The sequence below is a fragment of the Vulpes vulpes genome, unplaced genomic scaffold (genome assembly GCF_048418805.1).
Source record: "Vulpes vulpes isolate BD-2025 unplaced genomic scaffold, VulVul3 u000000641, whole genome shotgun sequence".
NCBI classification, from domain to species: Eukaryota; Metazoa; Chordata; class Mammalia; order Carnivora; family Canidae; genus Vulpes; species Vulpes vulpes.
The window spans coordinates 326,189-398,277 of record NW_027325782.1 but is presented as its reverse complement, the minus strand read 5'-3'; the positions used below and the strand labels follow the sequence as shown (position 1 = coordinate 398,277).

The 72,089-nt window shown below is 39.2% G+C and overlaps 2 protein-coding genes and 1 pseudogene across 2 annotated transcripts; all 3 read left to right on the top strand.

The window, feature by feature from the left end:
* The first annotated feature begins 1,677 nt into the window (after positions 1-1,677).
* LOC112907417 (mitotic spindle assembly checkpoint protein MAD2A-like) lies at positions 1,678-14,657 on the top strand (annotated as a pseudogene).
* A 3,402-nt stretch (positions 14,658-18,059) lies between these two features.
* Positions 18,060-55,097, top strand: LOC140597334 (rho GTPase-activating protein 20-like). The gene is made up of 14 exons (XM_072745553.1): positions 18,060-18,574; positions 18,655-18,769; positions 29,390-29,699; positions 30,637-30,804; positions 37,790-37,939; positions 39,690-39,731; positions 40,366-40,450; positions 44,104-44,181; positions 46,331-46,391; positions 49,028-49,216; positions 50,823-50,995; positions 52,311-52,472; positions 54,245-54,354; positions 54,869-55,097. Exons 3-14 carry the CDS (start codon positions 29,635-29,637, stop codon positions 55,095-55,097), a joined length of 1,512 nt encoding a protein of 503 aa, XP_072601654.1. The 5' UTR covers positions 18,060-18,574; positions 18,655-18,769; positions 29,390-29,634.
* An 8,691-nt stretch (positions 55,098-63,788) lies between these two features.
* LOC140597333 (rho GTPase-activating protein 20-like) lies at positions 63,789-71,833 on the top strand. Its single transcript, XM_072745552.1, has 4 exons — positions 63,789-63,800; positions 64,074-64,185; positions 68,241-68,416; positions 71,720-71,833. The coding sequence occupies exons 1-4, from the start codon at positions 63,789-63,791 to the stop codon at positions 71,831-71,833; spliced, it is 414 nt and encodes a 137-aa protein (XP_072601653.1).
* The last annotated feature ends 256 nt before the right edge of the window (positions 71,834-72,089 follow it).

Sequence of the window (72,089 nt, the reverse complement as noted above, 5' to 3'; positions counted from 1 at the left end):
CTGGGCCAAAGGCAGGCGCCAAACCGCTGCGCCACCCAGGGATCCCCCAAGGAGCACATTTTAGATACTCTCCTCATTTTGAGTGTGGCCAGAGCCTGTGAATATGATAGGATTCACTTCCCGGATTAAATTCATCAAAGGTAAAAAAAAAAAAAAAAATTTAGCTAAGGGTAAATTAACTGACTAGGTCTAACCCAGTTAGATGAATCCTTAAAAGGGATCTCCATGAAGTCAGACTCGCAGTATGAGAAAGTCTATGGAAGAGCCATCTGGCAAAGGCACAAGACTCCCCTCTGGCCAAGGAGCAAAACAACAGTAACCCCAGTCCAAGGTTATTAATTCTGCCAACAGCCAAGGGGCTTGGAAGAGAACCCTGGGTCTTCTGGGTTGATGGATGCAAATGGATGAGATTGCACTTGCAGAGACACCTGTATTTCAACTGCGTGAGACTCTTGAGTAGAGCATCCAGCTGTGTCACAGCAACCCCTGATGTACCAGATGGCGATAATAAATGCGTGTTATCTTCAGCCATCAATTTGCGGTAATTTGTCATGCAATCATAGACAGTAAGACACTAAGGCATTTCTCATATAATCAAGTAGGATAGCATGTCTGGTGCGTAGTTTTTGAGACTTGATTTTTACAAATAATGTTTCTAGCTGCTTCAAGGACTACAGTGTTTTTGCAATTGACACGGATTGTGCGCTCTCTTTCAAACTTCTCATCCTAACATAACATAGTGAATTCGTGGGTCAGAATTCCCTGACAACTTCTTCCGCGTGTCTGGGCCTGATTGGGGGGGAACTTATTCCCGAGGAACTTATTCCCGCGCGCAGAGGCAGCCCCTGCGGCTCCCCGCTGACAGCACAGGACAGGAGCTGCGGCTCACCCCTTTAACCCCAACCCAATTCCCTTGTTTTTGAAGAATTTATTTATTCATGATAGACACACAGAGAAAGAGAGCGAGGCAGAGACCCAGGCGGATGCAGAAGCAGGCTCCATGCAGGGAGCCCCACGCGGGACCCCACCCCAGGGCTCCAGGGTCAGGCCCAGGCTGAAGGCGCCTCAACCGCTGGGCCACCCCGGCCGCACCCAATTTCTTAAAAGCTGCGCCCGGATCCAGTCACCAGGCCCTCTCAAGCTGCAGCTGGGCAGCCACGCAGGCGGGTTCTTCACTGACTCCGGAAGCATCTAAGCAGAACTTTGGGGAGGTGGCGGGGGTCCCTGGGGCCACGTTAAGAGGCAACCCGCGCGGTTCACATCACTTTGAAAATGGCTTTGAAAAAAAAAAAAAAGAAACAATCGCTTTGGCACTGATGAGCTGGGATCCTGGGCCGCTCAGTCCGCAGGCCTCGGGAGCGGGCGTCAAAGCAGGTTTTGCAGTCCTCTCGCCTCAGCTGCTGCCCGCGACCACAATTACAGGGGCCTGCCAGGACCCTTTGGAGCCCGACAACCCGGAAGTGCCTGACCACGCCTACCCACTGCGCCTGCGCGAGGCGCCCCCCCTCCGGCGAGCAGGGAGACTGGCGCTGGGCGGGCTGAGAGGCTCGTCGCGCCTGCGCGGAAGGCCCCGGGGAGCAGCGTCGTTACTTTCCAAACGAGTGGCGGGAACCGTTGGAGCCCGTGTGGTCGCCGCCTGCCGGGTAGCAGCGCGCTCCCTCGTCCCTAGGCCTGGTCATGGCGCTGCAGCTGTCCCGCGAGCAAGGCATCGCCCTGCGCGGGAGCGCGGACATCGTGGCCGAGTTCTTCTGCAAGTCCCGCTCCCGCAGGCCAGAGGGCGGGGAGAGCTGAGGCCTGGCGGCCCTGGAGGCCCTGGGCCACGGAGGCGGGGGCGGGGGCGGGGGTGGGGGCGGCTCTGCTCCAGCGCCCGCCTGGCTGGAGAATCTAATCTAGGCGCCTTGCTCCTGGGGCAGCGGGAAGCCCAGGTGCTGCCCAGGCCTGCCTCGCGCCGGCCCCTCCCCAGCAGCCTTGCTTTAAACTGCGGATCCCACAGGCTTCCCAGCCCGGCCGGCCGGCACCGCCCCGAGCGGGTGGAGCCCCAGTACATTTTGCACAGCCCATCCACCAAGCTTTGATTCCGGCACTGAGGGCGATGGACTGGATTTAGGAAACTCTGTCCTGGACCAGGCCATGTTTGCACCCTCTGATAGACTCTGGCAGGAGAAGAGGAGGGAAAAGTGAGGGAGAGGCTTGCTCTGGAGCATTGGACCGGTTAATCAGTCAATTGCTAATCCAGACGCAAAAGCCTATTTGGACACCCTGTGATCACATAACCTGAATTGGGGCTTGCATTACCGTGAGCTTGTAGTTCTACTTTGACGCTAGGTTAATGCAGTTTGGCATTTTTATTTCCGCATAAAAGCACGTATCGTGTTCTTTTGATTTAGAAGCAACATTTTTAAGGATTTTCAGTGGCACTTTTCACCTACTCTGCTTTCAGCGAGACACCCACAAACGCACATTAGGCTTTTTCAGTTTGATGCCATGAATGAAACCGCAGCCACATCTAAATAGGTTTTATTTTCCAGAGTTACAAAGTGGAAATAACTTTAACATTCCTTTTGTTTTCAGCATTTGGCGTCAACAGCATTTTATATCAGCGTGGCATATATCCACCTGAAACCTCTACCAGAGTGCAGAAATACGCATTCACCTTGCTTATAACAACAGATCCTGAGCTCATAAAGTAACTCAGTAATGTAGTGGAACAAGTGAAAGGTATTTAATTGTTGAAAACCAATTTGAGTTTCGCAGGCCTTCTTGGACCCGTACTTTCTGGCATCTTGGTGTTCATTTTTCAGCTCTATACAAAGAGGTGTAAAACACTGCAATCTCAAATAAAGCGATTCTCCATCGGAAGGAAGCAAATAATAAAGTGAAAGAAACTCCACTCTTCCCTACCACATTTTGAGTGGGTTAAATACGTTGATGTTAGGAATCTGATCTGGCTTCACAAAACAATCTCTATCAACTCTTTTTGAAGTGATTTTTGCAGTTCGTGTAGCCAGGTGGAACAAGTTGGAATTTTACATAACTATGATGATGTTTATTGTTGGAGAGAAATCCACTATATATTTTTACATGACATATTTTCTATAGCTGCCTGGAGTTTAAAACCGTCATTATTTTAAGATAAAAGAAAATGAAATTGGATCCAGCCTGGGAACTAAACTTAAAGAAATACTACTAATAGAGTACCCAATAAAGTTTTTTAATGTCTTACTTTCTTCATTTGTCTTTGTTAAAATCCTGCCTGTAAGTTAGCCGTTTCTATCTGAACACTCCTTGTTTTTCCGTAGCTCAAGAAATTCCTGAATACTTGTTCTCCATCTATTCTGTCTCTTTTTCCCCCATGTTTTTCTCTACTTAGGATTCTCACTTCTAATTTTTCTGTGTTATAGGATGTTTCTCCCTGGCTCCTCATTTGACCTTCCAAAGCTAGTTCCAAAAAAAACCAAAAAAAACATTATAGTATTTTTTTTTTATTCCTAAGTCATATATATATATATATATATATATTGTTTCAAGAGGCTTTATTTTTAGAATTCTATTAATTATATTTTTATCATCTTCAGGGCTAAATCACCCAGGGCGATACTCAGATTACTTAGCCTGCAACATAGAAGTAACTAAGAATCTATGTCACCTTAATTTGATGAAGAAGCAAACCCTGCCTAAGTTACTGGTTTTTAGGTTGTCTCCTTTAAGACTACACTGATGACATTTCACCTCGGTTGTATGTACACCTTCCTATTTAATTTGTCCCTTTTATTTTAGTTAGAATGGGGGAATTGCTCTTCTTAGAGGCAAATTGTTCAATCTCTTTGAATCCCCATCCCTCTAGCCTTCTTAAGGACTCTACCCTAGTTCTTCTCTGGTATTTCTGACTTCTTTCTTTTGAGATATTTTCATTGGTTTCATTTGTCTTCAGTTTTAAAAGAAAAAGATTTCCACCCACCCCAGATCTTTAAGTGACTACCCAATCTCTTCCTTTTCAGACCAAAATTGAGAAAAGGTTGTTTTTTGTCGAGGGGTCGGCAAGCCTGAGGGCACATATCCAACAAGTGGCCTATTTTTGTACTACCTGCAAACTGAGTGTTTTCAGATTTTGAAAGGCTAGTTTTTAAAAGACTACGCAAGAGACCTAGGGGGCCCACAAGTCCTAAATATTACAAGATTGTTTTTGTCTCTTGAAAGAAAACAACAACTGTGTATTCTTGAGTATATTATCCCCAGTTCCAAGATTAATTCAGGGCTCATTATGAGGTCCCCTTATTATAATCTCTAAGATGACTTCTGACACATACATAACTTTACTAACAATCTTTGTGTAGTTGACTCACAAACATACATCCAACCCAAGTCTTCTCTTTGCTCATATAGTAAGTGGCTCCCTTGATATCCACATGTGGCTATCCTAGTGATACTTGAAAACTAAATTTAAGGGGGTCCTGGCTGGCTCAGTCAGTAGAGCATGCAACTCTTGATCTTGGGTTGTAAGTTCCAGCCCCACATTGGGTGTGGAGATTACTTAGAAATAAAACCTTAGGGCAGCCCGGGTGGCTCAGCAGTTTAGCACTGCCTTCAGCCCAGGGCATGATCCTGGAGACCTGGGATCGAGTCCCACATCAGGCTCCCTGCATGGAGCCTGCTTCTCCCTTTGCCTGTGTCTCTGCCTCTCTCTCTATGCCTCTCTCTCTCTCTGTCATGAATAAATAAATAAAATCTTTAAAAAAGAAGAAAAATAAAACCTTATAAAATTGTAAGCATCATGTCTCATTCCCATTCTCTTTCTCTCAATGAATGGATCAACCTTCCAACCAGTGGTATAAACCAGAAAGTTGGGAACTATCCCTGAGTATTTCCTCTTCCTTAGTCTCATAAGTATCCAATAAATCTTAACAATTTTAACCACGAAATCTCTTCACTCTACCTATACTGATCCATCTCTCCCAATTTATCCTTCTATAAGCCTTCAGTACCTCTTGCTTGAATTACTAATCAATTAGCATCCCTAGATCCTCTCTTTACTTCCACTCTACTTTCCACACATCACAGCCAAAAGGATAGTTCTGAAATATAAGTTTAATCACATCACACCCTGCTTCAGACACAGTAATGACTTCCCTGGTACTTGAAGTATAAGTTCTTTAATTTAGCCCATGTGACCTTGTGTGGTCTGACCCCTATGTATCTTGCACAAACCGACCTTGTTCATTCTCCCTTTCTTAACTGTATCTGTATTACCCTTTCAATCCTCTGGTCAGATACTTTTTGCTTTCCAGTATTTTAGACCTGTACCCTTTTCTGTAACCTTTTGCATATTTAATTGTATTTACTTGTAGAACTGAAGTCCAGTGAGAATTCCCTGAGTCAAATTTTCCTATATTCTCTCATTGGATCACATACTGCACCTTCTTGGCACTTATTACAATTAAAAATTTACATTCATTGCTGCAGTGATTAGATTAATGCTCATCTTCTGCAATTTACCTTGGATTACAGTATACTGCATGTTCACTACTCTGTGCTTAGCATTCAGTAATAACTACATCTGCTATGGATACTGAGAATTGGAAAACGGGAGCTAGGTTATCGTGAGGCAAGTTTTCTGTACAGGTTGGAGGAGTTCCAAAATACCAGTGGTAGGATTTGCTAAGGGTAGAAAGTGAGACCTGGGAAGAGTTACTTTGTAATGCAGTGAACCAAAACAGATGCCTTGTTCTATATTGCAGATTGGTTATACAAGTGTTCAGTTCAGAAGCTGGTGGTATTCATCTCAAATAATGAAAGCAGTGAAGTCCTTGAAAGGTGGCAGGTTGACATTGAGTGCGACAAGACTGCAAAAGATGACAGGTAAGTATGAATTAAACTGCTTCCATTTTCATGATTTTTTTCCCAAAACTTGTTTTCTTGACTAAATGAGTTCTAACCAAATTGAACTAGTTTCGTATAAGGTAGTTTGTTTGTAATTATGTTAGATCTCCTGTGGAGAAGAATAAGACTCACAAACTGTGCTCACAAAAGAGTCATGCCTATTATGGACTTGTATAGTGTACTTTTAACATAACTGCCCTTAGTCTAAAATCCATGAATTTCAACCGTTAGTATTTATGGTGCTATATGTAAGCTATGTATTAGGTGTATTAGGATGTATTAGGTGGCCCATTTAATGGATTGTGTCAAGGTACTTTTAACCATGAAGTATTATCCTAGACGTTCTCCTAGCTTGATATGCAGCTCTACTGTATTTCATTTAATGCTATGAACTTCCTAAGACACTCTGAACTGAAGTTCTTAGATCCTCTGGATGGGAAATGCCCCCTCATTATATGCTAATTCTTAGCATTGTCCAAGGCATGCTTACCTGTAAACTCAGAACTCTCTCTCATAATGAAATGTACTTTGTTCCTGAAGCCTTTGGTCTATTTTAGAAAATGTTTATTTGATTATTTTAAATAATTTATTTTTATTGGTGTTCAATTTACCAACATACAGAATAACACCCAGTGCTCATACCGTCAAGTGCCCCCCTCAGTGCCCACCATCCAGTCACGCCCACCCCGCCCTCCTCCCATTCCACCGCCCCTAGTTCGTTTCCCAGAGTTAGGAGTAAGTAAGTTCTGTCTCCCTTTCTGATATTTCCCACACATTTATTGACCCTACCCTTATATTCCCTTTCACTCTTATCTATATTCCCCAAATGAATGAGAACATATAATGTTTGTCCTTCTCCGATTGACTTACCTTCACTCAGCATAATACCCTCCACTTCAATCCACGTTGAAGCAAATGGTGGGTGTTTGTCATTTCTATTGGCGGAGTAATATTCCATTGGATACATAAACCACATCTTTATCCATTCATCTTTCGATGGACACCAAGGCTCCTTCCACAGTTTAGCTATTGTGGATATCGCTGCTAGAAACATTGGGGTGCAGGTGTCCCGGCATTTCATTGCATCTGAATTTAGGGGTAAATCCCAGCAGTGCAATTGCTGGGTCATAGGGCAGCTCTATATTTAACTCTTTGAGGAACCTCCACACACTTTTCCAGAGTGGATGCACCAGTTCACATTCCCACCAACAGTGTAAGAGGGTTCCCTTTTCTCCACATCCTCTCCAATATTTGTGGTTTCCTGCCTTGTTAAATTTCCCCATTCTCACTGGTGTGAGGTGGTATCTCATGGTGGTTTTGATTTGTACTTCCCTGATGGCAAGTGATGCAGAGCATTTTCTCATGTTCATGTTGGCCATGTCCAGGTCTTCCTCTGTGAGATTTCTGTTCATGTCTTTTGCCCATTTCATGATTGGATTGTTTGTTTCTTTGGTGTTGAGTTTAAGAAGTACTTTGCAGATCTTGGATGCTAGCCCTTTATCTGATACGTCATTTGCAAATATTTTCTCCCATCTGTAGCTTGTCTTTTAGTTTTGTTGACTGTATCCTTTGCTGTGCAAAAGCTTCTTATCTTGATGAAGTCCCAATAGTTTATTTTTGCTTTTGTTTCTTTTGCCTTCCTGGATGTATCTTGCAAGGTGTTACTGTGGCCGAGTTCAAAAAGGGTGTTGCCTGTGTTCTCCTCTAGGATTTTGATGGAGTCTTGTCTCACATTTAGATCTTTCATCCATTTTGAGTTTATCTTTGTGTGTGGTGCAAGAGAGTGGTCTAGTTTCATTCTTCTGCATGTGGATGTCCAATTTTCCCAACACCATTTACTGAAGAGACTGGCTTTCTTCCAATGGATAGTCTTTCCTCCTTTATTGAATATTAGTTGACCAAAAAGTTCAGGGTCCACTTCTGGGTTCTCTATTCTGTTCCATTGATCTATGTGTCTGTTTTTGTGCTGGTACCACACTGTCCTGATGACCACAGCTTTGTAGTACAAACTGAAATCTGGCATTGTGATGCCCCCCGCTATGGTTTTCTTTTTTAAAATTCCCCTGGCTATATGAGGTCTTTTCTGATTCCACACAAATCTTAATATAATTTATTCTAACTCTCTGAAGAATGTCCATGGTATTTTGATAGGGATTGCATTAAACGTGTAAATTGCCCTGGGTACCATTGACATTTTCACAATATTAATTCTGCCAATCCATGAGCATGGACTATTTTTCCATCCCTTTGTGTCTTCCTCAATTTCTTTCAGAAGTGTTCTATAGTTGTTAGGGTATAGATCTTTTACCTCTTTGGTTAGGTTTCTTCCTAGGTATCTTATGCTTTTGGGTGCAATTGTAAATGGGTTTGACTCCTTAATTTCTCTTTATTCAGTCTCATTGTTAGTGTATAGAAATGCCACTGAATTCTGGGCATTGATTTTGTATCCTGCCACACTGCCAAATTGCTGTATGCGTTCTAGCAATCTTTGGGTGGAGGCTTTTGGTGTTTCTACGTAGAGTATCATGTCATCGGCAAAGAGGGAGAGTTTCACTTCTTCTTTGCCAATTTGAATGTCTTTAATGCCTTTTTGTTGTCTGACTGCTGAGGCTAGGACTTCCAGTACTATGTTGAATAGCAGTGGTGAGAGTGGACATCCCTGTCTTGTTCCTGATCTTAGGCGAAAGGCTCCCGGTGCTTCCCCATTGAGAATTATATTTGCCGTGGGCTTTTCGTAGATGGCTTTTAAGATGTTGAGGACTGTTTCCTCTATTCCTACACTCTGAAGAGTTTTGATCAGGAATAGACGCTGTATTTTGTCAAATGCTTTCTCTGCATCTAATGAGAGGATCATACGGTTCTTGGTTTTTCTCTTGCTGATATGATGAATCACATTGATTGTTTTATGAGTGTTGAATCAGCCTTCTGTCCCGGGGAAAAATCCTACTTGGTCATGGCGAATAATTTTCTTAATGTGTTGTTGGATCCTATTGGCTAGTATCTTGTTGAGAATTTTTGCTTCCATGTTCATCACGGATATTGGTCTGGAACTCTCCTTTTTGGTGGGATCTTTGTCTGCTTTTGGAATTAAGGTGATGCTGGCCACATAGAACGAATTTGGAAGTACTCCATCTCTTTCTATCAAACAGCTTTAGTAGAATAGGTATGGTTTCTTCTTTAAACGTTTGATAGAATTCCCCTGGGAAGCCATCTGGCCCTGGACTTTTGTGTCTTTGGAGGTTTTTGATGACTGCTTCAATTTCCTCCCTGGTTATTGGCCTGTTTAGGTTTTCTATTTCTTCCTGTTTCGGTTTTGGTAGTTTGTGGCTTTCAGGAATGCGTCCATTTGTTCCAGTTTGCCTAATTTATTGGCGTATAGCTGTTCATAATATGTTTTTAAAATCGTTTCTAATTCCTTGGTGTTGGTAGTGATCTCTCCTTTCTCATTCATGATTTTATTAATTTGAGTCTTCTCTCTCTTCTTTTTAATAGGTCTGGCTAATAGTTTATCTATCTTAATTAATTCTTTCATAGAACCAACTCCTGGTTTTGTTGATCTGTTCCACAGTTCTTTTGTTCTCAATTTCATTGAGTTCTGCTCGAATCTTTATTAACTCTCTTCTGCTGGGTGTAGGATCTATTCGCTGTTTTTTCTCTAGCTCCTTTATGTGTAAGGTTAGCTTTTGTATTTGAATTCCTTCCAGTTTTTGAATGGATGCTTGTATTGTGATGTATTTCCCCCTCAGGACTGCTTTTGCTGCATCCCAAAGATTTTGAACGATTGTATCTTTATTCTCATTAGGTTCCATGAATCTTTTTAATTCTTCCTTAATTTCCTGGTTGACCTTTTCATCTTTTAGCAGGATAGTCCTTAACCTCCACGTGTTTGAGGTCCTTCCAAACTTCTTGTTGTGATTTAGTTCTAATTTCAAGGCATTATGGTCTGAGAATATACAGGGGATGATCCCAATCTTTTGGTATCGGTTCAGACCCGATTTGTGACCCAGTATGTGGTCTATTCTGGAGAAAGTTCCATGTGCACTTGAGAAGAATGTGTATTCAGTTGAGTTTGGATGTAAAGTTCTGTAGATATCTGTGAAATCCATCTGGTCCAGTGTATCATTTAAAGCTCTTGTTTCTTTGGAGATGTTGTGCTTAGATGACCTATCCAGTGGAGAAAGCCTTAAATCGAAGTCACCAAGTATATTATTATCTAAATATGTCTTAATTTATGTTATTAATTGATTGATAGTTTTGTCAGCTCCCACATTCGGGGCATATATATTGAGGATTGTTAAGTCCTCTTCTTGGATAGATCCTTTAAGTATGATATAGTGTCCCTCTTCAACTCTCACTACCGTCTTTGGGAAAAACTTTAGTTTTTCTGATATAAGGATGGCTACCCCTGCTTTCTTTTGAGGACCCTTTGAGTAGTACATGGTTCTCCAACCTTTTATTTTCAGGTTGTAGGTGTCTTTCTGTCTGAGTCTCTTGTAGACAGCCAATAGATGGGTCCTGCTTTTTTATCCAGTCTGAAACCCTGTGCCTTTTGATGGGGTCATTAAGCCCATTCACGTTCAGAGTTACTATTGAAAGATAGGAGTTTAGTGTCATCATGATATCTATTCAGTCCTTGTTTTGTGGATTGTTCCACTGAACTTCTCCTTAAAGGGGAATTTTAAGAGTCCCCCTTAAAATTTCTTGCAGAGCTGGTTTGGAAGTCACATATTCTCTCAGCGCCTGCCTGTCTTGGAAGCTCTTTATCTCTCCTTCTATTCTGAATGAGATCCTTGCCGGATAAAGTATTCTTGGTTGCATGTTCTTCTCATTTAGGACCCTGAATATATCCTGCCAGCCGTTTCTGGCCTTCCAGGTGTCTGTAGAGAGGTCTGCTGTAACCCTAATACTCTTCCCCATAATAGTCAGGGATTTCTTGTCTCTTGATGCTTTAAGGATCTTCTCTTTATCTTTAGAATTTCCAAGCTTAACTATTAAGTGTCGAGGTGTTGAACTGTTTTTATTGATTTTAGGGGGAGATCTCTCTATCTCTCTATCTCCTGGATTTGAATGCCTGTTTCCCTTCCCAGATTAGGAAAGTTTTCAGCTATGATTGGTTAAAATACGTATTCTGACCCTCTGTCCCTTTCGGCGCCCTCGGGAACCCCAATTATACGTAGGTTTTTCTTCCTCAGGCTGTCGTTTATTTCCTTTTATCTATCTTCATGGTCTTTTAATTGTTTGTCTCTTTTTTCCTCTGTTTCCCTCTTTGTTGTCTTCTATGTCACCCACTCATTCTTCCAGCTCATGAACCCTCGTTGTGAGGACTTCTAGTTTGGATTGCATCTCATTCAATTGATTTTTAATTTCTCCCTGATTAGTTCTAAATTCTGCAGTCATGAAGTCTCTTGAGTCATTTATGCTTTTTTCTAGAGCCACCAGTAGCTGTATAATAGTGCTTCTGAATTGGCTTTCTGACATTGAATTCTAATCCAGATTTTGTAACTCTTTGGGAGAGAGGACTGTTTCTGATTCTTTCTTTTGAGGTGAGGTTTTCCTTCTAGTCATTTTGCTCAGTGCAGAGTGGCCAAAAACAAGGTGAATTGGGAAAAGGAGAAATTGAGAAGAGAGAAAGGAGGAAAGAAAAGAGAAAAAGAAAAACGAAAAAAGGAAGAAAAAAAGAGGAAAAAGAGAAAGAAAAAGAAGGGAAAAAAAGGCCAAGGGAAACAAATAAAATTCAAAAAGCAAAAAAAAACAAAAAACAAAAAACAAAAAACAAAAACAAAAACAAAAAAAAAACAAAAAACAAAAAACAAAAACAAACAAACAAACAAAAAACACAGGGGAGTATCTTCTGATTCTGTATACTTTAAGTCCCTTGACTTCCCCTGGAACTTGTCCATCTAGTTGGTCTCTAGGGGACGGGCTTGTTGTGCTGATTTTCAGGTGTTAGCGCTTGGGGGAGGTGCTCTACCCCCTGCCTGGTGCAGGGCTCAGAGGGGCTCGTTTACCCCTTGAGGCCCCAGAAGAAACACCTGCAGTGGCAGCGGCCTGCTCTGGAGCTCTGGAGTCAGCTCCTGCAGTTACTACGGAGCTCTCCATCTGCTGGGGCCTGGATGCTCCGGGGTCGGGGCCGCTGATCTGCTCAGCTTGGGGCAGGAGCGTCCTTCCCATCCTGGACCCGCCTGGCCTCTGCCTGTCCCGGGAGGAGGCCGGATCCTGGGCTGTGTCCCTGGCGCCCTGTGCTCCTGGGCCTGTGCTGTTGGATTTGTGCTCCCACCACACAGCCGCCTCTCTGCAGAACTGTGGCCCTAGACCCTGTGAGCTGCTCCCGGGTCCAGCCGTGTCTGCGCTGCAGCCCTTTAGGGAGCTCAGCACACTCTCCCCGGGGCGAAGTTGCTCTGTTAGTGTCCCATGGAGCCTGCGGGCATCCCCGCCTTTCTGGGGTCCTGCTCCAACTCCCTGCGAGGCCTTTCTGCCCAGGAAGATTGGTGAAGCTCCTGCTTCTCTGGGCCTGGGCTCTCCTGTCCTGGGGACACTCGCCCTGGCCTTCGCCTGGCTCCTTGCATGGCCCCTCCCCCTTGGATGCCTTTTGTTTCTTTATTTCTTTTTTCGCAGTCTTCCTACCTTGATAGAAGTGCGAACTCTTCTCACTGTAGCATTCCAGCTGTTCTCTCTTTAAATCTCAGGCCGAATTCATAGATTTTCAGGATGATTTCAAGATTATCTAGGTAATTGGTGGGGACAGGTGATTTGGGGACCCTACTCTTCCGCCATCTTGCCCCTCCCCTGGAAAATGTTTAATAATAAAAACAACTTGATATAACATCTTCTTTGAAGCACTACAGAATTAGACATTTATGTATTCCTAAAAATGCCAAAATGATTATGCCAATTAAAGATCTTAGATACTAATTGTTATCTTTATTTTACAATATGCTGAATGTTTCCTGACTTGAAGCACTTGGCAGGTTTTCTGGTCATCTGTTATTTAATGACCTGATACTAAGATCAGCCTTAATCACTGGAATAATAAGTGAAATTATAATTGTTTTTTAAAAACTCCTTTTGAATGCATTCCTTAATTTGAGTTTTGAAGCATTTAATCAAACAAATAATCTTACCAGTGTTTTAAATAACTTGTTAAAACTTAAAATGAATCAACTCATTTGGTTTCTTCAGTAGCACACCCAGAGGAAAGTCTCAGAAGGTCATCCAGGATGAGATCCTCTCCGTAATCCGACAGATCACAGCTACCGTGACGTTTCTGCCGCTGTTGGAAGTCTCTTGTAAGTATTATATGACTTCATGATGGTTCAGATTTGTTGTGGAAAGATTAAGCTATTACTTTAAGAATTAACAGTTTTGTTGAGTTTTTTCTTAATTATCCATGTCATGGTATATAAGTGAGAAAAACGTCATGAATCTAAAGCGATGCTGGTTGTGTTTTATTTACAAGTGCTGAATAGGGAAATAATGAAAGTTTTCATTCAGTACTCCTGAATATTTTGACGTAATTTCTTCCATTACTTTTATTTTATACACATTTCCTTGTATATAATTAAGACTTAGACAGGTATAACTGTGTCTTTCTTTTCTGGCTTAGTTACTCCTTCATTCATCAGATATACCCTAAATGCCTACTGTATGCCTTCCATGGTTCTGGGCATTGGGATACAGCGGTCACAAAACCAAGATGTTCTTTTTCTCTGGCTTAGATTCATGCTGTCTCGTGATCAATTATATACTTTCTGCAAATATCTTTAATGGCTTTTCTCTTTGAAGAAAAAAAAACAATCGAGTTTTTCATTAAGTAAAAAGGAGTACAGTATTTTCTGTACTAAAATTTCCATTGAAGAAAAGCAATTAGCTAATATAACTGATTAGAGATCAAGCCAAACTAGCTTTTCTGACATGATAGGTGGCTCACATGTGAGGGAGAGAGGAAGGATACTTGTACCTTTCAAAAACTAATTGTACTTTAATGATCTTATCCCCAATTTAGGTTCATTTGACCTACTGATTTATACAAAGATTTGGTTGTCCTTGAAAAATGGGAAGAGTCGGGACCACAGTTTATTACCAATTCTGAGGAAGTCTGTCTTCATTCATTTACTACTACTATCCACAAAGTAAATAGCATGGTGGCCTATAAAATTCCGACCAGTGACTGAGGATGAGATTAGGACAGTGATGTACTTGTAGTTCTCAGATGCGGTTTTCCTGAAACCAAGTCAACTATAGTTGATAAATTTTGTATCACTGGTTAATTTTTAGACTGGGGAAACTTAACATTATACATCTATTGAACTGTGCATAATTGTCCCATTTTTTGTTACCTGTATGACTTGATACAGGGTTGGCATAAATTATTGCACATTGTTCAAAAGGGAACTAGCAGATCACATCAGCATTGTTGTCAATTCCTTGAAAGTGGTAACTGTAGATGGATAACTTTTGCCATAAAACTAAATGCCTTCTTAAATCAGACCTTTTGGTCAAGGACTTTGCCTCTGGATTATAGGTAGGGAGATATTAAATGTAAAATACAGCAACAGAAGTATGAATATTGAGAGTCTTTGTTTAGATTCTGAAATTATCTAATGACAACCTGCAAGTAATGAAACATTGCTCATAATAGGTCTCTGCCATTTATTTCATTTGTATATTTTCCATATTGAAAACACTTCCAATTATTTGATTTTGATTTGTTGTAGAACTCGAACCTACAAAGCTATGTGTATTGCCACTGTTTAAATTCCTGTGATACAGAACTCTTAATTTTTTTGTTTTATAAAATCAAGCTTTAAATGATGATGAAATAAAGTTAAATATGTATGTTTAAAATTTGTCTTAAATATGTTTATATTGGTGTGGTATTAACACATATAATAGAATGGATTCAGTATAGCAAATAATATCTTGTGCCTACTGAGGCCTAAGGATACCAACTTGAATAAATCTGGAGGTACTTTCAATTTAACGAACAAGCTTTGATTATATCCCTTTAATCTTATAACCTTAGACTTAAAATAAGCATCATTCTCTGTATAAAATAATACATGTCATTTGGAATTAATTCATTTTAGCATATAGTGGACTGGAGAACTTTTCTATCCTCTTAGCTTTATTGCCAGCCTAGTTTTCCTTATTTTTTAAGGGTCAGTTTAAGGCAAACTTCTGACATCTTTTCTAATCTCTATTCTAAATGTTACCTTGTTTTGTAATTAAGTGCTTAGTATCAGACACCGTTCTAAGCTTTTTATATGAATTAACTCATTAACCTTCACTATAAAGTAAAAACACATAGCCTGTATCACTCATTCAGAAATGACAAAGTGAGCACCTGTTAAAGTTCCAAGTATTAGGATGAATGAAACAAAGTCTTGGTCTTTCTGAAGCTTGAGATATGGAGAGGAAAATAGATGGCAAGCTTCCAGGCAGTTACTACACAGGTTTATCTCATTATGTATTTGTTTTTTCACCTGAGTAATCTAATCTCTTTGATCCAGTTGCCTGCTTGTTAAGAATAAAAGGCAATTCTCTCATTGCAAGACAAATAAGTGCCAGTATTTGATGACAGGTATAGTGAATGCTATTGTGAAAGCCCATTGCCTGGAGAATTGTTGAAGCTATCTAATTGAGGTCCACCCACATATGTCCTTTTCCTGAATAAGAAAAGCAGTTCTGCAGAAAGGAAAATGATGTTGAATTAAGGTGTGGTCAAGAGTCTGGTTTTCCAAACATGAGGTATGTTACAAAGTGGACACTAGTAAGATTAAAGCATTTAAATTCTGTGCTGTTTGTAACCTCTAAACATGAAACATTAGGTTGAGACGGAAAGCAGAACTGGAAGTTCAGTAAAAATATGAAGAGTTAAAAAATCTGGTCCTACTTTTGGGACAAAAGTTTGAAATTCTTTTTAGAAAGCAGTAACTGCTTTAGGAAACACTAAATGCCTCTGCTAAATAACCAGAAATAATGTGGTCATTCCCTGAAAAATATTCACCAGTAGCAACTTTCTTAATAGATCACGGACAATACTTAAATTTCTGTCAGTTGTTTTTATTCGCCAAATTAAAAAGTCCTAATATTACCACTTATACTTCGTGGCTTATACCACTACTGACTCCTACTAGTACATATATTAGAGTTGAGTGGGAGCCAAGCTACAAGCTTTATTGGCAAAGCTCAACCGGAAAAGCTTTAGCCTATGGCTCCATCTAAACTTGTCCTGCCCTCTTTTCCTATACCTTGAAGTCCACCTTAAGAGGAAGATATTTAAATCAACAGATGTAAGAATTGCAAATGACCTATGAACAGTGGGTATTATATGTAAGTGATGAATCACTAAATTATACTCCTGAAACCAATATTATACTATATGTTAATTAAAATTTAAATAAATGTTTGGAAGAAAAAAAAAAGCCCTACATGACTTCCACACCATGTTATACAGTGAACCCAAGATTCTAAGAGAACCTAATGGGCCTGCCCTGGACTCTTGACTCAGTTTTGCTTACCATAGGTAGAGGAATGGAAACATGTTCCGACTGGGCCTATCCGGGTCTGAAATAGAGCCCCAGAAGGGACTGAACCACACGTCTCCAGGAATCTTCTCCCAGTGTCATCAATTGGAGAGAGGAGTCAAGCTTCCATGGGAATTCACACAGAGGTGTGTAATAGTCTCATGTATTAATTGGCTTTTGCACAAACAACCATAGAATAACAATTTTTTCCCGTGTAGTCTGTGGGTTATCTGAAGTGCTTGTCTTCTTCTTTGCCCCTGCAAATCTGCAGGGCACGTGTCTCCTTCTATTATTGAAGGGGCAATGGCTCACCAGGACTCCTAAAGCTTATCTTCAGAACTTTCACACTGACATTTTTGCTCATATTCCACTGATGCAGGTAAGTCTTAAGGCTAAGCCAAACTTCAATGGGGCCAGAAAGTACACTCTTCCCATGGACGTGGGGAGAGGGCTGTGCGAAAATCTGATGAAAGTGATAGAAAGATCAGGATACCTAAATAATGCTACCCTGTAACTCGTTTTCCATCAGATGTCACTAATGCTACAATATTCAAATTAAGGTGAACTTTTAACTTTAGTATTCAGCCTTTCCTATTCGAAATTAACATTGGGATTTCTGGCTACAAAGATATAAAGACATCAGAGGAAGAAAACACAGCACGTGTATTGGCTAGGTAATTTTTCATTTAATTTTCCTGCTTTAGTGCACAAGTAGAATTGCAGGATCAATGGACACACAAACAGCTCTACATTTTTTAAACTTTAGGTGGTCTCTTCTGTCCATGATCAAGAAGCTCATTTGGCTCCTCAGCAAGCACATCAAGAGAAGTGTGTATTCACCTTTCCTAATGGCTCCTACCCTTTTACATCCTTTTAGCAATTGAATGTCCATAACACATTACTTTCCATTTACTGTATTTACAAAACTCCAGGTTTCTTTGGGAGCGTTGTAATTACACTGTCCTCGGATGACTTTAACCAATTAATGGCAGGAACCAAAAGACAGAGGACTGAATCCTGTAAGTTATCTATATCGTTCAAAGAATAAATCAAGTGTGAATTTGTGAACCGTTGTGCAACACTTTCCCAACCAGTCAAAAGAATTGTTCATTAAATAACCTTTTACTCTTTAGGGAATTAATTTTTGGCTAAAGTTGTAAATAATAATATCTTCATCTTTTTATTAAATATGTAAAGCTCTGTTTTAAGTTATTTTTGTACAATGTAACCATGATAAAAACTTGTGTGTTGGAATAACTATGGAATAGAAATGCTGCTAAATTTCAAATTTTATTAGTTACACCTTCTTAGAGCAGATCTTTGTTTTTTATTTATTTTTTATTTATTTTTTACTGGAGTTCAATTTGCCAACATAGAGCATAACACCCAGTCCTCATGCCTTCAAGTGTCCCCCTCAGTGCCCGTCACCTAGTCACCCCATCCCCCCACCCACCTCCCCTTCCACTACCCCTTGTTCATTTCCCAGATTTAGGAGTCTCTAAGAGCAACTCTTTAAAGATCTTTCCATTCTTCATGAATATGGCTTTGAAAGCCAGCAGCATTAACTGATGTTTATTTTTAAAAAATCTCGTTGGGAAATCTACTTAATCTTCATTAGAGTTGACAGTCCTCTTCCAATCTGGCAAAAACATGGTAGCCTTAGCAACAAAACTATCAGAAAAAGCTTAGAGAGGAAAATGTCAAGAGTTGACCCTCTGATTACAAAAGTCAGTTTATGTTACCATTTCACCTATTTTTGTGCTCTTACCATTTGATCTATTTTTATACTAGAGAAACATAATTTTCATTTATTTGTATAAATTCCATTCATCTGTGTTTATCTGCACCATTTTGCTAGGCAAGCTTGTTTGCACAAAGGAACACATGACATCAAAATCTTTATTGTTTTGGCATTTTATCTGTGCTAACAAAAGCCTCTGATTATAGGCACGACCACACATACTCCACTATCCATGCAAGGGAAAGATCTCAAACCTCTTCCAAAACTATCTAGTTATGGACATACCCAGTGGATACCTAGACATGGATCTGAATTTCTTTCTGAACGGCAGTGTCACTGACTCACATGCATTATTACTTAATCCTCACAGCAAATCTAGAGGGGTTATTCCCATTTTACACGTATAAAACCTGAGACTCAGGAAGGCCAGGTAATTTGCTGAACTTCAGACATCCAGGATCTAGCCCCAGGCCTGACCCTAAACCAATATTCTTTCTCATTGTTTTTCAGAAACTCGGCAACAGCGGAAGGTGCCCTGCTCCAGCTGCAGGGACTCAGCCAGAAAGACTGGAATACTACATGACTGTACCTGCAAGTTGGGGAAGGAGAACTCAACACTATTTGAGTATTGAGTTGCATTCATTTTTTAAAAAACACTTTTTCAAAATAAGCTATCATTAAATGTTTATATATACATAGTATTTTTGCTGTATAATAGCAGCATGCATTTTCTTCCATCAATGTTTTCTTCTCTCATTCTTTCACTTGTTTATGTAACTACATGCTGTGTTGGAATTTGGGCTTCTTTACGGGTTGGAACCAGTTCGAGAAAGGGGACACAGCAGGCAATTGAAATGTATGTTATCATCCAAATTATAGGGTTCCCTAGTAAAGCTGGGTAGAGGCTTAGACGTCATGCAAAAACAGGGTTTGCTACTGCATCTCCATAAACAAGCCATGGGATGGCCAGACAACTGCAGTTGTCCTCACTCAAGCCCACTCCAATAGGGGACCAAGAAACTCTTTAAGTACAAAAGCTCTACACAGCTTCTATAGGTCTTAAAAAGGTCTGCTCTACGTTGCTTGGGATGGTGTGAGAAAGTGAAGACAGCGACCCCAAATCTCTTCTCCAACACCATGTTGTGTCATCAGGATTGGAGTCGAATCCTGAAGAGGGGAATAACACGCATCCCTCCTAATGCTTGCCAGCTTTTTAATTTTTTAAATATATTACATTGTGGATTCCACTGGCATCATGTGAGTTGTTTTAAGTAGGCATACTCCCAGGCATTTTTTTTTTCAGTTTTATTAATTATGTATGCATTTTCATCTGTAGTCAGAAAGATACCTGTTTTTTTTTTCCTAACATGTTTTAACACATATTACCCTGAGCAAAGATTGTAAAGTCCATGCTGAATACTTAAAAACATGTATTTGTAGAAAAGTCATGAAGGCGGTGTACGCATGATGGAAGGCTGAGAAACAATGTCATAACCCTTTGTACTCAGGCATCAGAAGGGGACCAGGCAGCTGTCCCTCTCAGCCGAGTGGTGCATGCTCACAGTGCTGCTGTGCTCACACAGACCCCATGTCTGCTTCTCCCTACACAGAGTCCTTCTGGGACTTCTTGAAGGGCATTTTGCTTTTTGCCCATAAAAGACTAGCACCATGAGTCAGATAGTACTAAGCTGAAAGTTCACTCTCTAATTCTATTTCTTATCACTAATTATGCCCAGTCATGTTGTCCAAAATAGCTCACCAGATTTTATGAAATGAATACAGAGAACTATATCAATATGAAAATGTCCCAAATTTGAACAATATGAAACTGATTTTTGTTACTCAACTTCCCCACAAACTAAATCCCCTTGCAAGGAAAAGCTCATGGAGCTTTTATTTAAAGTCCAAATGCTCTCACTCTCCATTTTATACAATTGGCTCAGTGTAAGCCAGAGGCTTTTACTTAGAGCCGAGGTTCCTATAGCTGCAGCTGTGTCCTGGGATTTCACAGGAATGAGTATAGCTTCTTCAGCCTCTTCAAAGTTGCTTCAAATCTCTAATTAGTTCTAGTCTCCAAGGGGTCAGCAGTCCCAAAAGAAACTGTCCACTATAGAAGTTGTCACAAACAAAACTGTGGTACCCCAATTAAGTGACTATGTAATGTCATCTGATACTGCTATCGGAGCACAGCAGATAACTTAGTAGCACCTATGCTGGAGACAGCGAGGACCTGGTCTAGGTCCGGTGGCAAGCCAGCCAGCTGCACCAGCACTGAATCCATGGCCTGTGAATCTGTATGACTGAGCAGAAAGTGCCCATCAATAGTTGTGCTTCCCCATGTTTAATATAGGTATTCCTTTGCTTTTGCTGTTGTTTTGTTTTGGTGATGTGTGCAGTGGTCTCCCATATATATTACCTACTTTCTCTCAGAGAGTGACATTTGAGACATTATTGCCTTCTTCAAAAATGTAGATAGGTATTCTGGTTTCTTCATTTCCTTGTGTCTTGTGTCTCATGTTTTGGCTACTTTGGTACAAGATTGTGAGACCACAAGTCTAGAGAGAATTTCTCCTCCCACATTCTCCCAAGTCTGTTCTCTCTAGGACAGGGAAGTACACTCTCCTCTTAAAATGCATGAGGAATGGGATAATGAACATCATCCTACTCCCTTAGTGCTATGTTTTACTAGTATATGAAGTTTTATTTTTTCTGAAAATGATAATTGTCATCTCTCTTCCATAGATGTTTCATTCCTACCTAGGCAGGTTGAGTTGGGCCAGGCAAAGCAGTAGTTGGACAGAATCAAGATTCTAAGAAAATAAAATACTGTGATCACAGTAAGAGGCAATGAGTCAAGATTAGTCTTTTGTCAAGAAGTAAAAGAAGGATAACAAAGTTTAGCAAAACTTTAAAGAGGATCTAGATATCACAGATTAAAGTAGTCAAAAGTTAGTATTCCAAAGAGTTGCACATTGAAAAGATAGAACCCAAGCACAAAACAAAAATATTCCAAAAAACTTAAATTCAGGACAGAAACTTTTTTTTAGAAGCTTTTTAAAAATTTTTATTTATTTATGAGAGAGAGAGAGAGAGAGAGAGAAAGAGAGGCAGACACAGGCAGAGGGAGAAGCAGGCTCCGTGCACTGGGAGCCCGACGTGGGACTCGATCCCAGGTCTCCAGGATCATGCCCAGGGCCAATGGCAGGCGCTAAACCGCTGCACCACCCAGGGATCCCCAGGACAGGAACTTTTCTAGTCTCTTATTCCTTCCTGCCTCCATAGGATTGGACTACTGGTGTGAGGAGAGAGATTGCAGATGGGAAGGAAGTGGTGCCAAGAGCTGCAGCTGCAAAAAGTCGAGTTGGTTTTGTTTCTTCTAACTTTTAAACTTAAATTTAATACATACACATGTTTTAAAAATCAAGCAGTAGAGAATGATACCAAGAGAAAAGTAAATTCTCAGCCTGAACTTGTTCCCCGACTTATTTCCAGCTCCCTGTTTTTAAGTATTTTCTGTTCTCCTGGTGGTTATCACAGTACCTCTGAAATATGTGTTAATACTTGATTTCTCCTTTTATCTTGTTTATCAACCTTAGATAGCATCTATTGGAAGATGAGAAACTTATTTCTTTGATCCATCCATGTCTACATTTTTCCAGTTACATTGCTTTGATATTTCTGGTGATTATCATTTTAAAGAGTATATTTAAACTCTATTTTGTTACATCAATTTTACACGGTATATAATTGATTTCTTGCTATATAAATAAATAGGTGAGAAAAATCTGTGACATTATCTTCCATATCTCTCTGCTGCTTTAATATTCAGACTTCCAGTATTTCATATTATCAGTGTTAATATTAGTCAGATTCTCTTTTACACTTGTTGTCTTCCAAGCTTTGTTTGTATGTTGATTCTACCAATTAAAATAGCTTTTCTGTTATTCCAATGATTAATTTTCTCCTTACTGAAGGACTAAATAGGTCTAGTTATTGAGGAAAAAAAAGGGTAACCTTAGGTCAGGAAAACTGAAAGATGAATGTTCCAAGTGTCAAGGTCAAATAGGATTCCTTGAACTCAATCTTCAAGACTTTCTATTCAATTTGGTCGATGATACCTTTAATATACAAGAAATATTTATCTGCCTTTGTTCTTATTTTGTAGCCACCTCTTTTTTGGCTTCTTGACTCTAAAGATGTTTGTTGGTTTTGTTTTCTTAATTTTTTTTTCCGTTCTCTTGTTTTTCTCAGGAGTCTACTGTTATAATATCTGTTCCACTTGCACCTTTTTTTTTTTTTTTTTGGTTTATTCTAAATTTTCTGGGTCTTTTTCCCAAATATGCGAGTGATGAAAAAGGTTCATCAGCGCTGGTAGCATGATTTTCCACTGTGGTATTAGACCTTTTTCTTGAATGAAAAATGGATGGCAGGGTCTTTGTACATATAAGCTAGTAGTACTGTTTTAGGGTACATTTCGGTATTTTGTTCATCATGTATTTTTTGAAAATTGACTTCTAAAAATATTACATTAAAATATCATATCTTCTTTACTTAGTTTTTTGGTGCATCTCAAATTTTGTGTGCCTGGTTTCACTCACTGCAGTATCTCTATCTGCTTTGGGACAAGGACCTGGAAGGTTAAAAGTAATTTCCAGATATGGTCAGTAGAGGGCAGCAAAGGGTAGTGGCGTGAACACTCAACTGCCAAGGCCTGGGCTTCCCTTTTTTCCCTCTTTATAGAGATCAATTAGTGGTAGTAGAAAATCCAGAGTGCCAGAATCAGGATAGAAATTACTCATAATACTGATCCAGGATGGGTATCAAGCTTAGAAGGCAGTGGAAATGTTTAGCCACAAATTCATAGCCTGGTATCTATCAAAGAGATGTGAACTACTGGACATTAGGAGGGGAATCATTAGACTTTCACAGTCCTGACTCTTACTCCCAGCCTGTCTAAAACCTAAGATCTGGTTCTGTAAAGTATCAGGAGTCTCCTACCCACATTGAGAGCTGATGCAAATTTCCTGTCATTATCTGATACGTCATTTGCAAATATCTTTTCCCACTCTGTAGGTTGTCTTTTAGTTTTGTTGACTGTATCCTTTGCTGTGCAAAAGCTTCTTATCTTGATGAAGTCCCAACAGTTCATTTCTGCTTTTGTTTCTTTTGCCTTCGTGGATGTATCTTGCAAGAAGCCACTGTGGCCGAGTTCAAAAAGGGTGTTGCCTGTGTTCTCCTCTAGGATTTTGATGGAATCTTGTCTCACATTTAGATCTTTCATTCATTTTGAGTTTATCTTTGTGTATGGTACAAGAGATTGGTCTAGTTTCATTCTTCTGCTTGTGGATGTCCAATTTTCCCAGCACCATTAATTGAAGAGACTGTCTTTCTTCCAGTGGATAGTCTTTCCTCCTTTATCGAATATTAGTTGAACATAAAGTTGAGGGTCCACTTCTAGATTCTCTATTCTGTTCCATTGATCTATGTGTCTGTTTTTGTGCCAGTACCACACTGTCTTGATGACCACAGCTTTGTAGTACAACCTGAGAATTCTCACAGAGGAAGAGATAGACATGGCCAACAAGCACATGAGAAAATGCTCTGCATCACTCGCCATCAGGGAAATACAATCAAAACCACAGTGAGATACCACCTCACACCAGTGAGAATGGGGAAAATTAACAAGGCAGGAAACCACAAATGTTGGAGAGGATGAGGAGAAAGGGGAACCCTCTTACACTGTTGGTGGGAATGTGAAATGGTGAAGCCACTCTGGAAAACTGTGTGGAGGTTCCTCAAAGAGTTAAAAATAGACCTGCCCTACGACCCAGCAATTGCGCTGCTGGGATTTACCTCAAAGATGCAGATGGAATGAAATGCCGGGACACCTGCACCCCGATGTTTCTAGCAGCAATGTCCACAATAGCCAAACTGTGGAAGGAGCCTCGGTGTCCATCGAAAGATGAATGGATAAAGAAGATGTGGTTTATATATACAATGGAATACTACTCAGCCATTAGAAATGACAGATACCCACCATTTGCTTCGACGTGGATGGAACTGGAGGGTATTATGCTGAGTGAAATAAGTCAATTGGAGAAGGACAAACATTGTATGGTCTCATTCATTTGGGGAATATAAATAACAGTGAAAGGGACTAGGATGGAACGGAGTAGAAATGGGTAGGAAATATCAGAAAGGGAGGCAGAACATGAAGACTCCTAACCCTGGGAAATGAATAGGGGTGGTGGAAGGGGAGGTGGTCGGGGGGTGGGGGTGACTCGGTGGTGGGCACTGAGGGGGGCACTTGACAGGATGAGCACTGGGTGTTATTCTGTATGTTGGCAAATTGAACACCAATAAAAATAAATTTATTTAAAAAAAGAAATGAAAGAGGAGAAATAACAAACAATACCACAAAAATATAAAGGATTTTAAGAGAATATTATGAAAAAATTATATGCAAAGTCATTGGGCAACCTAGAAGAAATGGATAAATTCCTAGAAACATATAACGTCTCAATGCTGAGTTGGGAAAAAATACAAAATTTGAAAGACTGATTATCAGCAGTGAAATCAAATCAGTAATAAAAAAACTCCCAAGAAAACAAAAGTACAGGACCAGATGGCTTCATAGGTAAATTTCAGCAAACATGTAGGGACGCCTGGGTGGTTCAACAGTTGATCATCTGCCTTTAGGTTGTGATCCTAGAGTCCTGGGATTGAGGCCTACATCGGGCTCCTTGAGTAGATCTTGCTTCTCCTTCTGCCTCTGTCTCTGCCTCTGTCTTTTTCTGTCATGGATAAATAAATAAAATACTTAAAATTTTTTTTTACCAAACATATAAAGAAGAGTTAACACCTACTTTTCTCAAACTACTTCAAAAAACAAAGAATGAAAGCTTCTATGTATTCTGTGAAGGCAGCATTACCCTGATATCAAAACCAGATGAAGACACTACAGAGAGAGAGAGAGAGAGAAAGAGAGAGAGAGAGAGAGAGAACTACAGGCCAATATCTCTGATTAACATACATGCAAAAATCCTCAACAAAGTATTAGCCAACCAAATCCACCAATACATTAAAAAAGTCATTTACCATGATCAAGTGGGATTTATTCTTAGTATGCAAATGTGATTCAATATTCACAAATCCATTAACATAATACATCTCATCAACAAGAGAAGGGTAAAAACGATGATCATTTTAATAGGTGCAGAAAAGCATTTAAAAGTACAACATCCATTCATGATACAAACTCAACAAAGTAGGTTTAGAGGGAACATACCTCAACAGAATGAAGACCATATGTGAAAAAACTACAGCTAATGTCATACTCAATGGTGAAAAAGTGAGAGCTTTTCCCCAAGGTCAAGAACAAAACAAGGATTTCCACTCTCACTACTTTTATTTAGCATAGTACTGGAAGTCCTAGCCCCAGCAATCAGACAAGAAAAAGCAATAAATGGCATCCAAATGGGTAAGGAAGATGTAAAACTTTCACTATTTGCAAGTGCCATGATACTATATGTAGAAAACCCTCAGGATTCTACCAGAAACGGACTAGAACTGATAAATGAGTTCAGGAAAGTCACAGGATACAAACCAATATACAGAAATCCACTGCATTTCTATACACTAATAATGAAGAGCAAAAAAAGAAATTAAGAAACAGTCCCATTAACAATTGTACCAAAAATAATAAGATACCTAGAAATAAGCTTAAACAAGGAAGTGAAAGACCTATATATATATATACACACTGAAAAACTATAAAACATTGGTGAAAAAAATTGAAGACAACACAAATGGAAAAATATTCCATGCTTATTGATGAGAGAACAAGTATTAATAAAATGTTCCATACTCAAAATGATCTACAGATTTGATGGAATCCCTATCAAAGTACTAATAGTATTTTTCGCAGAACTAAAACAAGTAATTCGTAAGGATGTATGGAACCACAAAAGACCCCAAATAGCCAAAGCAATCTTGAAAAAGAAAAAAACTGGAGGTATCACAGTCCCAGATTACAAGATATATTACAAAGCTGTAATAATCAAAACAGTATGGTATTGACAAAAATGGACAATAGATCAATAATACGGTATTATGGGCATAAAGATCACCTTACAGTATCTCTTCTATTTGATATTTAGGGTGAAAACATAGGTGTTCGGTGAAATAGATGAAAACAGACCCGGGCAGCCCAGGTGGCTCAGTGGTTTAGCGCTGCCTTCAGCCCAGGGCATGATCCTGGAGACCCAGGATGGAGTCCCACGTCAGGCTCCCTGCATGGAGCCTGCTTCTCCCTCTGCCTGTGTCTCTGCCTCTCTCTCTCTCTCTCTCATTCTGTGTCTCTCATGAATGAATACATAAATAAAGTCTTGAAAAAAGAAAACAGACCCCATCATTATTATTCTCTTTAGAGCTCATTCATCAAATTAAAATAAATCACAATGGTATTATGGAAGAAATTAAGCTTTATTACTGCAAAGGTAACTGTGACATGGTAAAAGAAAGCTCCCTTTAGCTTTCTCAGGCAAACTTTTCTCTCCTTTGCTTTACTACAAGGAGAAGATGCTATCAAAAACTGTATCTTTCTCAATTAATTCCTTAAAACCAGTGACTCACCATCCTGGTTACATGTAAGAATCACTCAAAGAGCTTTTTCCATATCTGATGAATCAGAAGCTCTGGGGGAGGCAGTTTCAGAATGAGTGCCTGAAAAGCCTCCCAAGTGAGTCTGATGCATATCAGAATTGATCAACAGGACGAGATTCTAAAAGGAGAGAAGTTTTCCTGGCCTCTAAATCTCTAACCTCTCTGAAGGGAGACGCAGAGAATGGGACATATTCTGAGAATTGGGGAAGGTGCAGAGAGAAATCTGCCTATATTTTTTTACCTGAAATAGATTATTTTTTACCTGAAATAGATTTTGACAGGTGCTTGATGGGAGGCCAGAAAGTGTTGCCCAATGAGCCTCCATGGTTCTGAATACAGTCAAGCATGGCCAGACTAGCACTTGTCCTTTAAAAGTGGTGAGAAGGGGCGCCTGGTGGCTTACTTGGTTAAGTTTCTGACTCTTGATTTCCGCTCAGGTTTATGATCTCAGGATCATGAGAGAGAGCCCCAGGTCAGACTCCATACTCAGCACCATTTGTGCTTCTCTCTCTCTCTCTCTCTCTCTCTCTCTCTCTCTCTCTCTTTCTTTCTCTGCTCCCCCTCTTGTGCCCATGCACTGTCTCTTTCTCTCTCTCTCTCTCTCAAATACATAAAATAGTTATTCTGTATGTTGGTAAATTGAACACCAATAAAAAATCAACTTATTTTAAAAAATAAATAATAAAAATTTAATAAAAGTGGTTTGAAGCCTGGAGGCCACTATCTACATGCCACTTCTGTGTTAGTTTGGTTTTAAGATGAGAAGCCTTAATAAAGTCTAAAAGGACTACCAGGACTTGTGCTCTCACCTCTACCTAATTTACAGGCCGATTTCACTCTCCTGTACCTTCTGCCTGTGTCTCCAATCCAGCAAAGTCTTCCATGTTTCTGAAACATCAGTTAGTCACATTCTGTCCCTTCAACTGACAAATGTATCTTCCCTCCCTTGCCCCTTTCTTCCTCTTTCTCTCTTCTGTGTAGTCCCAAGTCATTCTTTAAAGGTCATTTCAAATGAGCTCGTCAAAGAAGTCTTCCTCTCCATAATTGAAATCAGGTGTCAAGTCCCTCTCTAAATTTCTCATCTCACTCTTTAATTTTCCTCTGCAGTACTTTCCAGAGGCTGTGTTAGGCAGTTCTTGATGGCATTCTCTGTTTAATATCTGTCTTCCCCCCTCCTCACTTAAATCCTGGTTTTGTGAGACTTGGGCCTGGCTCCCTGTTGCCCAGACCTATCAAGTGCCTTTCTCCTAGTACAGGTTCAAACACTATCCGTTGAATGAATAAAGTAAATAAGACAAAGACTATTTTATGTCATGCCTTTTCCCCTGTCCATCCCTGCCAGAAAACTATTTCATTCACTTGTTCAATACAGAATTTTTTGATTCCTCTGATGCGTCAATGTTTGTGAGAATTTAATGATAAAGCAGACATAGACTCCTTCCTTGAGGTCCCTAGAGTCTAGTGGGGCATAAAAGATAGGTTTTCACATGCCTGTTACAGGAGCCTGTAAGAGAAACCACAAACTTTGTCTGTAGGATCAAATTTCAGTCCTCCACAGTTGTCAAAGAAAGACACTGTCCATGTGGGAAGAGTGGGGGTGGGGGGTCCTCACAGGAAGCTGCGTGACCTCCTGAGTCAGCTGGATTTGAATCCTTCATGTTACGTCACGGCTGCTTGGATTCAGAGCCCAACCTGTATGCGCAGGAGCCTCATCATCTGTAAAATCATCAGTTTCCTAGTGGAAAGGGAACACTGTCTTCATGTAACATGTTTTTAACAGGCTCCTGTAGGTGCTTGGACACTGAAGGAGATGTCCAGGTGGCAAATCAATGGTTAGTACTAACCATTTGGGAAATGCAAGTGAAATCCACAGTGAGATATCACACTACACAGCTATCAGAATAGCTAAAATAAAAAATGACAACACCAAATGCTCGTGTGGATGGGGGGAAACTGAACGACTCATACAGTACTGGGGAGAATGTGAAATGGCACAGCCATTCTGGAAACCAGTTAGACAGTTCCTAAGAAAAAATATAAAAACAACAACAACAACAACAACAACAAAATAGCTAGCATATGACCTGGCTCTTCCCGTCCTGGGCATTTAGCCCAGAGAAGTGAAGACTTCACACTGACACAAAAACCTGTACACAGATGTTTATAGTAGCTTTATTAGTGACAGCCAAAACCTGCAGACACTTCGAACTCCTTCAACAGGTAGTTACACAAACTGTGATACATCCATATCATAATGTACTACTAAGGGACACCAAGAAATGAACTGTGAATCCTTGCAGCCATCTAGATGAATCTCCAGTTACACCAAATGGGAAAAAGCAAATCCCCAAATGTCATAAACTATGTGATCCCATCTGTATAACATTCTTGACATGGCAACCTTTTACACATGGAGAACAGATTTTGTGATTGCCCGGGATTAAGGAGGTGGTGGAGGGGGAAAGAAATTTGTGTGGTTGTAAATGGGGAATAGGAAGGACCCTTGTGGTGATGGAAGTGTCTCTGGAAGACTCCATCTGTAAAAAAAACTGATGTCATCTCCCTGTGTTATTTCTTATAGCTGCAAACGAATCTACAGTTATCTCAAAATAAAATGATTACTTTTAAAAAATCAAAACTTGGAGGCCAAGAAAAGGAAACCAGTATGTCAGTTTGGCAGTTACAGCATGAGCTTTGAATCTGTGACATCATAATGGCAGTGACCGCGGACCGCTGCGGAATCTTGAGGCTTCAAGCAGTTGACAGTACTCTGCCAAGTGCTGTAGACTCCCTTGATTTCCCGTCCCACGAATTGAAGAGAAAAGGATGTTCCCGTCAATCAGAAAGCATGCTGAGCTTACAGGTGGTCATTCAAGGCTTCAGCGCATGAGGTAGTCTTCTGATACACTATTTCTGATCATCCAAACAGACTGGCAATAACAGGAACTGTTGTTTTCTTTTGTTTCCTCTAATACATAGAAACTAAGTAGTCACTTCAGCACCAGCTTCCTGAAAAGCTGCTCCTGTTCTTAAGATTCAGTGCTGCTGAGCAGAAGGGAGCAGGCTTTATACATCCTTGGGGGAGGCGGAGACACTTTCTTGGCTCCACGAGAGAGCCAACTCTCTCTCTCCATGAGACAGAATTTTCAGTGGGTCTATGAAAATACCTGTCCTAGTTATGAAAGAATTTTTACATTCTGTTCAATTGTGTTGTTTTAGTACCTATTTTGACCAGGAATTCCTGTCAGAGCTCAGCCAAGGAATAGCTAAACTCTTGTGTTCAGAAACTTTCTGAGGTTTCCAATATTTTTGCTGATCTTTGAGAATTTTTACCCCAATTTTGAATATTGAATTAGATAAGATGGGGGTCAACTTCCAGGATCTTCAGTTATCTTCATTTTATCTTAACATAAAAGCAATTTGTAATTGATTCTTCACACGTTGTTTTATTTTATATTAGGCCACAAGTTGTCCTGTTTATTGTTGTTGTTCATTCACCTTCTTGTAATGTGCTCTACCTTTGGCTTCTTGGCTTTTGCCTACCTAATGGCTCACAATGAGCTTTGCTTCTTTCTCCACCACACCTCTAAGTATTGGCAGGCCCAAGGGCTTTGTCCTTGAAACTGTCCTCCCTCTGCATCAGTTTCCCAAGTGACCTCACCACTTTCTATAGCTTTCGGTAACTCAGGAATCCCTGATTCTGAGCTCTGGAGCTCTGCTTTGGGGGTTGAGACTACATTTTAGTGTTGTGTGAACCTTGAAACTTGGCATTAAACTATATTGTGTATTTGACCAGTAACTAGCTGCTCTGTGTTTGATGTGTTGTAGGAAGAGCTCGTCTGTGGAGGTGGACACCCACAGCGAAAGCACTACATCATCTGAGGGTGCCACTCGTACCCTGCTCATCCATGGTCCCGTTGAGCTCAAGAAAGGCTGGAGGAGGAAGAAGTGGCAGCTTTTCTTGTACAGCGATTTATTACTGATGTCTAATACCAAGTAGGTGTACCATGTTTGGTGCTCTTGTGATTCTCCAAAAACTTGCATTCCCATTAACCCTTACTATACGAAAACATTACATTTTTTCCCTTTTGTGTTTGCCAATGCTTGAATCCTTCATTCCATGAGTACTTCTGGAGGTCTTGTTTTGTGTCATGTCCCTGCAGCAAATACAATTGCCAATGTGACAGGCCAATGTCTCTCCTGCCTGGGACTTACAAATGGCAAAATAAGAGGGGGAATGATAATGATTAGTGCTGCTGATAGAAGGTGGATAGGGGGCTGTGCGGAGAGGGTGGGAACGTGTTAGAGAGGAATAGTCTAGGAGGGTTTCTCTGAGGTGGAGCATTAAAACCAAATCTATGAGAAGAGAAGCAGCCACATTCCCAGACAATGTGCCTGAGCCGTCGAGGCTGAGGGACTTGCAGGCCTACGTGGGTACAATCTGACCCCTCAGAGAGAGGGGCTCAGGGAAGCCTGATTTGACTAGAGCCCAGAGCATAGGCCATGCTATCAGATATGATACTATGCTCAGGGGTCTAGTCACACAGGGTCTTCACAGGCCATGGTAAAAAAGTGGAAATATTTTGCCAAAGGATTTTTAACTAGGGGATTGACCAAATCTGATTTATATTTCTAGCAAATTTTTCTGACTGTTGCTAGATAATAGATGGATGGGTAAGCAAGAGTGGAAGCAGGGAGAGTAGTTAGGGGAGGCCATAGTCCTGATGGATGGTATCAGGGCTCTATCTTAGCAGTTTAGTAAAAAGGAAAGATGGAGCAGGTTAACCCGGGTGGCTCAGGGGTTTATCTTTGCCTTTAGCTCAGGGCGTGATCCTGGAGACCCAGGATTGAGTCCCACATCAGGCTCTCTGCAGGGAGCCTGCTTCTCTCTCTGCCTGTGTCTCTACTTCTCTCTCTCCTCTCTGTGTTTCTCATGAATAAATACATAAATCTTTAAAAAAAAAAAAGATGGAGCAGATAGATGGAATCTAGGAGAAAGAATCGACTGTGTGCACTTTCCTCTCAACCCTGAACACGAATGCATCGAATATCCAGTCTAGAACATGATGATTGCTCAATAAACGTCTGGGAGCAGTTCATGGAAGGTCACCTGTTTACTTACTCCATCTCTGTTTGCATTATTCACAAAACATGGAAGACAAAGAACACTCCCACAAACAAAATATCAAGAAGCTATGGTCTTGCGAAAAAACTAACTCCCTCTTTTTTTTACTGCTTTCACCCTAGATCCCAGTTATGCCATGTCATAGGTAAGACATGCTAGTAATAATTTGGCAAAATGCTATACTCATCTGAGTTACATTAATAGTAATTTATCAGGGGCTTACTACATGTCAGATACTATGCTAAAAAACTTTATGTACCTAATTTTGTCCAACCTTACAACGACCCTGTGAGATGGGAGTATTTTTATATTGGAGAACCTTGATGCTCAGAGGTCTAATGGATCTGCCCAGGTTACCATATTAGTAATGGACAGAGTCTACATTTGAAATCAGGTCTATTTATTTCAAAGCACAGGCTTTTATTCACTATGTGGTGCTACCATTTCTATTCTCTCTTTTTTCCTGAATTTCATACAACATTCCATGAACACCTAGATTCTTTCACTATTGAAAGCAACCCTTCCTTTACATTGAGTGAACAACTAACTCCAGTCTGCTTGGTAACAAATAGATCAGAACGCTTAGCGAATTGAAAAATGAAGGAAATATAGCTATCAAAAAATCAGAGGCAAAGATAGTAGTAAAATATATTTGAGACTAGGGAAATTGCCCATAGATGTAACTTCGAGGGTGGTGATGTCATAAGGAGGCCAAAGAGAAAAAGAATGTCCAGGCCTTGGCATGAGGTCCATATGAAAGACTCTCTTCCTCTTGATAGAGGCCCATGTCATTATTTTAAAAATGCAGACTAGTTACCATTCTCTTTATTTAACCAAAGTGAGTATGGGAGACCAAAATATGCGGGATGCATGCTGGGAACCACACTAGGAACATCACAGATGCCTCACCCACCTGGGTTTCTCAGTGATTGAGCATCTGCCTTTGGCTCAGGTCGTGATCCCTGGGTCCTGGGATCGTGTCCCACATCAGGTTCCCCACAGGGAGCCTGCTTCACCCTCTGCCTATGTCTCTGCCTTTCTCTGTGTATCTCTCATGCATAAAGAAAATTTTTCTCACAGCACTCCAAGGCCCATATTTTTTATCATCAACAGGCTGCAGAGATGAAAATGGGGACAGAGGAAGTCTCAGAAATGGTCCAGTCATACATAGGGAAACCATGCAAGAGATTCCTACCCAGGCCTGCCTTCATCACAAGGCCATGTTCTTCCTCACATACCATGTTGTACCCTTCCATCCTTAGCCCAAGAGACATGCTAACAAATAGCAAACTCATTTCCTGGTTGTTAGGACCTTGCAGACCACTCATATTCAATTTGTAAGGGGAATATGTTCTTTTTTTTTTCATCTTTGTAAGTATTATAGCCTTTAGGGAGAGGAGAAGACTTTCCTTTTCTTACCAGAGCTATTTCTTCTCCTGGGTGCTGCCTACCTCTCAGCGGGTTTTACAGAGCCTACGATATTCTGCTAAAAAGATTTTTATATAAAGATAGTGTTGTTTTTCCACTAGAGAGTTGCCTCTATTGAAGGGCTGAATTTTTATTTCGAATAGTTCATTAAGACAAAACAAGTTGAACATTTTTCATCTTTCACATATTGCTTTTGAGATATGTCCTTATGTCTACTCAAGGGTTTTTATATGACAAAATCTTTATCAATTTATTTGTTAATGTTCTTTGAAAGGGACTCGGTTCCCAAAAGTTTATCTTATATACTTTATATTATACATTGGTAATATTAGAAAATGTAAGTGATCACAGGCATTTGAGTTTCATATTTAAGCCAAGGTCTTTGATATAGAGAGAACACAGATTTTAGAATTCCGAGTTCGAGATATCATCATGGTCAGGTTCTGGTGAGAGCTCTTTTTCTGCTTGCACGTGGCTGCCTTCTCACTGTGTGCCCCAAGGCATTACCTCAATGCATGTATGTACACACATACAGATCTCTCCCACTTCTCACAAGACCATCCATCTTACTGGATTAGGACCTTACCTTGATGATCCCATTTAAACTTAATTACCTTCAAAAGCTCTATCTCCAAACATGATGATATTGGCAGAGAGGGCTTTATGGTAAGAAGGCAGGAAAGCAGTGGGAGGGAGACACCATTTCATCCATAGCAGTAGCAGGCAGCACTTAATGCCTGCCACAATCTTTAGAAAACTACTATGAGATCATTCCCATAGTAAATATTTGGGTATATTTATGATCACTGTTAATATGAAAACATTTACCTTTTTTTCTAGAAGGAAAAACTAAAAAGAAATAGCCCCTGAAATAACCAACATATTTAATCCCTGTCATGCCTTGGTCTTACATGGAGAAATCAATACCCTCAATCAATCTATTCAAATGAATAATCTGAGTTTAGTGCCTAATTTTTCCAATTAGCAATAAAAAGGGGGTAGGGTGACCCAGGTTCCATTTTACCTCAGCTCACCCTCAGGCTTCAGCTGGAGACTCTCTCATCTTTAGGTTGACACTACAGAATTTAACAGAAATTGAATAAATACTTGATTAATTTCTACCAATTTTTCGGTCAGAATTAGTGAATTTTGGCTTGTGTGTAACAATGAGGGGAATTAAATGTTTGTTTCTTCACAAAGAAATTCTATTTCTCTAGTTGTACAAGATGTTAATAATAGTGAAAATTGTTTGGGGATTTTTGTCACTTCTTTCATACACTAGAAAGTTGTGTTTGCAAGAATTGAAGTCAAATGGAACCTTCCTTATCACTTTTGATATTCATTAGAATGCTAAATAAGTTATTTTTCAAATAAAAATTACTTTAAAAATTAAAGTACTTTAAAGTACTTTAAAAATTGAAATAAAAATTATTTTATTTTTAAGAACAGTATCAAAAAAAAAAAAAAGAACAGTATCTACTTGGGGCCCTTGGGTGACTCAGTGGTTGAGTGTCTGCCTTTGGCTTAGGTCATGATCCCGGGGTCCTGGGATCAAGTCCCCCACCAGGCTCCCCAGAGGGAGCCTGCTTTTCCCACTGCCTATGTCTTTGCCTTCTCTCTCTGTGTGTGTCTCTCATGAATAAATAAATGAAATCTTTAAGAAAGAGAGAATAGTATCTATTTGATAAAATATTAAGATATTTGTACTAGTAGAGACCCGTGAATAATTTAGAAAAAGGGACTGAACTTAGATCACACCCTTTTTATACATCACATTCCTCATCATTAGTTATTAAGGAATGTAGAAATGAAATAAAAAATGAATTTAATTTGGTCAAAAGATGAAGATGACTATTAACTCACTGTCGGTGAAATGACGAATAGTTACAGAATAGACTATGACCCCTTCTCCCAACATTTGTAAGAGAATGCCTCTATCTTAGAACAGAGGAAATCTCCCTAGAATACTGCAAAACTCCACAGTTCACTGGGGCTTACCTTCTGGCATAAAGATTAAGGTAGTGGAAAGCAAGAAGGACATCATGTTAATACAACTATAATAAATGACTATTTTTAGAAATAAAAACTGCAGTTCTCCTCCTCTTCTTCTTGAGTCAGTTTACAGTAGATTAACACTTTCTAATTTCTGCTGAGATAATCCAATTGGGTCAGTGATTGAGAGTAAAGAAACACAGTAAGACCTTAGAAGAATCTATTGAAGTATAAAGCTTAGTTGTACACGTTGTAAATATTTCCAAGCTAGCAACTGGTTTTATTGATATAATGCCTTGAGATTTATCCTCTCACTCCCAGTGTAAATCCCACGAGAAAACCTGATGGCTCTGGGGACAGAAATGAGGATGAGGGTAGGAAAGATGAAAAGGTTACTTCACGGTCAAGTGGTTACAAACATGGGCTTAGGAGTTAGGCTGTCTGGGTTCAAACCCTGTCTCCTGCATTTGACAATTTATTTAAACTTTCTGTGAGTTTCCTTATTTGTAAAATGGAGCTAATAGAGACCATCTAGTGTAGTTGCTTGAGGATTAAATTTTTTATATTTATATTTTTAAAATATTTAGAACAGAGCTTGGCATATGATAAGTGTTCAAAACGTTGTAGGAGAGTAGAAACCACACACTGGGCTCTAGGAAAATTCCTTGGTTCAACTAATCCTGGTGCCTTATTGAACTAAAGTTATTGGATGGATTTTTCCAGGTCAATGTATTTGGAAGTTTCCACACAGGATCTTAGGGGTCTGTATATACACAGATACCTATATTAGAAAGAAAAAAATGTGTAAGAACAAGCAGATACCTGTCTATCATTCCCCTTGGCCATATATTTTTGACGTGACAATGCCTTTGGAATTACTATCTAGAAAAATGATTTTATCTGTTAATTGACTATGTTCCATAAAAATCTCCAAGCACAGAGATACAGGCACTTGGGTGTAATGTTGAAATAAAAAAAATGTGGAAAGATGTTGGTATCCATCATATTTATATTCATTGTGTCCTAAGTTTGAATCTAGATTATCCTTCAAGTGGGCTTCCTAAAAGATTTTTTTTATTTTATAAATCCCACTGAAGAGTTTAGCTCTAATTGTTCCATGAATCAGTGGAGCCATAGGGATTTTTGCACATGAGGTGGCTTTCATCTCAGTTTAGTTCAGTGTTTTCCACATGTGTTTCTGAATAGTAAGGAGTTCCAGAGTGGAGGATCCACGTTCCCCAGGCATTCCTTATAGGACTTGTAACTATTTAAATCTCAAGCCCACCTGCGAGTCAAAGTTATGAATTAACCAAATTAATCAATTAATCAACCAAAATAAATCAATGGTGGTTTTCATCTTTGAGGTCAAAGAGGATTAGGCAGAAATTATCAAAAACCCATTTCACCCCTTCTTACTCCTCAGAGAAACGGGAAGTATCCATGACTTACATATAAGACCTCCGGACCACTGATCTTGGATTGATTGATGGACAGATGGATGGATGGATGGATGGATGGATGATTTTTCAGTTGGGCTCAGTCTGTAGGCTAACAATTTTTTTGTTTTAGCCAGAATCTAAGGGAAAATGGTATGGACAAAATTTTAAGAAGGGAAATTGAAAATAACCTATGCTTCAAAGGCTAGAAAATATTTTGTAAATTAACGTTGAAAGTAACTTTTAAATCTTTCTGATCCAAGCTTATGTTTTTGTTTCGATTTCATCTGTCTTCCTCACACTCTTGAAAAGATTATTTATTTATTTATCTATTTATTTATTAATTTATTTATTTTAGAGAGAGAGTAAACATGAGTGGGGGGCAGGGCAGAGGGAGCGAGGAATCCGACTCATTGAATGGGGAGCCCTACACAGTTGCATGATCTCAAGAGCCTGAGGTCGTGGCCCAAGCCAAAACCAAGAGTTGGATGCTTAACTGACAGAGCCACCCAGGTGCCCCTGGTTTGTCTCTCTTAAGAAAAAAAAAAAGCATATAACTGTTTTTATAAGTCATGTATCAGGTACCTTTCTTCAGCCCCTCAAACACTTTTTGAAGTATGCAAGTCATAAATGAATAATTAACTGCAATATTAGCCATAAAAATTATCTGTAATAAGTAACAAATCCAGCAATAGAAAATGAATGAATGGTTTTCCTACAAAGCTCTAAAATATACAGTGGTTACTCAATACTCACCATTCAAAAATATGGCTATTTGCTGCCTTTAGAGGAAGTGTTTTCAGGTTTCCAAGCCAGAGTTTGCTCAACACGCACATTGCAAAGGCCCATCTAACCATTTTCTGTGTGTGCACAGAGGGTAATAGAGATGCGGGAGACATGATTTGCCCTGGAGCAGTGAGAACTGGTCTCTAAAGAGCACAGCTGCTCCCATAACATTTTTGAAATGAACTAACAGAGGTCTTGTTTGGGATCTTTCTAGGTATAAGAAAAACTTTAAGATAAAAAAGAAAATACCACTGAACACCATGTGGATTGCCAACTGCATGGATACAGTGGGAGATGCCAACATCCGTTCTGGGAGGTCCTTTGTGTTGGGCTGGCCCACGGTGAACTTCGTGGCCACCTTCAGGTAAGACCGATGCCTTGGTGTCCTGTATCTACATGGCTTGAAAAGGATAACATTGTAATCTATTGTCTACCAAGCTGGTGACTCACTTCTTGACCTCCCATGACACTTGTTTTGCCTTGTACTCTGCGTAAGAAGGTGCTTATATCCACAAGGAAACAAGTAGATAATGTATAGTGGGAACTACTGGAGTAATTTCCTTCGGTTTTGATCAATGGTTTTTCAAATTTTGTTGTCTTACCTTTATGATGACCTGCGAGATTTTGGTGGAGTGGGGTGAGGAGAAGAAAGCAGTGTGTTAAGTGCAACTGCGTAAAACAGGAATGAGGCTTGGGGTGTGGATGTTTCAAACAGAGATGCAAGTGTGGCATGATCCCTGTAAACTCAGAGGTGTCTGCTCAGGATATCCAGGGTCGAGAGCCACATTCCCATCCTCATGTCAGCCTAAGAATGTGTCTTACACAACTAAACTCTACTCAATGGAATCAAATGAATAATCTGAGTTTAGTGCCTCAATGGAATCATATTTTGTTTCAGATCATTACCAACTAAGATAATCTGTACACAGCAATTCAGGCAACCTAGTATTCAATGGCATGATCAATTTATTTGTATAATTACATACTGTTGTTAAGGGAATTAACTTGGGAGTGTAAAAGCAATTTCTCAAATTTAATGGGACCCTTTAATAGTACTTGCTCAAGAAATCTATTCCGGTGATTTAAACATGCAGATACCTCCTGGGAATCAGAGGGCAGGATCTTGGAGAGGAGACCTTGAACCTCACTCTGTTGTAGTTGTCCCGAAAGAAAGAAAGAAAGAAAGAAAGAAAGAAAGAAAGAAAGAAAGAAGAAACCAAGTTTTTATCAACAATATACAAAATGTGGTACAGGAGCTAGGGACAGGAGGGAAGGGAGAGTGACTGCTTAATAGACACATGTTTGCTTTGGGGTGATAAACATGTTCAGTCACGATCGTTGCACAGAACGATGAATATAGTAAAGGTCACTAATGGTCAATTTTCTTTTATGTGTAATTTACCACAATAAAAAAGAATGCTGGTAAGTGATAAGTCCACGTGTGAATGAGCCTTAAGACATTTGCAACTTTGGATATTAAATGCTGTGAAAATTTTAGCAGAGAAAATATTAATCTTTAGTAATTTTGCATCAGGGGATTGATCTTTCTCAGAAGATCACAGTGATGAAGAATAAGGTTTTTAGGAACTAATTTAACATATTACAATCTGCCATATGCATAAGGAAATAAAACTATTACAGGTGTTTTTTTCCAAAAAAGATATTCTTGTTTCTGAGCCAAGACAGTTCCATCAAATTGCTAAATTTCTTAAATGTGATTTAATTTGAATGGTAATATTCTTTATATCTGAATAGCCCTTGCAGCTGCAGGAACACTCTGAGCTATAATTTAACCCCTTTCCAGTTCTGGAAACTAAATATCAGAGTGGTTAACAACGTGCCCGTGATCTCATAGCTTGCATCACATAGTCACAATTAAGTTTTCAGATTTGAAATCAACTTTTCTCCCTCTTTAGGATCTACTTCCCATTGCTTTAATACCACTCACAGAAGAGTGGAGTCCATCAAAACCACTCTAAGGGGAGTACAATTTACACATCCACATCCCTTAACAACGGGCTGCTCATATTTTTAGTCTGGAGTGGTGATCTTAATATGTTAGTAGGAGTATCGTACGTTCCTCAATTTTTTTCTTCTCATTTTTTAAATTGCAGCTCTTCAGAACAAAAGGAAAAATGGCGTTCTTACCTTCAAAGGTATTTTGTCAGTGTAATATTATAAGTCTTTAACCCATGATGAAAAAAATGTAGATCTCTTCAAAGCAGTGCCCCCAAACTATGTTCCCTCCCCTTAGTACGAATTGTTACACTATCCTCCAATGATTTCTTATTTAATTGTACCCTGCCCATTACTACAAATAACCTGCTCTCCTTTACATCCATATATTGCTTATTTTTTTTTATGAAATTCTGGTTATTACTCTCATCTTCCCCCACTTTCCAACCTCATGATTATAGCTAACATTATTCTCAAAACATATATTAAATTTCCATAAGTGCAGTTTACCCTACCAAGTAATGCTCAAAGCAACTTCTCATTCCTACATTTGAAGGTGCTAGTATGACCTCCGGTCTAGGCAGGAAAGCTTTGGTGCCTGGATCTGCTGGTCAAATCTCACATGACGAGAGTGATCTATTGTTTTCCTAGTCACAGCTTATTTTCCTGAAATATTTTTGCATGTTTCCTTCCAACCCCCAATTTTTTTTTGCTGAGCTTATTTATATGCATTTAAAAATAACGAAGTATGTTGAAAATATGATCAACATAAATTGATTTGAAAGTAAGGTAATTTATCCTAGTCTCTTTTGGGTTACTATCGAATTGGATTAGGTACATCATGCTAGCCAAAGAGAAGGAGCAGCCAAAAAGCATTCCCCTCAAAATCTTCACTGAGAACATCAAGAACTGTGCCTGTGTAAGTATTTTTAAGACCAACAATTAAATTCTGAGTTCCTAATTCTGACTGAATGAAAAAATGGGATAGAGGTGGAGACACAGAGAGGGAGGAAGCAGTGAGTTGGGGAGAGAGGAAGGAGAGAGCAAAAGGTAGGAAGAGAGAGAGAATATTTAGAAAAGTGCCATGAGGAAAAATGTATTTTCCCCCTCTCCATGTACTTCTTTATAGACCTAAAAACTGTGTCCTAGGTAACATGAAGCAAGAGGAATACATACTACAGTGCTTAAGCAAGGAAAGAGTATTGGATGTTATGTGTCTATGACATTTCTCTGGATCCTTCTAATTGCTTATAGTGGCTTGTAATACAGTGATTTAGAAGGAACCATCATTTTTTCCAAGGGCCACCACTTACATACAGAATGGTCTGGATTGTCTCCACAGTCCTTTTTCCCCTCCAGATATTTTATTTAGTATAACTATAAACTCAGAGAAAAGTTGTAAATATAAAAGTAATACAAAAAACACCCCGTATACTCTTTATCCAGATTCATCTATTGGTAACACTTTATTCCATTTGCTTTATCATTTATTTTCTTTCTCTGTGTCTATTACATGTATGTGTATACATACGTTTGAGGGTCATACATATACTATAGCCCTTTTTCCTTAAGCCTAAGCATTTCTTAAGAATAAAGATATTCTACAGTTATCACCTTTAGTGAATTTAACCTTGGCGTAATACTTTACTCTGCCATTCCCATTCTCATTTTGTCAGTTGACCTCAATAATGTCTCCTTTCTAGTACAGGATCCACTTAAGGATCAGGTGTTTTATTGAGTAGTTATGTCAAATGCAGAGGAGTTTCAAAAAGTCTTTTGTTCCAAGGAATATCAGGATTGAATTGAACTAAGAGGGATGACACTTTTAAGGGATCAGCATATTTCTATTTCAATTTCTTTATACTGTGGGGAGGAAAAAATCAAACCAATTGGCCCAGTTTTGTGTGTAAAATTTGATTTCTGAAATTGTAGTACAGTAACCAAGACATTTACAGTGATGAACAAGATACTTTGGGTATCTTTAAATGGTATTTTTTGTGGTTGTTGTTATAGTTCGAAGTAGCTCTAGATCACACAAAACAGCATTTGAAGGTGGAACAAAAAAGGTATTCCTGGCTAAAGCAAAAGCCATGCAAATAGTTTGATCTGTTGTTAAGTGCCAGCTAGATGCACTGCATGAAGGAGAGAGAATTCTCTAGCAGCAGAGCACATTCTTGTCTCTGCCTTTGATATCAATTGTGGCAGTGGTTTACATTCAGAACTTTCCTTGGAAAATTACCTTGAGATTTTTAAAAATCAACTTTATTGAGGTATAGTTTTGGTGAAATAAACATTTCTGATGTTCTTCACCCATTCTTAAAGATCCAAGTTTCCCACTGCACTGTTTCACTTCATCCTAGAAAGATGATTCTTAGCATTCCTTGTGCAGAACTGCTGCAAACAGATTTACTTAATTTCTTTTATCTGAATATGGCTTTATTTCACACTGACTCTTGAAGGATATTTTTGGGGGTGTAGAATTTTGTTTGCAAATTTTTTTCCTTTTAGTCCTTTAGAGATGTTCCAGTCTTTTGGTCTTGATGCTTTCTGATGAGTAGTCTGTGATTAAACATTAATCCTCAGTAGGTGATTTGTCATTTTTTCTCTAGCTGCTTTCAAGTTTTCTCTTTATTTTTGGTTTTTAGCAGAGTGGCTATGAAGTTCCTAAGCATGGTTGTCTTTGAATCTGTCCTATTTGACATATTCTGAATTTCTTGAATTTGTAAATTTATGTCTTCACCAAATTTGGGAAATTTTAATCATTATTTCATCAAATATTTCCTTCCTCATTATTTCTCTTTCTCTCCTCCTGACAGTTCCATTCTTTCCATATCAGACACTTTCACATTGTTCAGAGATCCCTCAGGCTCTGTAATTTTTTTTCAATCTTTTCCCCCCTTTTCTTCTTCACACTGGATAATTTCTAGTATCTATTTTCAAATCACTGACTTCTTTTCATCATCTCCATTATGCAATGTAGCCTAGTCAATAAATTTTTTAAAAATATTTTTCAAAAAAATAAATAAATAAAAATATTTTTCCGATAAAAATTTCTATGTTAAATATTTTTCCTCTCAAATAAGGAAAAGTCATTAATACTTCTTATTTCTATACTATGATGCCTCTATTTTTGTTTAATGTGAACATATTTTCATTTGTATCATTGAGCATTATTGTAATAGCTGTGTTTGGCTAATAGTCTAAGCATCGAGATCATCTCAGGTGTGGCTTCAGCTCTTGAAAATTGATCTCATTTTCCTGGTTCTTCATATATTAAGTAACAGTTTTGACTCATGAACATAACCTAAGTTTTCTTTTTCTTTTGAATTATTTCAAAAAATAGTTTATTTTTCTGAAGTTATTTGTTTAGAGAGAGTTCTATCTAATGGAATTTGTCTGTTGGGAGAACCTACAACATGCAGGAAAATATACATACATCCCTTAAATTACTATTTGAATTGCTATTTGAATGATTATTGAATTACTTTGGGACCATCTGTGATATCAAGCAATTGCATTCAATTCATAAGAAGAAAAATACAATGAAAGGACAAGGAGTGATTTATGAAAGAGTTTCTTTTAACTTTGCTTTTAATATTTTCAAGGCCTGTGGGTGTCCACTTGTGCTGTTTCTTCTTTATGCACTGTTTCCCGAAGGACACAGGCCCCATTGCCTAAACATGTTATAAAAACTGTATGCATAGTAAATGTTCTGGTTACATATTCTCTTATATGACTTTCGTAATTTTTGTAATTCAGATAGTTTGTAATTCAGATAGTCTTATAGATCCATCTCAGATTGCTATTAACCCCTTTCAGAAAATTTTCTTTAAACTTTTCCTAGTTGTATGGAGCAGTTTCTCAATGTATGGTCTGATAGAGAGGTATTAGAAGTACCTACTTGCTGGCAGAGTTGTGAATGGAACATCAACTTCTAACATTTCCAGTCTCATTTCCTAGATTCATCAGTCTTAAGAGATTGCAACAATGGAAGTCTTAGTTAACCATGATGCCTGACAAAGAAAATATGGACTAAATAGTAGTTTTTAAAAAGTGTCTTTCATAGCCAGTTCTTATCTGATTTTACTGAAACCGACTATGTAATTACAAAGGAACTAAGCCAAAAAAAAAAAAAAACCCAGAAACAAACAAACAAAGGAACTAAGCCATACTATACAAACACAACTCAGTAAGAGAGGAAAGTATCTAGTGCCTTCCTTTAATACTGTCCCCCTCCCACCATTTTGGAAATAGCCTTATGGAGCTGAGGGTCACCCCATGTGCCCTCTTAGAATTCTCAATTTTTCTCTTCCTTGCTTCAGCTGCTGTATTTTGTATGCCACAAATTCTTGGAGGGAAATATATGTTTTACTGACATGTTTCCTACTAGCTTCATGTTATATAAAAAAATGAAAATATAATTAAGGGTTCGTGTTCTACACGTGCTTTACTTTGTCATTACCTGGAAACAAGCTTTACTTTTGGAGTATGGATAATAATTTGACAATTATTTGGTCACATGCTTTAAATTTTTAAAAAATTGTAGCAATTTTTCTTATTTATTTTTTACAGTCCGTAACTGTAACAGTGACAAATTCCGACACAGCAAATGACACTATCAACATGTTACTAACAATGCTGGGAATAACCGTAAGTTGCCTACTATCTATTTTTAGTTTACGAACCAACTTTGACTTTTGAGTTTTGTGAGTGTGTGTGTGTGTGTGTGTGTGTGTGTGTGTGTGTGTAGGTGTTGTGCACCTCCCATCATAAGACAGCTGATTATTGTGGATAACATACTCATATTTTTCCTTCCAACTTTAGAAATTGAAGGCAGCGAAGCTATAGTATTAGCTTATACATGAGTGCTATTCTTATATTCCCATTTGAAATTTTCTGCAAATTCAAAGTTATAGCCTAAAATTGGACTATAATTTTAGAGTGCTAATAACAATATGCAGTTTACTGTATATATTTTAAATACAGACAATAAAGATGTTTCTAAGTTTCTTTTTTATTGTTGTTTCTAAATTTCTAAATATTTCCTCCTCTATTGGACTCTTCTTTCTGTGTTTTCAATTCTGATACGTCTCCATCCCTATTGACCCTAGTTATCACACAAGGAAGGACTCAATCCGTTTAATGAATCCTAAATTACATGTTCTGTTGTACATTTTGACATAAAGACTACATGGCTACAAGCTACCTCCTTTTGATGCAGATCCTGAGGATGAAGCAGCTCATACCCTTTAGCAACTGGTCAAGACAAAGACAAGTTCTGAATAAGACCATGGATCTGGGGCTGATCTCTTTTTATGAAAGAGAAAGATATTTGAGGATGAGGTTTTATAAGGGAAAAAAGAGGGACAGTGATAGATGGAGAGAACCAAAGGGAGCACTTGGAAAGCACAGCTTCTTATCCAAAATCCTCTGTAAATGTGATGTGACATAATCATAAGATTGTTTGTAAATTCTATCTGAGCCAATGGTATAATAAAGGCCTTTAAAATTTCAGAGCAACGAGAATTTGGCAGAAGAAATCAATGATTTCTGTACAAACAACATTTAATAATACATCCAAAATAAAATTGAATTTATATGTACTGACTAAAGCACATCTTTACATACGTTTCTAACCTGTATGATATAGAAACCCTAAGTAAGAATTAAATCCTGGAAAAGAGAGTGAGTGGTTTGAGGGATGAAGGTGGGGAGATTGACTAATGATTTAACTCATTTTATTTCATGTTTGTGATTTTCTTTACTTAAAGCGATCAATGTCACTAGGCAAAGAATTTCTATTTTAATGAAGAACTGGGCTTATTTGGCTTTATGTATACCTGATTTAAAGGATTCCAGCATGGCATTTCCAAACCCTACCCTACCTTATTAGCTCTTACTTCTTATTTGCAACACAATCTTGAGCAGATTTAGCTGTGTGTGTGTGTGTGTGTGTATCTGTGTCTGTGCCCATACCTATGACATTCCTTCATAAGGTGAAGGCCATGATTTTTAATCAGGAGTCAAGGGCACATGATAACTATTACCAATAATTCCATTTCAAACATTTTTTTGCTTTAGTCTCCAGGAAGACTCTTTAAAATAGTTCAGCAATCTTTATAATTTAGAATTGTTTGTTTCAAACAATTGGGATTTTCAGTATTACTGGGCAATAATTGTGCTGGGAGTAATCATTTTCTGCATCTGACATGCTGCCTAGAGTCCTCATCCTTTCTCTCCCTAAAGTGGAGTTTGCCTGCCCCAAAGCCAGTGGCAGACTTCCGTCCACTATCTCCTCAATGTCTCTTGGGCATTTGTCTCCTTTCGCTCAGGGCTGCTGAGCTATTGATGCCTCTCAAGTTACTTTGCTCAGGATTAGTCATAGAAGAGTATATGGCTCTCTGGACAACATGCATCTCTGGGCAGGGACATTTGGAGACAAAGGCCAACGCTATCCAAGGAGTCTAGAGACAGCAGAAGAGAGGACTCTGAGATGAGACTTTTACTCCATAGTAAAGGGACACAAATCTCATTTCTTACACCATGGGCCACCCACAAAGTGAGGGGCTGGCTGTACTGTGGTTTCCCGGTCTTTATCAAAAATTGCAAGAATCTGGGACAGTCTATTGGAAGCTGTGAGGGGAACTAGTTAACAAGTACTATAGCTACCTCCATGGACCAAATACCATTTATCCTGGCCCCAATTCTTTCTTTTTGGAAACACAGATATGCTAAGGAAATGTGTTCTTCAAGTACTGTGAAAGATATGTTTTGACACCTAGTTCTTTTTGTTTCCAAGGGCTCTGAGAACGACTTCCAGCTGTGGGCGAGTTCTGGCAAGGAAAAACTTCCACTAATTGGTAAGTGTCAGGGAAAATCTAAGATGGGATTGATTAGGTTCAAAATTGTAACTCTAAGTTTCAAAGTAATGGTTGTTCTTTCTTAAGCTTCAAAATCCTTAAAAGTGAAAATCACATGCAATATTCACTCACATGTTTAATAAAGAATTACCAGGTACTGTTGCCCAGGCATTGATAACATCTCTTCATTCAGCAGCTATGATTTAGTGAGGGAGAGAAATGTAAATTTTTGTTTCTACTTCTTTTTACCTGACAAACAGACCTGTCTTGAAAAAGTGTGATTATTTACTATTTACTTACTTATTTACTCATTAGGTATGAAAGCAAAATGGATTGGAATTTTTCCCATACATTTATTTTTCATATGTCAATTTTGAATTCTAGTTCCTAACTGCTAAGAAGCCTCTATTTGTGAGAATTCTCTAAAATCCAGTTATGTCTCTGAATCCAGGTACAGATATGTATTTAACACCCCTGCCCTGTGCCCAGTTTTCTCTGCATCATAAGGAAAATGAGATAATCACATTTAAACTCCTCTCATCTTCACTGATGAAATCGCCTGCACTTTGCTGTTTCTCAGGTTTTTTCCATCACTGTTCTTAAGGTTATTGATAAACAGATTGCACCTCTTCTAAAATAGTTATTAGCACAAGTTCTCTGAAAAAAAAAATCTTTGGATTAGCAAAATTGTTTAGTGTTTCCAGTAATGGAAGGGTTTAAAGAAAAAGAAAAAGAAGACAGGATTGGTAGCAGGCCTTGAAGTATAGTAATGGATGGTAATGGTGACAATAATCTCTTCTAGAAATCTTAAAGCATTCCTTCTTACATGAAATTTTTTATCCTTTTAATAAACCTGTGAAGCTATAACTCTTTTTCAAATAATCTGGAAATCTAAACAACCAATTTCCTTTTTTTAAAAAACAACCAATTTCTTTCTGCAAAATATATATTCCCAGTCTTAGACTATAGAGTCACAAAGCTCATCACTGAGAACAAAACCCCTCAGTACCACTTCCTGTTTTGAATTAATGTTGACATCTTTGTAAAAGTTGGACAGGGGCAGCCCTGGCGGCTCAGTGGTTCAGCGCTGCCTTCAGCCCAGGGTGTGATCCTGGAGAGCTGGGATCGACTCCCACGTTGGGCTCCCTGCATGGAGCCTGCTTCTTCCTCTGCCTGTGTCTCTGCCTCTTTCTCTCTCTCTGTTTCTCATGAATAAATAAATAAAATCTAAAAAAATAGTTGCTTAGCAGTAAAAAGGAAAAAAGTTAAATACTTATATATGTTTTAATAAAGTGCATTAATTTAGATAAAATGATGTAGATGGTAACTTTTGAGACTTTGAATAGCTTCACACACGAACGCAGCTCTAAGGAATCTGAAGAGCCTGTCGTTCATGATGATCCATTAGAGCATTCAAAAATGCATTTTTTAAAACATACTCTCAATTCTCAATTGTGGATTAACTCCTGGTTATCTTGGTTTGGTTGTATTGCTGTCATAGAAGCTTCTTTTTCCTTAATGGAGCGAAGTCCCTGTGATTCTTGTGAACATTGCATTCATGACGGATGAAAAGAACAGCAAAAGCTCCTTTAGGTACATTCAGTAATAAATCTGGAATGACAGAATGAGAATTTTCATTCTATTCTTAAAAAATGAAATCCATATCATTTCATAGGGTCTTTGAGAATTCTCTAGAGAGGAAAAACAATTTAAAGCATAAAAGAGCAAAACAAATCACTTGGCAGGCAATTCTGGATAGCTCTGGGTGTGGTTTTCTATTCTCTAACCATCGTTTTACAGTTTGCTTCTGGGTTTCCCACTCTGCACACCCTTCCTTCTGATCATTGCCTGGCAGGACACCCCATAGAGGGAGGGCAGCAGTGGAAGGGAACCATAAAGCATAAGGGCAACCCATCCCACTACTCTAGAGTAGCTCTGGCTGGAGAATTGACAAAAGGAAATGAACAAAAAATCTGTTCGACTGACATTCTGTTGGAGAGAATAGTGAAGATAGCAATTCTATATATATATATACTCCAAATATTTAAAAATTTATTAACCAAAAAATAAAAATAAAAAATAAGAATATTAACCACCAATGCTTATTAATATATTCACTCTGATAAGTTTGTGTGTGGACAAGCATTTCAAAGAATTAGTGTAAGGCTCGACGGGGTCAAGTAATTTGCCTAAGATGTATAGATGTAGTTAGTGTCAAGGCACAAACTAGAAAACCTTCAACATTCTCAGATAGTTACCCAGCAAAAGTCAGCATTGTTTATTGCACTCATGAATATATGTATTTCAAGCAAAGTAACATGCTTTAAATTGTTTTCTCTTCTTAAAATCTTTCCCTTGGGCACACGCTTTCTGTAAGGTGTTCCCACAAGGGTGCATATGATGCTCACTGAGGAGGCACAGCCTTCTTTATCTAGAAGTCCCAGAAAAATACCAACATATACAAATAGGGTGATGCTTACACTCAGGTTTGGTTTGATGACAAAAATACCAACATATACAAATTTTTTCTTGATGACAAGAATACCAACATATACAAATAGGGTGATGCTTACACTCAGGTAGTTTGATGACAGCCATCACCATCATCCTAAATATTCAGGTTTCTTTCCATACAGGACATGAACATCCCTATGGAATTAAAATGAGCCATCTTCCATCTACTAAAGCACTGCCAAAGGAAGCAGAGGACTCCATCTCTCCTTCCCCAACTCAGGAGTCCCTCCTTCTGGAGCAGAAGATCACAGAGATGCAAATCCATTTCATACTGAAGCCCAGGCACCCAGCCCAGAACAAGCAAGGGAGAGGTGAGCCGCTTGCTTTTCTTCAAGTGCCTTCCCTTGGCTCATGTCTCCATGCTTAAACACAATTCAGACACACAGTTTATTCTTTCTGGGTGAGCTTATTGTCATCAATGAGGAGGAACAGTATAGGAAAGAATGCAAAAACTACCCAAAATCAAGCTTAGAAAAATTCAAAAGTCTGACATCAAGACCCAACTCATTTCTATGAAGGTTGTTTCCTTGTTTTAAATCTTTTGGGAAGACCTTTAACTCCTGTCTTTCTCTATACCCTCAGAGCACTTTCAAGCCTGCCCTGAGCCATGCCTTGTGCTGAGTAGTATATCATATATTTAGTTTAACGAGTTGTAGGTAGCATCATTTATGTTAAAGTTGAGCAAACCGAAGCTTTAAAATGCTGAGCTTCATAAGTGGCAGGACCAGGATGCTTCTGGTGCAGTGCTGGCACCCACATGAGTGGAGGTGGTGATGCACTCACTACATCCCAGAAAAGCCAAGTGGCCGGGTGTTCAAGGTTATTTGGTGAAATGTTCCTCATGTGCTTATCCTTCGAAACCTTGGCTCATCTCTGGACTCTTCAAAAATCAGTTATTTAAGCAATGTTAAGGAATCTTCAAAGGAAAACATTCACAGCTGAGCACTAGAAACTTTGAACTCAGCTTTTCACTGCTGGTCACCTTTTCTTTGGAAAGCTCTTCCTTCATAGGGAATGTTGAGTAATTAAAAATCATCTCTGGAAACTGGTGCCTTCGTATATATATATAATATATATATGCATTCATAACCTCTATAAGTGCATTCATAACCTCTCACTGTTTTTTTCGCTTCTATGATTTCTTTCAAGCCTGGGACTTGTGTGTAGATGTATATTTACATATATGTTTGAGTGTGTGTGTGAGGAAGTAGGTTTCCACACTTCATTGTGGTTTAGGCTCCTTTCAGTAAATGTTAAACCTATTTAACCAAAAACATCATCTCTGGGTGGGTTAGTGGATATGACAAGAAAACACAGCCACCACATAGCCAGCATGTAATGACAACATCCCAAGGACCCTGACTGCAGCAAGTCATCCTTGAAGATGGCCCAGAGCAGAGGAACATAGAAGTAGGGCTCAGGCAGATTGTGTCCTGAGAAGCAGATCCTTTGGATGGTAGAAACTTGAGCACTCAGAAACCAAAGAGGAAATCTGGGGCTGAGGGGAGACTGGCTGTGAAAGCAGAGGATTACCAAACTCAGCCTGATTTGCATACCAAATCCTTCTAGCTTTTAAAATCAGATCTGACACCTGAACCCACTGATCACTCCAGTAGAAAACACATCTACAGGTTCAGTGCCTCCTGATGCCTTGTAACTGGCAGTAACTGATGACACAGGGAGTACTCACCTTGAGTCTGATCGAGTCTCTAGGTTTAACCATCAGTCTGAAGGATATGACCAAGAACTTATCAATGCCATGAGGATGCTGTTAGCCAACATCAGGACGTGGAGAGTTCTACACAACAAATGACTCAGTTTCACTCTTCTAGCCACTACAACGAACACGCTGCAAAATGGCAATGGTGAAAATAATGCTAAGTGAATTAAAATACACTAATCTCCCTTCTTCCTTAGATTCAGGCCAGACCATGAAAAGCACTGCTTTCAGAGACTGGGCCTTTTGGCGGCGCTCTGGCACTTGCCAGAAAAACCAGTGCAGAGTTGCACCATCGGCAATACCACAACAGCTCTTTGGGGTTTCACTCACAAATATATGTGATAAGGACAACTTGCCCTTCCCAATACTGGTAGGTCTCAGTTTGGTCTTTTTTTTACCTTCCTGAGGAGAGGGACCTTGGAGAGGCAAAGTGTTCTCATGCAAACCTACCCTCAAATGGAGAAATCATTAGACAGTCCCTGGCTTTGGCTGAGAAGCTTTGCTAGTGTCATTTGATTTACCTACTGAAGAGTCATTTGGCCAATACAGCAGAACAACGTTTTGCCTATTCCACTTGTTTCCACCGAGACCCATGTAGGCCTGTTCAGATCAGTCAAAATGGACTCTGTGTGCATGAATCATCTTCACATTCTGCTGTTGTCTTCCTGAACTCACAGTAGTCTCAGGTCTCCTTCAACGGAGTCTACTTAATCTAACAACTGAAAACATCTTACCTAAGCATAAAGACTCATCCTGAGGCATATATGAATCTGCTAATTCTAAAAGAGGATGTTAAATGACAGCCACAGAGTTTGCCCTTGTTATCTCAAATCGGTGTACTGAATTGTCAGTGTGGAAATTTCCTGAGTACCCAGGACCTCTGCAACCCTACACTACATTTGGGAATGTTATCCTAGGTGTGAAGAAATTAACCACGTTAGTTCCATGCTTGCTACTACCCCGTCCTTGCATCACATCAATTTTAGGGGGTAGCTAGAACTATTATCCTCCATACTTTACAAATGAATTAGCTTTCAGTATAGTTCACATTTGCCCCAGGTCACACAAATGATCAGAAGCATAATAGGTTTCCGATCCCTTGGTCTATCAGACTCCAGCCCTTATTATCTTTCTAGACTGCAGGGAGGGGACATGAAGATAGAGCAAAGGACAGTGAAAGACTCATGAAGGAAATGTAATCAGATAATAAGAAGAGAGCTTTTGAGCTTTTTTTTTTTTTTAAGGAAGAAGGGAAATAGAGATAGTTGGAATGGAGGATACAATCACTTAAAGAGGAATCAACAAATGGGAAATGAGTATGGCAAAAAGATTTCCATACTGGGGGAAGAGCATCTATGTAAGAGAATAAGGAGCCAAGACTGGTAAAGTAGGAGACAGGCGAGGATTCCACAAAGGCCTTGAAACACAGAAGTTTGATTTAAAAGGGCAAATTCAATGAAAAAGCTGATTAAAATAAGTGATTACAATGTTTCAGTGTATGACTGTACGGTGGATTTTTGGGTAGAAACTATAGAGAGACATTGACTAAAGAATCTAAATTGACTTTAGTTCTTCCAGCTCTAAAACCATACACCATCCAATAGCCTAGCTCTTTCTAAAAGGAAACAAGCTTCTGCTCTGGGCTTGGGATACAAAATGTATATGCTCTTCTTTTTTTCCTACAGGATATGCTTTCCGTGATCAATCGGAAAGGACCACTCCTGGAAGGCATCTTCAGAAAATCAGCCTGTATAAAATCCTGCAGAATCCTAAAAGAGAAACTAAATTCTGGGGACAGAGTTAACTGTTACAGCAAATCTGTTCATGTGGTAGCATGTGTTTTAAAGGTGGGGAAAGTTCTAGCTTTACCACACATGGGTAACTGAAGCTGTGATGGTGTCTTTCATTATGATTGCCCAGGAACCAACATAGGCATAACTGATTAAGAACTTGTCAAACTGGAAAACACTTCATGAAATCAAATTTAAGGAAGCTACTGTAGGAGTTAAAAGCCCCATACATTAGAAATACTTTCTGTTTTCACCACAAACAGCCTACCTGAGGACTCCATGCAAAATACTAATACTAATATGATACTATTAATACTAAGAAATTTCAAAATATACACTCACACATACATAATATTTACCAAAGCAAACATCCTGCTTTGGATGACATCCTCACCACGATCCTAATGAAGGCAGTTTCCAAAAGAAAAATCATACGAAAAATTTGAGAATAGGTAGGGAATTTCACAATAGTAAGCAAATGTTTACTTTATGAGGAATCCAAAAAGGCTCAGTGAGGTGACCAAATCATTCTTAACCATCATTGTCGCATTGTCTCCTGTTTCTTGATGCCTTTTACTTTATAAGTCATGGAGGAATGATTTTGCCATTTGTGTCTCCTTTCACCACATCCTAGGCATCCTTTAGTTAATATTTGTGATGTCTAGCCCACCATCCAAGGTTATAACGACATGTTAGCCAGCTCTTGCTACATGCCAGTTTTGATAAACCTAACTTTTGGAGTAGGTGCAACAGACAAAAGTAGATTGGAATTCTGAAAATTCAATAGATCAACTCAAGAACTATATTAATTTGGAAATTATACAGCTACATCACAGATATCCCATTCTATTGCTAAAATGGGAATGGAGAAAGAAGTGAGAACTAGAATAGAGAATTTAATCCATCTACCTTGGCACTTGCTATCAGCTCTCAACAAAACTAAGTTAAGGCAGTAATGATGACACTCTTACAATCAAGGTCATATGTGGTCCTTCCTTGTCACATTTGGTCTTTTCTTGTCCCTCATTTCTGTTCAACTATATGAAAGATACCAATAGTCCCTGACCACTACTACACTGAGGTCCAGTAAAACACACCACTAAATATATATATAGGCATCAAGAGACAGGGGAAAGAATGATGATACATTAGGTACTCGAATAGCATGATAAGTGTTGTCCTCTTGAAGGTGCACACATGGAATTGATGTTTCTAGCAAGGTTTAATAGGGTCTTTTCTATTCCCGTGTTATAGGCACAGACTAGGAAGATGGTGACCACGTGTGCATAGAGTTCTTAGACATTCCTGAAGCTTTCCCTACTTAAAGTTGACTAATCTTTGTGGAGAATCAGACTCTGCAACCTTGGCCTGAATAGTATCATGCCAAACTATCTGGAGAATTGGCCTACACTAGAAATGAATACATCCTCAGGACCATCACGAGTTTGCCATTAGACTCTCTACTTTTGTATAGTTCAGGAAAGGAAGAATGATACAATTATGAGAGTAGCTTATGTAGTAGTTTGCAGAAAAGCACACAAAAGAGTAAGTGCTATATGATACAAGGGAGCTTTGTCCTCATTTACACTGAAGCCTAGGCTCTGCTTTGATGCTTTCATGTTTGTTGGAGAAAATCCACACACCTGCTTTTGCACGTACAAGTCAATGGAGAATCAGAGCAGAGTTCCATGTGGGTCACAGTTTGGGTATCTATGACGGAAGTAAGACTGAACTGAAGTTTGCAACTAAGTGTTTTCTCTGTAATATTTCCAATATATATTTTGTATATGTGAGTGTGTCTGTGTGTATTTTTCTTTTATCCACATAAGGATTTTCTTGAAAATATTGAAGGCAGTTTACTTTCATCGGACCTCTATGAAAAATGGCTTCGTGTTCTTGACGAAGTGACAGAGAAGAAAAAAATAAATGCAGCCCAGAGGTAATGATGCAATAATTACTCTACTCTGGTCATGGCTCAGATACAGCCAATATACTATTAGGAATATATTGGTTTACTTCTTGCCACTTTGACCACTAAAATAACATTCAATGCCACATAGTTTCAATTCTTGTCACCCATGGAGGGCAGTTTCAGAATACAGACATGCCTTATGGCTATTATTGTACTTCTCCTGACCTTATTAACATTGACTCATTAGTCATTGTATAACTTCTGAATATATGAAACTGGTAGACAAAAGTCAGTGGCCAAAGAGATGCCAGTGCATCAACAGCCAGTGGCATAACCTAAAGTTTGTCAAACATTTAAACGGAGTGGGTTAGCTCAGAAATTGAATTCGGTAAAACATTTTTGTATATGTTCATGCCTGGAACTCTGCTACAGCAGGCTGTATACTAGATCTAGAAAGATGTTCTCTGCTCTCCATCTCTATACTTCCAGCTGCTAAGTGCAGTGACTTGCCTTATTTAAAAGTGCATCTTTCTGACTTCAGGCTTCTAGCCCAGCTGCCAAAAGTGAACGTTGTTCTCTTGCGATACCTTTTTGGAGTGCTCTACAACATTGAGCAACAATCCTCATCCAATCAGATGACAGCTTATGAATTATCAGTGTGTATAGCCCCAAGCCTTCTTTGTCCACCTAATTCCTGCAGGTTGGAATTGGAAGAGAACTTCAAAAAAAAGGTAGGGAGAGCTCTCATATGTGTCCCCTCGGGTTTATAATCCAGGCTTTGAATCTGAAATGTGTAGTAGTAAATTGGATGGATCAGTTCTGAAAAGTGCACATCTTCCTAGGCTTTCTTGGAATGGCAGGTTTGTTATGCTTCTCTGGTGGAATATGGGAAGGGGTCTTAACGTGGGAAACGCAGAGCAGTTGAGTCACTTCTTTCCCATCCAGGAGATTCAATACTAGACTGACTAAACAAAAGAGAGAGGAGTGATGTAATATGGTAGAAAAGACCTGGGCTCCAGAGTTTGACAAGCCAAGGTTCAAATCTCAGCCTGATCCTTGAGGGAGAGCTTGTAACCTTGCGCAAAGACATGGTTTCCTCATGACACAATGGTAACAACCCCCAGTTCCTGTGGTCGTTACTGGCACATCCTAGGTGGCTTGGGCACTAAGAGCACCCATGGCTCCAAACACATAGCTTTGCTCTGCAAGTTGTGGCTCATTTAGAAAAACACTTGACTACTCTTTTGCCTCCGCTACATCAGACAGAAACTAGTGAGATATTCCAAAACATCCTGATGAAGCCACACATACCTAATAAGATGACAGCTTCCCCAAGCTCATGCCAAGAGCCAGCATTATTCAAAGTAAGACATGAGAAGGGACTGCGGCTAGACAAACATGTTTTCTCCCCAGCCCTGTGAGTTTTTACTCAAAAACAAAACAAAAGAAAACTTCAAAAAAAATCCACAGGAATATCCACTTTCCAAAAAATATTTGTCCATATTTAAGAAATGGATATCATAGGATTTTGTCACTGCTTTATACATCTAAATCAGATATTTTCCTAAGTTACAACCCAATATTTTCTGGAAGCAAAATTTTAGAAAATAAGTAAACTTTTAGAAAGTGGGTTACTTTGAAAACTATCCTAGTTTTAAAGATGTAACCTTTGGTATCACAATGTTAGGTATTAAATTAGGCCACAAAGTAGGAGTTTAGCCCTCTGTCTAGTAGTATTTTAAAATCTGTACTCAAAGTACAATGGAAAGCATCACTCTATGTTATTTATTAGAGAACTTGGGTTTCTATTTATTTTTATCAACTCTGAATTTTTCATAGAAGTCTTTCACAGTTTTGGTTAGATCCAAGGTTTATAAACAAAATGTGACCTATAACTCTTCCATATGAAAAAGAGCACCCCACTGTGTTCTTTTTGCATTACAGGCTTCTCTCATACAGTTTTTGATCGAAAATTGCCTGAAGATATTTGGCGAAGACATCACTTCTCTCTTGGGAGAGAATTCAAAGAGTTGTCATAACAATGGGAAGGCTGCAGGTACTGTGGATAATTTAATAGGCTTTAGGGAGACACAGGCAGCAAGGTTGCCAGGGGTCATGGCAGATACTTAGCCCTGTTCTGGAGCCCAGAGCATGCCCAGGGCAATGATTCCCAGCTGCTCCTTCTTCTGAAGGCTGGCTAGCAGGTCAAGGGAGGTTTCACACTGTTGGAGACCCAGGAAAGCATAGAAACTTCAAGACGTTTTGGCAGTATTAGGAGATAGCATGGTATGATACAGTGTTTGGGGATATTTTTAAACACAATTTTAAATGGATCCCGCATCTATATTATATTTTATATGTGGGTAAGCATATAATGCATAATTATTTATTTCTACTTATAATATATAAATGTGCTCTGGTTGAAACCATAGCACGGGGCTTTAATTCCTGCTCCATTCTCTTTTTGATCAATGGCTCTTGAGGCACCACAGGATTCCAGTGCTCTTTAAAATGAGTTGAAAATAACCAGCATCATTGAGAGAAAAGGACTTGACTTGATGTCAAACAACCTCTCCAGAGTACAAACTCCAGTGCCCCCGTTTATCATCTACATGACCTTTGACCAATTACTCTAGCTCGGTATCACTTTATTCATGCCTAAAATGTGGATAAAAATAATGCCTAAATCTTAGAAGTGTTGTCAAGATTCAATAACATAAAGGATGTAAAAACGTTTCTAAAACACAATTAATAGAACTAGGAGAAGTTCCTCTGAGCCTAGTGCAAGTATTATTGGAGCCTAGCAAATCACAGCTCCCTGGCAACACCCCATTTTTTGTAAATTGGAGTTTAGATCCAGAACCTGGAGACACATATCATCAATCCCTCCATACTTTTGACATATCTTCGTTTTACGACATATACCTCATTGTGTTGAGGGAAGCTTTTGGATAATCCGTGTCATCAGGAATTAAGATGAGTCTAGTACCATGTCTGAGAATATGCTGGTGCAAGACAAGTGTTTGTTTTTCATGTCGTCAGTGACAGAAAATCAAACTGTTGAATCCAAGCCAGTGAGAGTGATAGTGATTTCCAGAAGAGCACAACTGCAGAATGCTACCAAGTCCCCATGTGGTCCATCCACCTACATGTCTACAGTTTAGTAAGGCACTGAAGACTGGAATCTCCATAATGACCCTTGACACTTCTTTTTCTGTTTTTCCAATGAATGAGGAATGAACCCCTTCCAAGACCCAGCTATTTCCATTTAAAGTTTTTTCTTTGGTCCCATATATTCATATTGAGGAATCTTCCACAAATTATCTCCCCTTTTCACTGCCTACCATATCCTATGAACTACTTTTTGAATTGTATTGTACTGTGTTGTGTTGTATACTTTTATATGGATAATAAAAATCATTCCATAGCTCAGTACGTTAGACAACCATTTCTTTGGTTACGATTCACATAACACTTCAGTGGAGACTCATCTGAGCAGTTCTGGTCTCAGACTGGATTTGAAACCAGAGGATTACTAATCTCAGCCTGATTTGCATACAAATCCTTCTGGCTTTTAAAATCATATCTGACAGCTGAACCCACTGATCACTCCAGTAGAAAACAAACGTCTACAGGTTCAGTGTCTCCTGTTGCATTGCAAAGACAGTAACTGATGGCAGGAAATTCTGACCTTCAATCTGATCAAGTCCCAAGGTTTAACCATCAGTCTGAACGATAGGAGCAAGAACTCATCAATGCCATGAGGACCCTCTTAGCCACATTAGAACATGGAGAGTTTTACACAATAAATGACTCAGTTTCCCTCTTCTAGCCCCTACAATGAACATGCTGTATAATGGCAATGGTGAAAATAAGGCTAAGTGAATTAAAACACACTAATCTCCCTTCTTCCTTAGATTCAGACCGGAAGACGATGAAAAGCACTGCTTTCAGAGACTCGGCCGCTTGCCAGCGCATTGGCCCGTCCCAGAACAACCAGTGCACAGCTGTGCTGTCTGAAGAACCAGGAGAGCTCTTTGGAGTTTCCCTTACGGATATCTTTGATAAGGACATCTTGCCCTTACCCATACTGGTAGGTCTCAGTTTGGTCTTTTTTTTTTTTTTTTACCTTCCTGAGGAGAAGGACCTCGGAGGGGCCAAGTGTTCTCATGCAAACCAACCCTCAAATGGATAAATCATTAGACAGTCCTTCGCTTTGGCTGAGAAGCTTTGCTAGTGTCATTTGATTTACCTACTGCAGAGTCATTTGGCCAATACAGCAGAACAACGTTTTGTCCCTTCCACTTGTTTCCACTGAGACCCATGTAGGCCTGTTCAGATCAGTCAAAATGGACTCTGTGTGCATGAATCATCTTCACATTCTGCTGTTGTCTTCCTGAACTCACAGTAGTCTCAGGTCTCCTTCAACGGAGTCTACTTAATCTAACAACTGAAAACATCTTACCTAAGCATAAAGACTCATCCTGAGGCATATAAGAATCTGCTAATTCTAAAAGAGGATGTTAAATGACAGCCACAGAGTTTGCCCTTGTTATCTCAAATCGGTGTACTGAATTGTCAGTGTGGAAATTTCCTGAGTACCCAGGACCTCTGCAACCCTGCACTAGATTTGGGAATGTTATCCAAGGTGTGAAGAAATTGACCACGTTAGTTCCATGCTTGCTACTACCCCAGTCCTTGCATCACATCAATTTTAGGGGGTAGCTAGAACTATCATCCTCCACACTTTACAAATGAATTTGAAAGCTTTCAGTACAGTTCACATTTGCCCCAGGTCACACAAATGATCAGAAGCATAATAGGTTTCCAATCCCTTGGTCTATCAGACTCTAGCCCTTATTATCTTTCTACACTGCAGGGAGAGGACATGAAGATAGAGCAAAGGACAGTGAAAGACTCATGAAGGAAATGTAATCAGTTAATAAGAAGAGAGCATTTGAGCTTTTTTTTTTTAAGGAAGAAGGGAAATAGAGATAGTTGCAATGGAGGATACAATCACTTAAAGAAGAATCAACAAATGGGAAATGAGTATGGCAAAAAGATTTCCATACTTGGGGAAGTGCATCTATGTAAGGGAATAAGGAATCAAGACTGATTCCACAAGGAATCAGGCGAGGATTCCACAAGGCCTTGAAACACGGGAGTTCGATTTAAAAGGGTAAATTCAATGGGAAAAAAATCTGATTAAAATAAGTGATTACAATGTTTCAGCGTATGACTGTCAGGTGGATTTTGGGTAGAAACTATAGGGAGACATTGATTAAAGAATCTAAATTGACTTTAGTCCTTCCAGCTCTAACACCGTATACCATCACATCGCCTAGCTCTTTCAAAAAGGTAGCAAGCTTTTACTCTGGGCTTGGGATATGAAATGCCATATACTCTTCTTTTTTTCTCTCAGGATATGCTGTCCTTTATCAATGAGAAAGGACCACTCACGGAAGGCATATTCAGAAAACCAGGTAGTATAAAGGCATGCAGAATCCTAAGGAAGAAACTAAATTCTGGAGACAGAGTGATGCATTACAGCAAATCTGTTCATGTGGTAGCATTTGTTTTAAAGGTGGGGAAAGTTCTAACTTTATCCGCACATGAGTAAGTCAAGCTGTGATTGGTGTCTTTCATTATGATTGCCCAAGGAGCGACATGGGCAGAACTGATTGAGAACTTCTCAATTCGGAAAACACTTCATGAATTCAAAATTTAAGGAATCTACTGTAGGAGTTAAAAGCCCAATACATTAGAAATACTTTCTGTTTTCACCACACACCACGCCCCTGAAGACTCCATGCAAAATACTAATACTAATATGATTACTAGTAATAATAAGAAATTTCAAAATATACACTGATACATACATAATGTTTACCAAAGCAAACATCCTGCTTTTGATGGCTTCTTCACCACACTCCTAATGAAGGCAGTTTCCAAAAGAAAAATCATATTAAACATTTGAAGATAGGTATGGAAGTTCACAATAGTAAGCAAATGTTTATTTTATGAGGAATCTAAAAAAGGCTCAGTGAGGCAACCAATCATTCTTAACTATCATTGTCGCATTGTCTCCTGTTTCTTAGTGCCTTTTACTTTATAAGTCATGGAGGAAGGATTTCGCCATTTGTGTCTCCTTTCACCACATCCTAGGCATCCTTTAGTTAATGTTTGAGATGTCTATCCCACCATCCAAGGTTATAACGACATGGTAACCAGCTCTAGATACATGCCTGTTTTGATAAATCTAACTTTTGGAGTAGGTGCAAGAGACAAAAGTACTTTTGTATTCTGAAAATTCAGTAGAAGGACTCAAGAACTAGATTAAGTTGGAAATTATACAGCTACATCACAGATATCCCATTCTATTGCTAAAATGGGAATGGAGAAAGAAGTGAGAACTAGAACAAAGAATTTAATCCATCTAGCTTGGCACTTGCTAACAGCTCTGAACAAAACTATGTGAAGGCAGTAATGATGACACTCTTAGAATCAAGGTCATATGTGGTCCTTCCTTGCCACATTTGGTCTTTCCTTGTCCCCCATTACTGTTTAACTACACAAAAGATACCAATAGTCTCTGACCACTACTACACTGGGCTAGAGTAAAACACACAGCAAATATATATATAGGCTTCAAGACACAAGGAAAAGAATGATAATCCATTAGGTACTTGAATACCATGGTAAGTGTTGCCCTCTTGAAGGTGCACACATGGAATTGATGTTTCTAGCAAAACTTAGTAGGGTCTTTTCTATTCCCGTGTTATAGGCACAGGCTAGGAAGATGGTGACCACGTGTGCATAGAGTTCTTAGACATTTCTGAAGCTTTCCCTACCTAAAGTTGACTAATCTTTGTGGAGGAACAGAATCTGCAACCTTGGCCTGAATAGTATCATGTCAAACTATCTGGAGAATTGACCTACACTAGAAATGGATACATCCTACACTAGAAATGAATACATCATGAGTTTGCCATTAGATTCTCTACTTTTGTATAGTTCAGGAAAGGAAGAATGATGCAATTATGAGAGTAGCTTTTGTAGTAGTTTGCAGAAAAGCACACAAAAGAGCAAGTGCCCTATGATAGAAGGGAGCTTTGTCTTCCTTTCCACTGAAGGCTAAGCTCTGCTTTGATGCTTTCATTTTTGTCAGAGAAAAGCCACACACCTGCTTTTGCACGTGCAAGTCAATGGAGAGTCAGAGCTGAGCCCCATGTGGGTCACAGTTTGGGTATCTATGAAGGAAGTAGGAATCAACTGAAGTTTTCAGCTAAGTGTTTTCTCTGTGATATTTCCAATATATATTTTGTATTAAATATACATATGTGTGTGTGTGTGTTTCTGTGTATATTTGTGTGTGTGTGTGTGTTTTTTTTTATCCACATAAGGATTTTCTTGAAAATATCGAAGGAAGTTTACTTTCATCGGACCTCTACGAAAAATGGCTTTGTGTTCTTGACGAAGTCACTGAGAAGGAAAAACTAAATGCAGCCCGGAGGTAATGATGCAATAATTACTCTACTCTGGTCATGGCTCAGAAATACAGCCAATATACTATTAGGAAAATATTGGCTTCCTTCTTGCCACTTTGACCACTAAAATAACATTCAATGCCAAATGGTTTCTTTTTTTAATAATATATTTAATTGTTATTTATTTGTGTTCAATTTGCCAACATACAGAATAACACCCAGTGCTCATCCCATCAAGTGCCCCCCTCAGTGCCCGTCACCCATTCACCCCTACCCCCCACCCTCCTCCCCTTCCATCACCCCTAGTTCATTTCCCAGAGTTAAGAGTCTTTATGTTCTATCTCCCTTTCTGATATTTCCCACATATTTCTTCTACCTTCCCTTATATTCCCTTTCACTATTATTTATATTCCCCAAATCAATGAGAACATACAATGCCAAATGGTTTCAATTCTTCTCACCCATGGAGGCCAGTTTCAGAATACAGGCATGCCTTATGGCTATTATTGTACTTCTCCTGACCTTATTAAGTAGACTCCTTAGCCATTGTACAACTTCTCTTATATATGAAACTGGTAGACAAAAGTCAGTGGCCTAAGAGAGATGCCAGAGCATCAACAGCCTGTGGTATAACCTTCAGTTTGTCAAACATTTAACCAGAGAGAGTTAGCTCAGAAATTGAATTCGGTAAAACATATTTCTATACGTTAATGCCTGGAACTCTGCTACAGCAGGTTGTATACTGGATCTAGAGAGATGTTCTCTGCTCTCCGTCTCTATACTTCAAGCTGCTAAGTGCAATGACTTGCCTTATTCAAAAGTGCATCTTTCTGATTTAGGCTTCTAACACAGCTGCCAAAAGCGAATGTTGTCCTCTTGCGATACCTTTTCGGCGTGCTCTACAACATTGAGCAACAATCCTCATCCAATCAGATGACAGCTTATGATTTATCAATGTGTATAGCTCCAAGTCTGCTTTGTCCACCCGTTTCCTGCAGCTTGGAATTGGAAGACAACTTGATTAAGAAGGTAGAGAGATCTCTCATATGTGTCCCCTGTGGTTTAGAATCCATGCTTTGAGTCTGAAATATGTAGTAGTAAATTCGAAGGAACAGTTCTGAAAAGTGCACATCTTCATTGCCTTCCTTGGAATGGCAGACTTCTTTATCCTACTCTGGTGGAATATGGGAAGGGGTGTTGTTAAATTGCGAAATGCAGAGCAGTTGAGTTGCTTCTTTCCCATCCAAGAGATTCAATACTAGACTGACTAAACAAAAGAGAGAGAAGAGTGGCATAATATGATAGAAAAGACCTGGGCTCCGGAGTTTGACAAGCCAAGGTTCAACTCTCAGCCTGATCCTTGAGGAGAGAGATTGGAACTTTGGGCAAAGCCATGGCTTCCTCATGACACCATGGTAACAAACCCCAGCTCCTGTGGTTCTTACTGGCACATCCTAGGTGACTTGGGCACTATGAGTGCCCATGGCTCCAAACACATTGGCCTTGCTCTGCAAGTTGTGGCTCTTTTAGAAAAATACTTGGCTACAGTTTTGCCTCTGCTACATCCGACAGAAACTAGTGAGATATTCCAAAACATCCTAATGAAGCCACACATACCTAATAAGATGACAGCTTTTCCCCAAGCTCATGCTGAGAGCTAGCATTCGGCAAAGCAAGACATGAGTAGGGACTGTGGTTAGACAGACAGACATGTTTCTCTCCAGACCTGTGATTTTTACTCAAAAACCAAGCAAAAGAAAACATCAAAAAAGAAAAATCCACAGGAATATCCACTTTCCAAAAAACATTCTTCCCTATTTTAGAAATGGATTTCATAGGATTTCATGTATGTTTTACACATTTTAATGAGATATTATCCTAAGTTACAACCCAATATTTTCTAGAAGCAAAATTTTACACAATAAGTAAAGTTTAAGAAGGCAGGTTACTTTGAAAGCTGTCCTAGTTTTAACGATGAAACCATTGGTATCACAATGTTAGGTATTAAACTAGGCCACAAAGTAGGAGTTTAGTCCACTGACTACTAGTATTTTAAAATCTGTACCCAAAGTACAATGGAAAGTATCACTCTAAGTTATCTTACTAGAGAACTTGGGTTTCTATATATTTTTATCAACTCTGAATTTTTCATAGAAGTCTTTCACAGTTTTGGTTAGATCCAAGGTTTATAAACAAAATGTGACCTATAACTCTTCCATATGAAAAAGAGCACCCCACTGTGTTCTTTTTGCATTACAGGCTTCTCTCATACAGTTTTTGATTGAAAATTGTCTGAAGATATTTGGCGAAGACATCACTTCTCTCTTGGGAGAGAATTCAAAGAATTGTCATTACAATGAGAAGGCTGCAGGTACTGTGGATAATTTAATAGGCTTTAGGGAGACACAGGCAGCAAGGTTGCCAGGGGTCATGGCAGATACTTAGCCCTGTTCTGGAGCCCAGAGCATGCCCAGGGCAATGATTCCCAGCTGCTCCTTCTTCTGAAGGCTGGCTAGCAGGTCAAGGGAGGTTTCACACTGTTGGAGACCCAGGAAAGCTTAGAAATTTCAAGACGTTTTGGCAGGATTAGGAGATAGCATGGTATGATACAGTGTTTGGGGAATTTTTTAAACACAATTATAAATGGATCCCACATCTATATTGTATTATATATGTAGATAAGCATATAATGCATAATTATTTATTTCTACTCTGGTTGAAACCAGAGCACGGGACTTTTATTCCTCCTCCATCCTCTTTTTGATCAGTGGCTCTTGAGGCACCATAGGATTCCAGTGCTCTTTAAAATGAGTTGAAAAGAACCAGCATCATTGAGAGAAAAGGACTTGACTTGATGTCAAACAACCTCTCCCGAATACAAACTCCAGTGCCCCCATTTATTAGCTATAGGACCTTTGGCCAATTACTCTAGCTCCGTATCACTTTATTCATGCCTAAAATGTGGATGAAAATAATGCCTAAATCTTAGAAGTATTGTCAAGATTCAATAACATAAAGGATGTAAAAACATTTCTAAAATGCAAATAATAAAACTAGGAGAATTTCCCCTGAGACTAGTGTGAGTATTATTGGAGCCTAGCTAATCACAGCTCACTGGCAACACCCCATTTTGTAAATAAAGTTTAGATTCAGAACCTGGAGACACATATCATCAATCCCTCCATAATTTTGATGTCTTCGTTTTACAACATATACTTCATTGTGTTGAGGAAATCTTTAGGGTAATCCATGTCATCAGGAATTAAGATGAGTCTAGTGCCATGTCAGAGAATATGCTGGTGCAAGACAAGTGTTTGTTTTTCATGTCCTCAGTGAGAGAAAAAAAAAACTGTTGAATCCAAGCCACTGAGAGTGATAGTGATTTCCAAAAGAGCACAACTGCAGAATGCTACCAAGTCCCCATGTGGTCCATCCACCTACATGTCTACAGTTTAGTAAGGCACTGAAGACTGGAATCTCCATAATGACACTTGACACCTCCTCTTTATTTTTCCAATGAATGAGAAATGAACCCCTTCCATGACCCAGCTATTTGCATTCAAAAGATTTTCCATGGTCCCATATATTCATATTGAGGATATCTTCCCACATATTATCTCCTCTATCTTCAATGCCGACCATATCCTATGACCTACTTTTTGAATTCTATTGTACTGTGTTGTGTTGTATAATTTTATATGGATAATAAAAATCATTCCATAGCTCAGTAGGTTAGACAACCATTTCTTTGTTTATGATTCACATAACCCTTCAGTGGAAGCTCATTTGATCAGTTCTGTTTTCAGCTGAGGTCACCTGTGCACTTACAGTTAGCCTGCAGCTCCTGTCGAGCTAACCTAGGTTTCTGTGTATTGGCGCTGGCTCTCAATTGGTCCCCATGTCTTCCATAAGGTAGCTTCTCCTCCTTTCATATGGTGGAGGAAGAGTACCCAGAGGCAAGAGGGACTTTTCAAGAGTTAATGTGGGAGAGGACTGTGCAAAGCACCACGCCAAAGGTGGTGGTTTTCAAGACGAGGAGGCATTATTTCTTGAGACCACACATCATAAAACTCACAGCAGCACCACTACCACACATATCCTTTCCTTCACTGGCTTTTCATCCTCAGTTCTGTACACCAGCATTTCCTAAGGGGTATTCCAAGTAGGGTAGGAAGAATCTTTGAAATACTAATTTTTTTTTTGCCTGAGATATTCCTTCCCTCAACCTTCTTCCTACCTTAAGCTGCCTTTAGAGACAATTAAATCACCTCCTCCAGGCATAGAAGCAAGAGGAGAATATGAGGAAAAGGGATCTCCATGTTGCTTATGAGTTTTACAGTGTTGCCTTTCAAGGAAACAGAAATGATTCATAGCATAGAGTAGAAGATTTGGGTGGCAATCTCACGGGAAAAAAGCCCAAAACCTTTGGTAGGTACATAGGATATCTGCACCATTTCCTGCATGGAAACCAAATGGAAGCAGAAAATCCTCACAGAATAGTGAGCTGACATGTCTAAGAACTATGGGGCCCTCTATGTCCATGCAGAGTTTCTAATACCTCAACATGGAACATGTATCTCCATCAGTCCCAGAATAGTATGGAAGAAATAAAAAGCCACTGGGTGTGAAAGACATGCCTCAGCAATAGGAGTACAGGCCAATTTCCCAGGACCAGAGAGCAGTTTGGACACCTCAGCACCTATTTATATACATCAATGACACAGAGCAATTAGATAAGTGGCACTTCATCATTTTACAACTTGTCCTGCACCAGAAGACTCCGGAACATAGACACACTCATGGGGGCAATTAAGAAAACCTAAATCACTACCAGTCTCAGAACAGAGAATCAAACTAGGCATCAAGTGAGCTATTTAGAACTACAGAACTGTACATTTCTGAATCATGCCAGCGTGTAGATGGAGATTGCTATCAGTGCATATAGAATATAGGATCCATGCATTGTTTTCCCTTTCCCAGGAAGGGTTCCCTTGTGAAATAGGTCTAGGAAATTCTTACTTTCCTTTTGGAAGTCAAATGCCCCAGTTTTCTTCCACATATATTTCACATTATTCGACCCTTTTGAAGCGACCCCATTCATTAATGATCCTGGGAACATTTATTGCCTTGTGCCGAATAGTATCTTATATATTTAGTTTAACTTGGTGTAGACAGCATCATTTACGTTAAAGTTGAGCAAACCAAAGCTTTAAAATGCTGAGCTTGCTAAGTGGCAGAACCAGGATGCTTCTGGTGCAGTGCTGGCCCCACATGGGTGGAGGTGCTGATGCACGTACTACATCCCAGAAAAGCCAAGTTGCCCGGTGTTTAAGGTTATTTGTTGAAATGTTCCTCATCTTTTTATCCTTCGACAGCTTGGCTCACCTCTTGACTCTTAAAGCAATCAGTTATTTAAGCAATGTTAAGGTATCTTCAAAGGGAAACATTCACTGCTGAGCAGTAGAAATTTGAACTCAGCTTTTCACTGCTGATCTCCTTTTCTTTGGAAAGTTCTTCCTTCAATAGGGAATGTTGAGTAGTTGAAAATCATCTCTGGAAACTGGTGGTCTATAAATGCATTCCTAACCTCTTATTGTTTTGCATTTTCTATGTTTTCTTTCAAGCCTTGTACTTGTGTGTAGGTGTATATATACATGTATGTTTGAGTGTGTGTGTGAGGAAGTGTGTTTCCACACTTCATTGTGGCTTAGGCTCTTTTCAGTAAATGTTAAACCTATTTAACCAAAAACATCATCTATGGGTGGGTTGGTGGGGTATGACAAGAGAACACAGCCACCACATAGCCAGCATGTGATGACTACTTCCCAAGGACCCTGACTGCAGAAAGTCGTCCTTGAAGATGGCCCAGAGCAGAGGAACCAGAGAAGTAGGGGTCAGGCAGATTGTGTCCTGAGAGGCAATTCCTTTGGTTGGTAGAAACTTGAGCACTCAGAAAGCCAAGGAGAGAATCTGAGGCTGAGGGGAGCCTGGCTGTGAAAGCACAGGATTACCAAACTCAGCTTGATTTGCATACCAAAAACTTATAGCTTTTAAAATCAGAAAAAAATAAAAAATAAAAAAATAAAATCAGGTCTGATACCTGAACCCACTGATCACACCAGTAGAAAGCAAACATCTACAGTTTCAGTGCCTCCAGATCAGTGTAATGGCAGTAACTGATGGCCAAGGAAATAATCACCCTGAGTCTGATCAAGTCCCAGGTTTACCCATCAGTCTGAATGTTATTGGCAAGAACTCACCAATGCCATGAGGATGCTGTTAGCCAATATCAGAACGTGGAGAGCTCTGCACAAGAAATGACTCAGTTTCCCTCTTCTAGCCTATACAATGAACATGCTGTATAATGGCAATGGTGAAAATATGTCTAAGTGAATTAAAAAAACACTAATCTCCCTTCTTCCTTAGATTCAGACCAGAACACCAAGGAAAGCAGTGCTTTCACGAACTCGGCATTTTGCCACTGTGCTGGCACTTGCCAGAACAACCAGTGCAGAGCTGCACTGTCTGAAAAACCAGGACAGCTCTTTGGAGTTTCCCTCACGGATATCTTTCATAAGGACAACTTCCCCTTCCCAATACTGGTAGGTCTCAGTATGGTCTTTTATTGCCTTCCTGAGGAGAGAGACCTCGGAGAGGCCAAGTGTCCTCATGCAAACCTACCCACAAATGGAGAAATCATTAGACAGCACCTGGCTTTGGCTGAGAACCTTTGCTAGTGTCATTTGATTTACCTCCTACAGAGTCATGAGGCCAATACACAGAACGACGTTTTGTCCATTCCACTTCTTTCCACAGAGACCCATGTAGGCCTGTTCAGATCAGTCAAAATGGACTCTGTGTGCATGAATCATCTTCACATTCTGCTCTTGTCTTCCTGAACTCACCTTAGTCTCAGGTCTCCTTCAATGGAGTCTATTTAATCTAACAACTGAAAACATCTTACCTAAGCATAAAGACTCACCCTGAGGCATATATGAATCTGCTAATTCTAAAAGAGCATGTTAAATGACAGCCACAGAGTTTGGCCTGTGTTATCTGAAATCGGTATACTGAATTGTCGGTATGGAAACTGCGGAGTATCCAGGACCTCTGCAACCCTGCACTAGATTTGGGAATGTTATCCTAGGTGTGAAGAAATTAACCACGTTAGTTCCATGCTTGCTACTACCCCAGTCCTTGCATCACAGCAATTTTAGGGGGTAGCTATAACTGTCATCCTCCACACATTATAAATGGATTAGAAAGTTTTCAGTACAGTTCGCATGTGCCCCAGGTCACACAATAGATCAGAAGCAGAGTAGGTTTCTGAACCCTTGGTCCATCTGACTCCAGCCCTTATTATCTTTCTACACTGCAGGGAGAGGGCATGAAGATAGAGCAAAGGACGGTTGAAAGACTCATGAAGGGAATGTAATCAGAGAATAAGAGAGCATTTGAGCTTTTCTTTTAAAGAGGAAGGGAAATAGAGATAGTAGGATTGGAGGATACAATCACTTAAAGATGAATCAACTAATGGGAAATGAGTATAGAAAAGATTTCCATATATGGGGAAGTGCGTCTATGGAAGGGAATAATGAAAAAAGACTGATAAAGTAGGAGACCGGTGAGGATTCCACAAGACCTTGAATCACGGAAGCTTGATTTAAAAGTAAATTCAATGAAAAAATCTGATTTAAATAAGTGATTACAAAGTTTCAGTGTATGACTGTAACGTGGATTTTGGGTAGAAACGATAGAGACACATTGACTAAAGAATCTAAATTGACTTTACTTCTGCAGCTCTAAAACTGTATACCATCCAATAGCCTAGCTCTTTCAAAAAGGAAGCAAGCTTTTGCTCTGGGCTTGAGATATGAAATGCCATATACTCTTCTTTTTTTCCTACATTATATGCTTTCCTTTATCAATCAAAAAGGACCACTCATGGAAGGCATCTTCAGACAATCAGCCAGTATAAAATCATGCAGAATCCTAAAAGAGAAACTAAATTCTAGGCACAGAGTGAACTTGAACAGTGAATCTGATCTTCTGGTAGCATGTGTTTTAAAGGTGGGGAAAGTTCTAGCTTTATCCACATATGAGTTACTCAAGCTGTGATGGTGTCTTTCATTATGATTGCCCAAGAACCAACATAGGCATAACTGATTAAGAACTGGTCAGATGGAAAACACTTCATGAAATAAAAATTTAAGGAAGATACTGTAGAAGGAAAAAGCCCCTTTCATTAGAGATACTTTCTGTTTTCACCACACACCTCCCACCGGGTGACTCCATGCAAAATACTAGTACTAATGTGACTACTATAATAATAAGAAATTTCAAAATATACATTGACACATAACGTTTACCAAAGAAAACATCCTGTTCCTGATGATTACCTCACCACACTCCTAATGAAGGCAGTTTCCAAAAGAAAAATCACATGAAAAATTTGAGAATAGATCTAGAAGTTCACAATAGTAAGCAAAAGTTTACTTTATGAGGAATACAAAAAGCCTCAGTGAGGCGACCAAATCATTCTTAGCCATCATTGTCTCCTGTTTCTTAGTGCCTTTTACTTTATAAGTCATGGAGGAAGGATTTCGCCATTTGTGTCTCCTTTCACCAGATCTTAGGTATCCTTTTGTTAATATTTGTGATGTCTAGCCCACCATCCAAGGTTATAATGACACGGTAACCAGCTCTAGCTACATGCCTCTTTTGATAAATCTAACTTTTGAAGTAGGTGCAGGAGACAAAAGTACTTTGGTATTCTGAAAATTCAGTAGAATGCCTCAAGAACTAGATTAATTTGGAAATTATACAGCTACATCACAGATATCCCATTCTATTGCTAAAATGGTAATGGAAAAAGAAGTGAGAACTAGAACAAAGAATTTAATCCATCTAGCTTGGCACTTGCTAACAGCTCTGAACAAAACTATGTGAAGGCAGTAATGATGGCACTCTTAGAACCAAGGTCATATGTGGTCCTTCCTTGTCACAAGTGGTCTTTCCTTGTCCCCCATTACTGTCCAACTATATGATAAATAGCAAAAGTCCCTGACCACTACTACACCGGGCTACAGTAAAACACACCAGTAAATATATATATATATATATATATATATATATAGGCATCAAGACACAGGAGAAAGAATGATGATACATTAGGTACTCGAATAGCATGATAAGTGCTGCCCTCTTGAAGGTGCACACCTGCAATTGATGTTTCTAGCAAGGTTTAGTAGGGTCTTTTCTATTTCCGTGTTATAGGCACAGCCTAGGAGGATGGTGACCACGTGTGCATAGAGTTCTTAGACATTTCTGAAGCTTTCCCTACTTAAAGTTGACTAATCTTTGTGGAGGAACAGACTCTGCAACCTTGGCCTGAATAGTATGATGTCAAACTATCTGGAGAATTGGTCTACACTAGAAATGAATACATCCACAGGAACATCATGAGTTTGCCATTAGACCATCTACTTTTGTATAGTTAAGGAAAGGAAGAATGAAGCAATTATGAGAGTAGCTTTTGTAGTAGTTTGCAAAAAAGCACACAAGAGAGTAAGTGCCATATGATAGAAGGGAGCTTTGTCTTCCTTTCCACTGAAGCGTAGGCTCTGCTTTGATGCTTTCATTTTTGTTGGAGAAAATCCACAACCTGCTTTTGCACGTGCAAGTCAATGGAGAGTATGAGGTGAACTCCGTGTGGGTCACAGTTCGGGTATCTAGGAAGAAATTAGGGACTGAACTGAAGTTTTGAACTAAGTGTTTTCTCTGTGATATTTCCAATATATATTTTGTATCATATATACCTATATATTTGTGTGTGTGTGTGTGTGTCTGCGTCTGTGTGAGTGTGTCTGTTTGCATGTATTGATTTATTTTTCTATCCACATAAGGATTTTCTTGAAAATATCGAAGGAAGTTTACTTTCATCGGAACTCTACGAAAAATGGCTTGGTGTTCTTGACGAAATGACCGAGGAGGAGAAAATAAATGCAGCCCAGAGGTAATGATGCAATAAGTACTCTACTCTGGTCATGGCTCAGAAATACAGCCAATATACTATTAGGAAAATACTGGCTTCCTTCTTGCCTCTTTGACCACTAAAACAATATTCAATGCCAAATAGTTTCAATTCTTCACACCCATGGAGGCCAGTTTCAGAATACAGGCATGCCTTATGGCTATTATTGCTCTTCTCCAGACCTTATTAACGTGGTGGACTCCTTAGCCATTATACAACTTCTGTATATATGAAACTGGTAA

Bases quoted from the DNA above. Each gene is read 5' to 3' on its own strand.
- LOC140597334 (XM_072745553.1), top strand. From the start codon at position 29,635: ATGTTCCCGTCAATCAGAAAGCATGCTGAGCTTACAGGTGGTCATTCA. The intron at 29,700-30,636 runs GTAGTCTTCTGA...GATGTGTTGTAG, and splicing joins TCAAGGCTTCAGCGCATGAG to GAAGAGCTCGTCTGTGGAGG. The intron at 49,217-50,822 runs GTGAGCCGCTTG...CTTCTTCCTTAG, and splicing joins CCAGAACAAGCAAGGGAGAG to ATTCAGGCCAGACCATGAAA.
- LOC140597333 (XM_072745552.1), top strand. The intron at 64,186-68,240 runs GTACTGTGGATA...CTTCTTCCTTAG, and splicing joins TTACAATGAGAAGGCTGCAG to ATTCAGACCAGAACACCAAG. The intron at 68,417-71,719 runs GTAGGTCTCAGT...TATCCACATAAG, and splicing joins ACTTCCCCTTCCCAATACTG to GATTTTCTTGAAAATATCGA.